Source organism: Limanda limanda, chromosome 13 (assembly GCF_963576545.1).
Source record: "Limanda limanda chromosome 13, fLimLim1.1, whole genome shotgun sequence".
NCBI lineage: Eukaryota > Metazoa > Chordata > Actinopteri > Pleuronectiformes > Pleuronectidae > Limanda > Limanda limanda.
Genome location: NC_083648.1, coordinates 24,471,803 through 24,543,891, shown reverse-complemented (window position 1 = coordinate 24,543,891; position 72,089 = coordinate 24,471,803). Strand labels below are relative to the sequence as shown.

Here is a 72,089-nt window from a genome sequence, read left to right as displayed (position 1 = left end):
TACAACGCTACACACACAAACACACACACACACACTCTCTCTCCTTCATATCCAGTTATTTTGTTAAACCTTTTGAATTGCAAACATAAGTATATAATTCTTACTTATTTTAAATGAAATTAAAAAACAACCCTACTATCTCTTATTAGCATGTTGTGGCAAACTTATAGAAACCTGATGTGTGTCTTTAAGTCAAGTCAGGGTTGTTTCTTCTTGTGACTGTGAAAACATAGTTAACGAGAATGAAGACTTGTATCAAATCACCCCTTAAAGTTATAATTGAACAAACAAGTCACTGGACGCAGTTCTTCATGCTAAACAGGGAACTGTACAGTCAGGGCCGGCCCTGGCAATGTTGGCGCTCTAGGCGGGATTTCAGAATGGCGCCCCCCCCAACATACACACGCAAATTGTCATGCATCCCCAAGAACTTTTGGACTGTATACAGATGCACACACAGGCAGACAAAATTCTAAGCTATAAAAAATATAAAAATATAAAAAGTCTGAAATCAGCTATACTGACAGCATATCATGTCATGTCGACAAAAATAAACATTAATGATGTCTGCAATCGGGGTGATTCTACCTCTATATTGTTCTTTCTTCTCCTCCCCTACTTTGCTGCGCATTCTGAATCGTGCACTTAATAATTTAATCCTTTTTTGACTCAGCTTCAACTCTCACAGTCTAACACGCCCCCCCACACACACACACAAGAGAGTATGTGCTTGTGTGTTTCTGTCTGTTTGGACACAACTGACAAATGTGTGGATTAAGCAGTGTTTGGCAAGTTACTGAAAATTAGTAATTAGTTACAGTTACTAGTCACTTCTTTTAAAAGTAATTGAATTATCCAACCAGTTACTGTATATCAAAAGTAATTAGTTACTAGGGAAAGTAACTTTTAAGTTACTTTTATTTGTCAACAAACCAGGTGAATCCAACATGTCTGTTTAAGAAGAAGATCAGCTGCTGGAGATCGCAAATGACGGCGGCCTTAAAAGTATGTTTGAGAAAACAACTCTACCGGTGTCCTGGATTAAAGTCACGGCAGAATACCCTGAGATCCCCACAACAGCACTAACAACTCTGTTGCCATTTCCGACATAATTTCTGTAGTGACATCGGTGGAATTATTTTTCACGAATTAATGTTTATTTTAAATAACAAAACAACCTCTCCAAAGCGCACAGAAGCGCATCGTGTGGGTAATAGAGCTTTGGTATCCGTTCGTCTCCGTCTATCTGGTAACTTACCGCGCAATAATTAATTTGAGGCCTCATATTAACAATTCCTTAATTTCGTTAAATAAATAAAAAATCTACCGATGTCACCAGAGGCCGTACCAGAGGGACTCCGTAGTGAGGCTCCGTAGCCGAACCTTAACGGCTGGTCTGTGAAAATATAGTCTGACGTCCAACCTTGTCTTCTTGTCTGCAAGTGTTCATTTTTCACAAAAGAGAGTAACGCGAGTAACGAACTCATTTAAATTGTAACTGTGTTACTTGATTTAAAAAAAATACTTTGTTACATGCTCGTTACCGCTAAAAGTAGTGCTTATATCTCCGGCGCGTCCCCGGGTTTAGAAGATGATGCTCTGATGTGAATGTGTTGGTTTTTATTGCATGTGTCACGTCATGATAAATCAGTCCCTTGTGCCGCCCTCTCGGTATTTTGCGCCCTAGGCAACCGCCTACTTCGCCTATGCCAGGAGCCGCCCCTGTGTACAGTTATGGAACCCAAGTTAACCCACATTTGTTAGGTGGAAGTAAACATTTTATTTTAAGTTAGAACAGCTTCAGACAACATGCAGTGATGTTATAGTTACTAGACAAATCAACTTGATTTTAAACATTAACACATTAATAACTAATATCAGTGTGGGGGGCATCTCACTATAGTTTAATATTCAATCAGTTGTTGCTTTAATTCCATTTGCATTGTAAAAAATGGGATTTTAAGATTATATGATGAGCTTTCTTAAAAAGCACAACATGATAAATACTTTGACTTAATAAAAATCCTGATCTGGGCCTTTGGCAATGCATAAATTCAATACAAGCTATGAAAATACAGTTATGTCATACATATTTTGTGTCCATCAAAAGCCTGTTGGCAGTACTGTACTTGACTGTGGAATGAAATTCAAATACACTTTCATTTGAATTATGCAATAACTTTTTGAACACCATCCTCAGGACAAACCTCACTTAAAGCCTGTTTGTATTTCTTCTGGCAGAGCGGCCACAACAACACAGTTTTCAATATGTTAATCCTTCCATTCAGCTCTTCTTAGTATTAGCAAGTGTGAACACTCACTCACATTATATTGAGATCACTTTCACACATGCAAATAATGATCCCACTTTACACTCATAGAACTCACACCCTGTTAACTTTTGAGATATTGTGTGTGGAGATGGTGGATGTGTGTAGTGCAAATGACTGTGTGTGGATGTGTTAATATGGACTACTTTGCATATGGTTAATTAACCTCACACCATAGCTGCTTGATTTACCCGTAGGATTTTTGAATGTTCTGGGTGAATATTTCACTGAAGAAGAATTAGAATCCACTGTACACTTTATTGCACAATTAAATCAACATTTTCCGTCATTTGCTTGAGCATTCGTGGAAAGAGGAGGAAAATGACCAGGAATTTGAGTGTATTGAAACCAATTGCAGCAGCTGGCCAGTGGGTGGCTTATTGCAGCAGTCCACGGTGATTCAGTCACGATAAAGAGCTGCTGATTAGTGTGCTACTCCGAAAAATGGAGGAAACACTTGAGTCGTTTTCAGTCTCCAAAACATTGATCATAAAAATTCCTATTTAAGAAAGTGGTCTTAAGGGATAAGTGTGATGATGCCCCCAAAGAAGAGCCTGATAAACACACTCACAATACTTGTCATGCACAGCAAATTGTTGATTACTCTACACTGGTGTCTAAAAACTAGGGCTGTCAAAGTTAAAGCGTTAATCTATGAGATTATTGTGACCTAGATTAATGCGATTGACGTATATTCTGGTCGGCCGAGAGGTCGCCGTGTTGTTGTAGAAGTTGATGATGAAGGGAAGGACCGCGGACCCAGTACTTACAAGTAAAATGATGTTTATTAAACAAAGTAGTACAGGTCAGGACGAGCTCTAGAGACTCGGAAAAATCACACAGCCAAATGGTGAAGTCTGACTTGCCCCTGCCGGGCAAGATGTTTTATAGGTTGGAGGTGGGACCCCAAACCTAGAGATAACATTACATCACACAACAGGGTCTTCAGCCTAAATAAGGACATGTTTAGTATCTTGTAGTGTAAGGCGTCTTCATTGTACAGTTCGAAAGTATTCTCTGGGGGAGAGAGTTAACGCATACATTCCATACCATCTGGGATAGTGTTTAACGAGTGTGAGAGTTTGAGAATCAACACTGAAGATGGTAACATGTCATTGTGGTTTATGACCATGTTCAAAAGAGTTATCAGCTAAAATACACCACACGATAAAATATTTCAACGCAGTTAACGCAGCTTTGTTTACATCCGGTGTGCGGAAGACAATTCAGCTCCTCGAGCAAGCTGCCAGCGTCGCCCTTCAAACACAGCCCGTCAAATGATCAGTCCCGTCTGAATGAAAGCACAGCAAACTGCACAAGGACAGCAGGAAGAGTTGCTAGTTCAAGATGTTGCCACCCGGTGGAATTCTGCCTTCGAGGTTATCAAACGGATCCAGCGAAACAAGGGTCCGCTCGCTGCTACCCTGGCTCAGCGCTGGCTGAACTATATTTCTTTTATTTTGCCGTGTTTGTCTTATTTTGAAGGCCCACAGCGGGAACTTCTGGGGATTAGTGTAGCAGCTTCCCCCGGTCTGAGTGAGTTGTGTCGCTCTGTCTGTTAGTGTTTTAGTTAGTTTCTAATGGTTATTTTACTGTATGAAAGATAGATAACTGTGACTGTGTCCCGTTATATGTTACAGAAAATAAAGTTAAACTGTTTCACTAAGCCTGAGTCAAGTGAAGTGTATGAAGAAAGCAGCAGTGCACGTCACACAGGCAACTCCACTCTTTCCTTCCTCTCGTGCATTTTTTTTAACTTCCTCGAACTGTGTGTGTGTTTGTGCGCATGTTGGTGTGTGTAGTCCTACTCTGCGCTGCTGAAGCGCCGCGCAGCGCCAATAATATCACATACTTTTGCTGTTATCAGCCTGCAGTAAAAACTGCATTTAATCATTTTTTTCAAGCATATACTTACTTGTTGCTCCAACATTAACTGCAACAGCGTCCCAACGTTTGTATTTTTGCCTCATATGTGCTGAGGATCATACAGCTCACTTTACTTCTCCACTTCAATTATTAATTTAATGTCATCCATCTTCAAGAACTTCTCCGCTGTTCGCTCCGTTCAATGTCGGGTGTGGAGGGTAAATTACGTATTCTTCACTCAAGCCTATGTGGAGAATACGTATTCGTAATGGTGTCTCAAATACACTTTTTTTTTTTACCTTTTACTAATCTGGATGTTTCACTGAAGAAAGAAGCAGTGTTATTGTTTCCAAGGACATTGGGAATATTTTCAGCTGTTGTTTTTAAATATTTTTTTTACACAATTTATCATACATGATATTTAGCGACCTGGCTGCCACTTTAAAGGTAGGTGTTATAGGCCTGAGCCTCTTTGAAAACACAGCATTGTGTAAAAGACAGGCTGTCTGAAGTGATTACTTGTTAATTCATTAGATTTAGTCTTTAGAAGAAAAACAAACTTTTAATCGCGATTAATCGCGATTAATGAATTTCAAAATGTGAGATTAATTAGTTAATTTTTTTTAATCTATTGACAGCCCTACTAAAAACACTTCACTTTGGAGTGACCAGGGCTCTGCACTACGTAGCAAGTTCAACCCACTCAGGAAGTCCTTCCCATATCTGTGTGAACTTAACCTGGCACTCTGAGATCCTCGGATGAAGAGTGCCTTACAAATAAAATGAATTATTATTATTATTATTATTATTATAACCTTACTATCGTAGTCAGGCTAAGTGGTCACACGAAGCTGGTTATCAACTCGATAAGTCAACCCGGGTTTGCCTTATCAAGAGCTGAGAATATTCACATTAACGGGGCGCGTTCACTGCATATGACCAACCACAGACATGGACAAGTGAACTGACAGCAGATCCACATATTTCCAAAACGAGGAGCAAAGTATAATAAAGAAAAATACGAGAACAACCACATTATCCAAACTAAAGGAAACACAGTTACAGCTGCTAAATGCAGGAATAACAGCCCGGAACATGACGGTGCACATTTGATATTATGGGATGCAGCCAGGGCATCTTGAAACAGTGAGAGATTGTGATGTACTGTGCGTGTTAGCGGTGGGGATCGACTTAACCAACATTGTTGTACACTTCCCTCATCCTTTCCTTTAAAGGAGAGTGTGCATCGCGTGCAGTGTCACTTTGGTGAGGGCTGACTGTTCGAGTCGCAGAGAGAGAGAGAAGAGGGAGGAATGGGGGCTGTCAGGAGGTAAATCTGTAAACTATCTATCCACCATCTATCAAATTAATATTTACTTAGGATACACCGTCTTAAAGGGAAGCATAGGGAAGTTCCCCTGATAAGCAAAAATAGTTCAAGGCCCAGATCAACTAATGGCTTTGCCATGTATTACATTAGCATACATGCCCTAAAGCAGCAGGTCTCTGTTTGACTGCATGTCCTTCACTATCACTATCTAGTAAAGATAAAAGTTTAAAAAATATACCTGGAAAAATGAACAGCACATTACTAATGCAGTTGGTGACAATCACACACACACACACACACACACACACACACACGCTGTCCTGCTGCCCCCAAATACTCACACAGGCATCAAACGTGGGAGCATTGGCAGTTGGTCATACCTCCTCAACCAATTCACTATTTCCTCCTGTTTGAGTTTTGTTTGATGTAAACTACAGTGATCAGCTTTTTCAGGAATTAACTGAGCTAAAGTTTTAATTAATAAAAAGTGTTTGAAATTGGATCCTTCTCAGCATTTGTAGAGCTTGTGTGTGCCATTATGGCTGATTGCCATTCAGGGTAATACAAATTAAAAAAAAAAAACCTTTCCGCTCCCTGTATCTCTTGTTTCTAACTTTGCGGAGTCATGTGATTAAGACGTCACGACAATGCAGCAATAGTCATATTAACACTGATATATTAACTGGTATATTTGTGAGCTGTTTTTAAAGATTTGTGTCATCAGTGGGAAATTATGAAGAAGGTTTTCTCACTTCACTCTGCAACATAGACCGTTTAGTAAAAGCTCTGCATACACAGTCCAGCACAAAAATAATTAAAAGTGACTAAATGTCAGAGTTGTTGGAGGAGTACAAACAGTTCTACAATTCTACAACCTTAATTGTAAGGATTTATTCTGAAGCAGATCAAGAGCATTAACACAAGACAAGCAAATAGTGATTGGATGATGGAATAATAATATGATTATTATCAGTATTATGTAATAAACCATCACCTTAGTTTATCTTTTCATTTAAATAAACTAATTTGTATAATGCAAAGAAATGTTGAATTTTTGTCTTAATAGGTGACATTGTAAAAATTCCACCAACTCCATCTAAATGTCAACAGCAGCAGATTCTGACCTTCCTGCTGTTTCCTCTAATATATTGCTCACTCTTTCCTGCTTCAAACGCTGAGTAGGTGGGGAAAACTTTGCAGACATGGTATACTGCACTGCTCATCCCTGGGTGTCGTCTCTGATGTGGGATTGACGGGGTCATTAATTAGCCAGTTGGTGTTCAGTGCTGCATGGAATATTACAGGAGACACCTGTCCATTTGGCGGAAGAGTTTTCATCAAAAAGCCCAAGCGGCCGGTGCTGCAGTGGCATTTCTCATGTACGTTCACACTCTGTCAGCGCATGTAAGTAAACGCACTATGCATTCAGGCCACTCTTCAGTGTCTTCATCAGCCTTCCTAGAACGTTTACATGGTTGACTTCTATTTATATGATCTCTCTAGATATATTTTGTATATAAAAAGCCTAACCATCCTGGATGGTACTTTGAAATACTCTATAACATTTTAACCTTTGCCTCATAAATAGCATTTCATTTTAAGTAAAGTACTTCATATGCAGCTAAATGTATTCTGTACACTAAATTCATTAACATGCATGTAGCATTTACGTGGGGTATCTTATTTAATGTTATAAGCTGCTGTAAAGCTGTGTTAGTCTGACTGCCTCCCACACTGTGACCAAAATTCCTCTGGTCACAGTTGCATAGACCTACAACCAATCAGAGTAAAGTCAAATATGACTTAGTGTAGCAACAAACGCGATTAGCATAGTTCTTCTATTAAACAAAATATTAGATCCTTGTAAATCTTGTAAAACCAAAACATACAGTTTCTGAACTGAAAATCTGTCATTGGAAGTTATTTCTCAAGTGCAAAAATAATTAGACTTGTTGCTGCCTTTTTGCGGCTGAGGCACAAATAACACTCAGTCATCTTATCACCAACTGAGTTTAGACACAGTGACGTGCATTTGGTCAGCACTCTGAGCCCAAAACACAATCACTGTAGTTATGCAAACAGAATGAAGGGACATACTTTTATGTTCCACTATGACCAAGGAGTTACGTAAAAGCACTGTAGCTAAAGTTGGAGCCACTAATAAAAAATGTTAACTCATAAAAGTTTTTTCTGCATGACATGTACTCATGATGCTCGTGTTCTATTGTAGGTTTAGTCATGGAACTAATACAACAAATGTAGTTGATAGGTTTCAAGCTTTTAGGATTCCTATTAAAATAGGATTGAAACCTGTTTTGGAAAAGTTTGTAGCTTTTCATTCCCGCTGTGGGAATATTCAACTCTGGAGGAGATGAAACAATCAAGTGTAGCAGAGTCTTTCGGCAGTCAGACCACAGGCCAAAGAAATCAATAGCATCCAAGAATAGCTGAATCCGTTGGGGCGGCTCAGAGGCTCAACAGAGTACAGTTGCCCCACAACGAGAAGACTCAAAGCCACTGGGAATTCACTGGAAAACGGCTCAGTTCTTTGGATTGGAGAAGGGTTTTCTTCCACAAACTTTCTGTGTTCTTTTTCAATCTCCCTCGTTCGTGTCCTTTTTGTTTTTGTCTCTGCAGAAGTGTGAAAATTTCATTTCACCATAACAAGCACAGGATCAGTATTTACCTCTGCTCCTGCTGCCCCACCTCTCATCGGAATCATTCACATCTTTGTATGTAGCAGAATTTTATGCCAAATTTGTACTTGACAAAAAAACTAAACAGCAATAACAATTGTAATTTCCAAAAATGTTGCACCTCAATTACTCAAGTTTTTTGTTAACATTTGTTTTACATGGGCGGTTGTGGCTGAGGGGGTAGAGTGGGTGTAACCAGAGGGTCAGAGATTCAATCCCAATCTTCCCCATCAGCATACCAAAGTGTCCCAGGGCAATATACTGAACCTTGATTTGCCCATAACAAAGTGCTGCACTTTATGAATGAGTTTCAAAGCACTATATAAATAAAGACCATTTATATTGGTTTTCTAGATTTAAGTGGCTGGATTTTATGGCAACTTAGCAGGGGATAATCAGTGGCTTCATGAAATAAGGATATTTGTCTTTTAAACATTTGTAAGGCTACGTCAACTTAATACTTTGTAGTTGAAAAAAAACAATCATTCCTATCCAGAAATAGTCTTGACCCATATTAAAACACCTGGAAGCTCATATCAATTGACCATTCATTTGCACTTGTCATGCACATCCAGGTGTAAACAAAAGGTGGTTTGCCCTCTCTGTTTGCTGAGTTGCAGAAAGTTTTACAGTGAGAAACAGCAATGACACACAGCACTTCTGGCATTGATGCGGCACTACTGGTCTTATTGTGTCCTGGACAATTGGATGTGTGCCTAAAGATGGTAAAATAGCAAATGTGGCTGAGATATCCCAAAAAAAAAAACAAAGTTATTGGCAAACATGCACTGCTATAGTCAAGGTGTAATCTGGATGTGAAAGTGGCCCATGTTGTAAATGATGAACAGGGTCCAAGTAACACAAAACTAATTTGAGTCATCCTTGGCACATTTGGTTGACATGCAGAATTGCTATAGCTTACTTGTGGCCCAGATCTGGCAAACAGGCAAACACCCAAGTGCTATCATTCTATGCTGTATGTGGGGCAGATGACAGTGTGACAGTGTGACAGTGTGGACCAAATCTGGGCCAAAGCAACACGAGTCATGGCTGATAAGAACCGACCAGGAAGCTGGCATCCACATTATTATTTGCAACAGTCTCAGTTTCTGTCAGTCTCGACTAAACCGCAACCCCAGAGTTTCCACCAAAAACGGGGCCACCTGCATTTCCCAAAATAGTGTGGACGCCAGATAAATCAAAGACATGAGTGTGCACGTAGCCTGAGAGTTGGCTCTTAAAAGCTTTTCACAAAGCTGTCCAAGGGGTGCTGTTAGTGAGGATGAAAAGCAGCCCAGAGAAGGGCCGGGGCTCCTCACTATGTCCACAACAATTGCTTTTTGACAGACGAGGGGTCAGAGAATCTGATATGAAATATTTTTTAAGTGGAGTGTGAGGACTAAGTTGAATTAGAGATAGTCTCCAGCTGTGTAAACTGTCTCCGGTGTTTTTGTTGGTGAACTGACAGGCCCCCTTTTTTTTCACGAGTTTCTATTAAATCTTTCAGTAAGAGCTACAGCACTCGTGGCCTCTGGGTATTTATGTTGTGACAGATGAATTTAATTCATACAAAACTGGGAGTTGCCCCTTTTTCCAAGACTAAGGTGGCAATGATCGTGGTTCACTTCCCCATTGCACTTCCATCCAACATTGAATTTAATTATTTTCATGCAAAACCACTAATGACTTGCAAAAATAAATGATATTAGAAGGTTTATGATTTAATAACATAGCTGCACATAAAACTGAAAGTGTCAGGTGGATTATACTTGTTGCTGTGTGTTGAATGTATGTTTAAAAATGAAATCGGTTTAAGCATTCTAGTTCTATTTCATAAGAGTGAAATCAACCATGTTGATTATGTATCCTAAGTATATCCGGAATATATTATGGAAAACTGACCGTGGATATGCCACATACATGCAACCACATTAAGATCTTGTGAGACAGCCACTGTCCGCACTCACAACCTCTGTTTTACATCTTTTGTTCAGTGTTGCATCCAAGCTTGAACAGATAATATAAACTGTCGTCTCAAATTATTCACGCATTTTAATTACAGCTCTGGCTGCACCAGAGTCCGGATCTGAATGTGACAAAAAGTTAGCTACCAACACAATAATCCTGGAATCTTTGTACGTGTTTGTGTTTTTGGCACCTGGCAACAAAGGTGTGGAATCATCAGTCCTCAGTGGTGAACATGTCCCCATCATCAGCCCAGAAGCAGTGTAATGATGAGTACAAACAGTATAGGAATGGGTCAGCACTTACATACTGGGAGAGTGGGACTGATGGTGGCAATCAGTGGCACAGAGGCATCAGTCAACAGGCAAAATGTGGCAGGTTTTGATTTTATCAACACACTTGAGTCTTGATGCAGCAGATTGATATGCATTAAGCTTCAACGATCTTCCATAAAAACACAAAAGAAAACTACATGCTTTGACCAAGTGAAAAAATATTTTCGGTGACCTTAGTGGAAGCCAATTGTGTAACAAGCTTAAAAGTTCAAGGTCATTGAGAGCTGCAACTAGGTTATCTGCTCTGAAGTAGCACTCCACTTTCATTTTACTATAAAAATTATTCTAAAACTGTTTAAGGTTATGTGCCTGACTGGGCTAAAGGCTCTCTGGAGAACACACACATGCACACAAAAACACCCACCCACACAAAGCCTCCCCTAAGAGGCATTTTTAACCATCTCCTGTTTCAGGGAGCACTGATCCATGACAGCCTGGTCATATGATGATGAAAGGGGCATTGGAGCACAGAAACGTCTCATGACCTAAACAAGAATAGGGATTGCTTGGGTAACAGTATTGTTCCACATGACAATATTCTGTACTTATCTTTGATTTTTCTTTGTCAGTTCAATTTAAGTCTGCAGTGCAGCTACAACACTGATTGTGCATTAGGAGAATAGAAGGGAATAAATAGAAAGCCTCATAGCTCCCACGTCCTCTCAGCTGTAACAGAAAAGCTGTGCTGTACACAGCCACTGCACCGGAAACAAGTGAATCTCTGTGGAAGAGCTCGAGTCTGATAGATCCACACCCTGCAGCAGTTAGTCTTCGGTTAACAGAGACAAATGTGGCGTTAAGGGTTTTGACCTGTAAACTGTTACAATGAAATATGGAAGAATCTCTTCATGAACACTAAAAGACAAAAAAAAAATTCAACATATACATTTGTTAAAATTTTCCATATTATTACAAAGCCCACGTCAGATCAATCATCAATGTTTAAACTACTCAATGTAATTTACACCAAAACATCTTGTGACCTCTAACAGTGTGAAAGCAGCTGTACAAGGGTTACATCTTCATGACAGTTTGGACAGTTTTTGGTGGTGACAAAGACCTTTACTTTATGCGGAGGTTGTTATTAGCTTCATGTCCTCTTGCTGACCTCAACCATCCTGGAGTTGCCACATGCAGATATTATATAAAACCAGTCCACTAAATGTTGGCATTGGAAGTTATGTGGTTTTCTTAAAGAGGTAAACATTATTCTGAAAGTATGAAGTGTATTTTTCTTTCACACATACAAAAACCACAGAGTGCATTGCATCAATAAAAAATACACTTAAAAAAATAAAAATGAAAACATGCAGAGGTCAAATTCACAACAAAGAAATGGGGACAGAGCCACAAAAAACAGTCCTGAACACAGAGGCAAGGCCAGGGGAAAGCAATAAACAAAATGGAGCAGAGATTCAGAGAGAATCACCATAAGACATTTGGCATTTTCAACTGCTTCATAAAGACTTAACAGGAGTGTTGGGTAGTACTGGGGAAAGCATCCCATAAATTTGATGTAACAGCTTGAAAAACACATTAACCTCAGGTTTTATAGCGGGTTCAGAGAACAGCCAGTAATTTTTGCTCACATGATCTAAGAGCCTGATTGGCCATATAAGTGAGGATGAGGTCAACAATAAACTGCTGGGTATTTGAGATTACAATTTCAGGACCAATTATATGAGTTTCTGTCTTATGTGTGTTTTACTGAAGGCAGTTGCTAGCATCCAATAATCTTAATTGCATCCAAACATTCATTATAAAAGGCCGCTTCTTTCATCTCTGCTGAGCACTTCTGAAACTGTTGGTGTGATTGCTGGTTTCTTAGTAACCTCCCTGACCAAGTGTCTTTTTGCCCAGCTCTTCAGTTTAAACAAACTACTTCCATTTCACAATTATTCAGGCCAGTGTGCAACTGGGAACTCTCAACGCTCTAAAAATAGTTTTAATCATTGGCCTGATCTATGTCTCTTGTATTTGAAATAACAGATGTATTTAGAGGGTTTACTGGACTTGGCAGATATTAATGGCCAATAGCCAATAAACTGGTAGACAACATGTTTCTGTTCCATAACTTACAGACAACTGTACTAATAAGGGTCCAGTAGAGATCCTGGTGTGAATAGGGAAGTGCATACCATGTGTATACTGCCCATAGTGGGCCCATGTAGATCAATTATACATTGATCTATAATTCAGATCAATGTTAACACCAATAGGTGTAGAAAATATTAAACCGCCTGAAGCTGTGAATTGGACTGGAAATGTGGACTGTGAGTTGAGGACATTCAAGCACCATTTTATGCTGTAGCTGCAGACTATCAGGCTAGCTAGTAAACCAGACCCTTGGAGGACCCCAAGCAGTGGAGATATTCAACACGTCTGTGGATGTGGACGATAAGGACAAAAAAAAAAAAAAACCTTTATGCTATGTGTTTTGTCCACGCCTGCAGCAGCCTGATGAGAGCTTTGATGCTTTTTTGAGGTTTCTTATAATCTTATATCTAATGTTCTCAGCATTTTTTACTTGAATTCTTTCTTTATTTACTCTATTGCCTTTTTATATTTCTTTATTCTCTTGTCTACCTCATTCTAACCTGCCTGTTGCTTTAACAGCTGAATTTTCCTGGTGTGTGGATCAATAAAGTTTTATCTTATTTCATCTTATCTTAAACGAGACAGTACCTTAACTGGAGCTGTGTAGATATGCATGGCCCGTGCATTATCCCTGCTTATGCTTCTAGTTGTCCAGATGGACATGTTACATTGTTACGAAGCATATGAAAACTAGGCCTGCTCAAGAGGGTCTACTGCGTCAACACAAATCCTCAGAACAGTGTAGAGTCAATTGTGGATCAGTTCCCAGAACTTTTAGGGTTACAGCTAAAAGATGATTCAGAGACAGTCGTCCATGCTTGTTCCGGCGAACAAACTGAACTCGACTGAATGAAAACACTGGGAGTCATCAAAAAAGTGGAGGAGCTAACAGAGTGGGTGAATTTGATGGTGTGTGTCACAAAGAAGACCTAAATAGGACCTATGTGTATGCATGGATCCTAACGATCTGAATGCCAACATAAAGAGAGAACATGTCCTACCAACATTCGGGCAGAGACAGACCACAAGCCGCTAATAGCCATCATAAAAAAAAAAAAACTCAGCGATATGTCACCACAAATCCAAAGGCTGATGATGAAGCTACAGCGCTATGATTTTGACCTGATCTACACACCTGGTAAGCATATTTGTGCTTGGTGATGCTCCACCAGGGCAACAACACAAAGTGAAGCACACAGCGAGAGTTCCACAGAAACTGATGTGATTCTCCATGTGAACCTGATAACTGAGTCACTCACTACCTGTGTCTGCCATGAAATCACAGCAGATAGCAGCTGAAACAATGAAAGACCCAAGCCTACAGAGAGTCATCAAAATTCTGAATGAGGGTCTGCCTATAGGTGACTGTCAACAGTATTAGAACATCAGAGTAGAGCCGAGTGTCGTTAACGGCATTCTACTCAGAGGGAACAGAATTGTCATCCATCAGTCACCAAGACCAGAGATGCTGAAAAGACAGCATGAGGGGCACCTTGGTATAAAAATATAAGAGGATGGCCAGAACAACCGTTTATTGGCCAGTAACTATTGGTCTGGATGGTGTCAAGCTGTGAGATCTGTCTAAAGCACCAAGCAAAACCACCCAAATAGCCTATGATGATCACAGGAGACATGGCAGAAATTTGGGACTGACCAATTCCACAAGAACAGCAAAACCTCACAGTACTGAGAGGAAGGAATTATTATGTCTTTAGAAGCCAGCATTGTCCCTATTTGTGGTGAATGTGCCTCTCTTCTAACACTCAACAGTGGGGAGGTTGAATGCAAAGTTGCCTGTACTGAAAGGAGTAGTTCTTGGAGAACTGACACTTGAAAAAAAGAGACCAGTTTTAAAAGAGTTTTCAGAACAGTGGAGTTGAACACATCTTACAGAGACTTGTTGAGACTCTGTATATTTATAGCTTGAGTGAGACTGATACTTTGCAAAGATATCATTGTTTTTACTGCTCCAGGGCGGCTCAGGAGGTAGAGCGAGTCGTCCACAAACCAGGAGGTTACAGGTTAAATAAGTTTTGTTGTTGTTCTTAAACTCAACTGCAACAGCAAAATATAATGGATCTTGCTCTTGTAGTATATCCACTTGTAGTGACTACACAATTATCAAATTAATAAACGTGTTTGTGGTTAGGTTTAGACTTTTACAACACCTCAGGGAAATCTTGTTTATTAACATGCAAGCAAAACCACCATCTTTCCCTGATCTTAACCAAAAGCACATAGGTTGCCTCAACCCAACCAGATGCTGTTACTCTAGAGGTGTGGCTTAGCCTGTGTTGTGACAGTCATAAACTTACTCCCATCATACACCCCAATAAGCCCTTGGCGACTGCTGTTTATATATGTTCTAAAACACTCTGCTGAACAGTCCTCCATATGTTCTAATGAGTTCCATGCTTTGAAAAGCCCCTGGTATGTTGCATTTCAAGACACAGCAATCTTATCTCATTATAGATGACACGACTAATGAGGCTTTCTAACATTGCCCTGCATTAGCCGACGGCCCCTTCTGCACGTGCAAGTGCCATGCATCAGCTGTCAGACTAATCAAGCAAGGCTGCCAACCTTGCATGCTAAAGCCTTTTTCTAATTAGAGCCCTCTGATCTGATTTGAGATCTGTTCCTTGGTCCTTGGCCGGATATGTTGTTGACAATGGCTGCAGCGACTGACACAGACTGAGTAAACACTTCACGTCATCTTTCAGATGCATACAATTACAAACATTAATAAATGTGTGTTATGGGTGCTGTAACAAGGGTTTTTCATGCATGGTATATAATTACCATTAACCCTAAGGACATCATATGGATGTCCACATTACCTATCAACTGATATATCAACTAATGGCCACTGTGTACTCCAAATATTAAACAGAGCCAGCAAAGCTTCATACTATTGACAGTTTGTAGTTCACTAAGTTAAAGGGACTCTTACCTTTGTTGCATTTTTACACTTTTTTTGGATAAGGTTAAATTGGTATTAATAAGGTAATGACACTCTAAAATGCAAGACAGACCCACCAGGAGTAAAAACAAACAATTATTTCACTCTCATAATATTTAGTGAAAACTTCAACCAATAAAATTCTTATGACCGAAGGACCTTATTGGCCGACAGACCTGTCTGTTTGCTGCATGGACATGCAGGTTTTCCGTCTGCTTCTTGTGGCGCATTCGGGCCCGCGTCATCAATGTATATAACTTACCGGTGCTTCTGAATCCGAATCCATTGCTTTGGTAAACAAAAACTCACGTGCGTGCGCGGAGGCAGTAGGTTGAAAGTCTGCTTGTAAATAAAGTTTCTTCAAAAAAACACCGCGGATGGGAACGAGGGGGTGGGGCATTGGAGGAAGGCGGGATGATTTGATGTGCTGTAATTCTCAAATGCAACAAAGGTAAGAGTCCCTTTAACCTGATTCCCATTTTTGTAAAGGGAAACTTTCAATTTGTCATAGAAATACCACAACTGTTATAATGGGACACGAGTATGAAAGTTTGGTCAGATAGTGGTACTAATGGCAACAGATCAAACTTAAACTGCTTGAGATAAGACTCCTTTGTTTCGTTTTTCTTCACTGTTTTTAAGGTAGAGATCTTTCACACTCAAGATTATTATCTTAATTTTTTTCCTGCAGGTGTCGAAGCTGAGGACAAACATGACAAAGACAAATTGAACAGAGGACTTCAAATATCAGCACGCAACAGCCAGCTTTTTATCAGAACACAGGTTCGTGGAGGGACTGCTAGCTGACATCAAACTAAAGGGGTGACTCCTGCACCCACCATAATGTTCTTTCGTGACTTGCAAATTACAGCGAGGACACTACATTAAAGTTGTTCCCTGTTATAATCTTGGATCATACTGGAATATTGGGATTCGGATTGTGGATGAATGTCCATTTCCACCCTAGAAGAAGCCATCTTTCTAAAGTTTACAGTAGCATATTTTTTTCTTTCACATCAACACTCCCTGATGATCACAAGGGAATATGTCACTCTTGTTTTGGTGGGCTCTTGCTTCCTGTTGGACTACAGCTCCCAAAGTTCTCAGCTCCGGAGCAGAACTAAGGGTGCAGTGACGATAGGCAGTGGGGCAACTGGACCCAAAACCATGAGGGAGTCTGTCAGCGAAGTGACGTCAATAGAGGGTAGGACGAGGCATAGGAGACATGGAAGGTCAAGGGCCCAACGTATTAAAAGAGGATGGGTGTGGAACCAGTTCTTCGTCCTGGAGGAGTATATGGGATCTGAACCGCAATATGTTGGAAAGGTAAGAAGCCTAAATATTAAATTCAATATCCAAGTATGTTATATCCCATATTCACAAAATAACCCAGTTTCTGTTTTTAGTATTTTGTATTTTTACTATGCATGGGTCATTTTGTACAATGATTTTTCTACTACAGTAGCCAGAACCCATAAAAGGGTCAGAAGAAAATGTAATTCCAGAAATAAAAGTTCCCAGTTTATGAACATATTGAATCTTTCACGTTTTTAGTTTAAATTTAAAAAAGTTAATTTACTTGTGCAAACACCATAATTCAATTAAGGTATTGTTAGTGTTATTATAATGTAGCATAGTGCTCATTCAGTAGAGTACTTGCATTAGCTGATTGGCATCCATCGCTCAATCAATGAACAGTCACAGGCTCATTTCACTGATATTTTACAACCATCTATCATCCAATCATATTCATAGTCACACAGAGGGGTCATCTAGATCAGCATCTTCTCACCATTACTCGGAAATACGGAACCACTGATGCTTGTTACCCCAACCTCTTTCCTACATGCTGCATTTTTTCATTGCTAATTTAACAATAGCCTTTTATACAGAGATCCTGAAATATTGTTGTTAAGAGGATTCTTTGTTTAAAGGTAGAACAGGGATGCCCCCTCATATCATATTCATACCTTCTATACAGAACAGCAAAGAGAAGTAAGACTTCGGGCCCCATGTTAACAATGAGAGCAAAGTGGTACCCAGCGCAACCCATCAGACACAGACTGTTGGTTGTTCATGATCTTGGTGGCAGCTGAACTGAATATGCCTTCTCGCATATTCTACCATTACTGACAATAACTCCTCAATTAATTTGTCATTGCAGCTCCCTTCATCCCTATCAGACATTTTCTTATGTACAAATACTTTCAACATTGACACACTTCTCCATTACGTTAGAAACAATTTCTTCTTATCATTGTTGTAAATATTGTTGATGTGCTCATATTCACACGGCATCTTTTGCACTTTTGTCCATCCTAGGATAGGGGATCCCTCACATGTTGCTCTCTCTGAGGCTTCTACGCATTTGCACTGTTCACATGTTTATATATATATATATATATATATATATATAAAAACATGTTCGTTTTTCCATACTCTTGTTGAGGATGAAGAGACAAATTGTGATATGTGAACGAATACAATTTGATTGATTGATTGAAAAGGTGTGGTCAGGTGCATCGTTACCTTGATGTAAACATGATCTTATGAAATTAATGCCATGAAGAAGTGAGGCTGATTTTAGAGCTTAAGGAGGAACCATGTGCTTCTTAAGAGTCTAAAGTATACTGCAACAGTATAATCTCAAATGTCATGTTTCAATGGTGTTACCCTAACCTGAATTTTTTTGGAAATTTACATATTTGTGAAAACTGTTTGGAACTTGAATTTTGTCCTGGAAATGTAGAGACATGACTTAAAAGTAATGTCTAAAAAAAGTATGCCTTTATGTTTTTTCTCAGCTCTTTATTTTCTAACCATCTAACCACAGAAAAACTGTGTCACTCATGCTCCACATTATGAAGCTCAGGATGTGGCTGTGAATGTGATGACTTTGGCAGACTGACTTGCCAGCAGCTCTCCGCTGTAGACTGGCAGCAGCTTTTTCTCTGCAGGAAGCCTGGGACCTGCAGCTGGCAAACACAGAGTGAGAGAGAGAGAGAGCATGTGCATGTGTGTATGACAGAGAGGTAAAGAAAAGGCAAGAGGCAGAGAAAGACCTGGATTGTTGCTGGCAAATGAAATAAGCTGAAGTTGTGTCCACACCAGCTGTGCTCAGAAAGACAGGCAACACAGGCTAACCTAAAAGAGCTCGGGGAAAACAGAGAACTCAATCTAATATTTGCGGTGAACCCTTTGTCTGCAAAACAGCATTGGTTCTTCTTGGTGCACCTACACTCAGTTTCACAGTACTTGTCAGGAGGCTTGGTTCAAAGCATCTTGGAGAACCTGCCATAGTTGCTCTGTCAATTCAGTCACAATGTCACGTGTCTCTCAATGTGATCCCAGAATAACTCTATGATGTTGACATTAGGGTTCTGATGCAGGGCTCCTTATTCTTAATTTATCTAGTGTTGTGTTTGGTCTCATTGTCCTGCTGCAGAATTAATTATTCAGACACCTCCCTGAAAGCACAGTGTGATGGGTAAAAAGTGAAAGGCAAAGTGTGTTTTAACTGCTATTGTGCAGATGCAGTGAAATAAAGTCCCTGATTAGCTAATAAAATACTAGCGGTATAGAGAAAACAGGGTAATTTTTGTTTAATTAATCCATGCTAACATCTCATTAGCCAGGTTTAATCAAATCATGCTTTTAAGAATAAGGTTAAGGTGTGAGCTTAGCTCTTTATTGTTGCCTGCTGTGGCTCAGGAGGTCGAGAGTACCACGTCCACTAACCAGAAGGATGGTGCTGCTGTCCTTGGGCAACACAATGAAACCTAAATTGCCACTGATGGCTGTGTTGTCAGTGTGTTAATGTGTGTGTGAGATCAAGGGAAGGTAACTTGTCCTGTTGTGATGGTATTGATCCAGATCTGTAACTGACAATGCCACTGGCTTAAATGTGCAATGTGCTTTGAGTGGTAAATAAGACTGGAAAAGTACTATATACATTTCCATATACTAAAAAAGGTCAGATGTGTTTTTTAAAATTTTTGTTGTTAGTTTAATCTTCAATATAATAAAGTGGACACTACAGCAGTGTAATAACAAATACAAATGATTGAATTATTACTTCAATTATTGTTATTATATTTTACTGAAGCTAGTAACAAGGTGATTATATTCTATATTCTGAACATCATCATGCTGAATGCATGACAAAAAGGAATTTATTGTGACTAGCTCCAGGAAACTTAATATTAAAACATATTAGTTTACGCCGGGTTTACACCGGGCGCTGAAGCGAGGCGTAAGCGCAGCGCAGTAGCGCGCCGGCGCTGGGCTGAACACACAGGACGCTGAAGCCTCGCGTAAGCGCCGCGTAGATCCCTAGTGCGCAGGCGCCAGGCTGGTCACAACAGACACGCTTTTCTCCGCGGCGGTCATCCTGCGATTCCTCTCCGTGATCACACATACTGCTGATATTTGTCATTAACTGCAACGGCGTCCCAGCATTTGTCCTTTTTAATGTTGTCTTTATACAACATGTGCCGAGGATCATACAGCTCTCTGTACTACTTCTCCACTTCAATTATTAATTTAATGTCATCCATCATCAATAACTTCTCCGCTGTTTGTTTTGTTCAATGTCGGGTGTCGAGGGTAAATTACGTATTCTCCACTCAAGGCTATGGGGAGAGTACGTAGACTGGACTAGGTACCTGTTAGATAATTATATGTCCTTATAAAGATTTTTGAGATTGTCTTCAGTCACACATTTATTCTGATGAATGTCTACTCTATGAGATCAGATTTTTCCAATCTGGTTAAAACTTTAAATCGGCTGTGAGATATATTTGTCCTTCTCCCTGTTGAGTGTAGCGTGGCATGTGTAGTGTTTTATTCAAGGCATACTTTTCTTGTAAAAATATTCTGTGGTGGAAACTATTCCGTATTAGGAAAGACCTACGTTTGATCATAAAGTTGTTTTTACAACCAGCTTAATAAATGGAATGAGTGAATGATGGTTCTTCAGCTGTAAAGAGGAAATGAGGATTTCAAGGCATATGGGCTTACTGATGTGCAGCAGGAAGCTGTGAGCAATTCAGAGACAGACTAATTAGAAAAAAAACTGCTTGGCTGACAAATCCATATCTGTCTGTGATTCACTGTGACCATTTAGCAACAGGCCAGTTTCCACTGTTCGCTCATAATCAGCAACAGCCGGGAGGGTGAGGTGCAGAATAATGATCCAGTCCACAATCAACAATCAACACTTTAAAATCAAGGCCAGTATGTGTTTGTTTCCTCTCTCAAGACTCTGATCAGCAGCTGTGTTCTCTCCTGATACAGATCAGTGCTGAACTATCAGTACCTCCAGTATAAATGATCCTCACATAAAAATAACAATCAAGTATCTCCTCTAACAAACACTTGAAAATACCTAGTTCTATTTAAATAGTATCTGCATAAGATGAAGATTAAATACAAAATAACAGAATTTTTCTTCATTAACATTATGATCACATTCTGTACATTCCTATTGGTTTGTTCTGAAGCAAGTGCATCATAGTGTTTTCATCTCACACATGTGATATGATAGTAATGGTTAATATTTATACGCACATTTACCAACACTATGAATCAATAATTAATTCATATGCTTCAAATACTTGACTTCACTTTGTTCCATTATTTGCTATGGTCATTGCAATTGCAAAAGTTGGTCTGTTTCAAGCGAAGGAGCACATGCAGACTTCTTCTGGTTTTATATATGTATTTAGTACCTGATGTATTTAACATTGGTTAAATACATTAGGTGAATGTAAGACAGTGAATAGTTGCTGCTGCATCAGTGGGGTTTTATATTTAAGTTTTGACATTGCTGAGAATAGGTGTAAGACGTAGAGAAATGCGAACAGTCAGATGATTAGACAGGTTGGAAAAAGACTTCAGCTGAAAGGTAAATGGAAGAGAAAATGAAGGTGAACGGTCAAATTGTTACGCAGACTGGCAATTGAAAACATCAATAACAGATCTTCACTGAGGGATAATTATTGGGTGTTCAGATTTCAAATAAATAAAACTGATACCCATGAAAAGAAAGTGATTTAGATCATCTGTATCACCTGTGACTTAGCATCTGACTCATGCATCTTGCACCATTGGAGCTTTTTTAAATAACAATAGAGATAATTCCAGAACACAAGTTGTAATAAGCCGCAGTATTCCCTTAGCTAAAGCTGTACACAGTGTGGCTGCTTGACAGGCCCTTGCACTTTTAAGGTTGAACTGTCAAATGAAGGCAATGAGGCGTGGTGTCATTGGTCAAGCAGCTGTAGTATTGTTACATGCTGTATATCAGTGCTGGAGTGTGGAACACAATCGTGTGTCCATTCTGTAGTCGTCCCATCTGCTCGCAAACCTTCAGAGTGGTTCTGTTGCTGCATTGGTGATATAATATTTATTAACAGACAAAACAAGAAAGTGTATACTAACTTAAAGTAGTACATGACAAATGATCTGGATTCAGCTTGACAGGATACTTATTTGAGAGGCCTACATAGTCTTAACCCACAAGCCTCTCAGCAGAGCTGGCACCTTGACCTGCATTACTACCTACACATCAACCATGACGCACAAATATGTTAAGGCTGATAAGTGTGCATGACTTTTACACAGTGGTCTGTTTCGCTCCAGGATACCTTTGTGGTAGTTGCAAACAAAGAGATTGTGCTTACAAGCAAACTCCTCTAAGCTCTGTAGTCTTCTGTTGGCCCAACTACCAGCAGTTGGGAGAACACGTGCAGGAGTTAAAGAGGCAGTCAGGCTAAATAAACCAGGCTCTAATCATGCCCAGCCAGAGAGGTCTCGTGCCCAGGGGCTCCTGATTAATCTGTTGTTGGTGCTAATAGGAGGGTTACAGCTTTATTATCACAGGAGGAGGCTGTGAGGAAGGAGGGGGGCAGAGGGAATCAGATGACCTTATACCACTTGGAGTTTTAGTCAGAGCTTTAAGTGATAAAACTTCTGGCTTGATCTGTGGAGGCAGGCAGGTTTATCGGCTTGAGGCAAAGCGGGAGTCCTGCAAGGATCAGAGTAGCTGCAACCAGACACATGCAGGTCTCATTAGTACCAATTTCATAAATAAAAACTATGACCAAGCATGTTAATCAGTGACCTTTTTCCCCTCAATACCTACGCTGAGACTAAGATGAGATTGCAGCAATGACAATAACTGTTACAATATCAACATTAACTGTGACCCAAACGTTAAGATGTTAAATAATATCACATATAAAAATCCATATTAATCGAATTACTAAAGGGAGTGGTATTATGAATACGAATCAAAACTGGACATTGTTTATTGAAAATGTTGTCTCACTAAAAGCAAGACGCCCTGTTCGCTACGTTAGATTTGACTGAAGACAGGATTATTTGTTTTGGTTTATTATGGATGCTAATGCACTTTGAATAGCTTAATGTCATGTGTTACATTAACCTATTCAAAGGTTAATGTAACACATTACATGTGAAACTGCTCTGGTTACATACTTCCTGATATGAATTCATCTTATGAATATGAAGCTGCATGAAGTTCAGAAAAGCCTAACTTTACAAGCTGCACCACAAACATCAGCCAATCACATCACGTTTACAAAAAATATCATCAAACATCAGAATGTGCCTGGAGAGAGGAGGTGGAGGCAGCTAGTGTGCGTTCATCTTGTTGTGGAGTTTATTTCCCATGTGCTTCACCTCAGCATTGCGTGGAAAGCTAGCTGTCGATTGTGATTGTTGTCATTAAGATCAACACAGTCCTGACAGCCCAAATATGTTAGGTGGCTGTGGATTAGGAGGTAGAGTGTGTGTTCAATTAACCAGAAGGTTGGCAGTTCTACCCCTATCTCCCCTAACCTGCGTGTCTAAGTGTCCTAAAGCAAGATCTGGAATTCCAAAGTGCTGCACATGTGTGAATAAATGAATGGCAAAACTGTACTGTAAGGGCCGTAGTGGTCATCAAGACTAGGAATGTGCTGTATAGGTATAGCAGTCAGAGGTTTACAAAGGTCTTTTGACAGTGCTGATTTTAGATTTTTGCTGACTTTTTGAATAACTCACATCGCAAGAGAACTGTTAATTTTGCATTATTCAGGAGTTCAAGAGAAATATTAGTTAAAAGCAGATTGCTGAAGTTTAAATACAATATGGATTGACTAAAACCAGAAAATAAAAAAGGTATGGTTTACTAAATATTACATAAGTAAACGTGATAGGGTAACACAACTCTCCAGTTACCTATTTACTTCTGATAAGGCAAACAGGCTGCACAATTAAAGACAAATCTTCAATCGAGACTCTACTATTGTCCCAAAAGCACTGTAATCCCTCATAACACCGTGAACTGCATCAAGCACAGATTGTGTATAGGCCACATGCTGGGCTAAATCATTGGATAATTAAGTTATATAAAGTCTTGCATGGTCGAAGGTCAGGAGGTTGCTCTGGCTTATTTTCTGAAATCACATCTTCTAAAGACGTTTATCCAGAGAAAAGGTAACCAAGCTGAACTGGGGGATTCAGTGGAAACTGCTCTGGTTACATACTTCCTGATACGAATTCATCTTATGAAAAGTTCGGCATTAACATCAATCGACTGTTAACATTTCAGTTTTAAGCCATTAAGTTTGACCTAATTCTAATCATACTGTATGGAATGTTGCATTACTGACAAGTGGAAATGCTACAGTTAAAGTGCATATTTATTCATCTCATAAAACATTACTGTAGCTGTCACAAATGAGAATGCAAACTTAAAGGATAAAGCAGGCTTTAATATATTTTTAATTCCTGTCAACAAATACACTGTCGTCTCCCTGTGCAACCGTGTGGCTCTTTGATGTGTTTTAATAGATTTTGGAAACAATGGAGCTGCGTGGCACAGTGGAATAAGATGTACCAGGCTTTAAAACACACAAACAAACAGACAACAAACTTGGGGGGGGACATACATCAATGTTTTGGTTGGGCATTACTAAAAGCATCAGTGAAGGACTAAGGACTTCTAATAAACTTTCATATCGTACAGAAACAAAATGGTTTCAAATTTGATTTCTAGAACCTGGGCCAGTTCAGTCTGGTAAACTATGTTTTATATTGATAATTTGTAGTTAACTTACAAATTTGACAAGATGCAAAGTGTAATGTTAACAGGCATCAATTTTTTTTCTCACCAAATATATCTGATTAAGTAGCACCATGTCCACTTGTAGTGAGTAAAGTAGTACACTGTTTTTGTGGTTAAGTTCAGACTCCCACAGCACCTCGTAAAAGATCCTGATCTGGTTTGATGCATAACACTGCCTTCAGACACAAGCCAAATCCATCTTTCCATAAACCTAACCAAAGTTTTTTGTGTTCTAGCCACAGTCATGACTCAGGATGAAAACAGCTATATTTTGTGGTGTCACATTGGTAACGGTTGTATGCGCGCTGTCCATCCCTATACATCCTGCAACTCTACTGCTGTTAATAAATGCAGCTCCTTTTTCATTTCAATATAGGTATAATATATATATATATATATATATATATATTTAGAATCCAGCCAATGATTATGTTTATTAAAAAACATTTTTGTTGTTGCAGTTTAGAGAAGAACATAGGCATATGTTCTTAGAAATTTCTGTGACAGTGGCAAAGAATGACACACACATACAAATAAATAAAACGTTTATAGCAATGTTTGTGAGCTGCAAGGAAAATGTTCCCCTGTGACGCTTATGGCTATTACTGAAGACTGTAATGTGAATGTGGACAAGAGGTGTAATAAAAGCATAAAGAAAAATAAAGAAGGAGCGGAAGCGTAAAAAAGAACCCAGCTACCTCTGCTACTGCTCGGCTTATTCCCACAGCACAGCTGGACCATCAAACATCAAATTCATCACACGCACTTGAGATGCTGATGTTAAACATGCAGCAAATTAGCATTTCTCCTCTTCACCAGCGGGGTGTCTGAGCTGCTACACCCAAACTGTCCTGTTAACAATATCATTACAAGCAAAGTGCCACACCCACTGAAGGAGCAAAACCTGACCAGTGCCTAAAGTTTTGGTACAATTAACTCTCCTTGGTACAACGTAGCTCACACAATTCAGCACAGTGCTTTTCCAGTCTGTGATGCTGCAGTGTACTAATACTGGGTATATCCTCCCATTAAATGGACGTCATTAATTGTAATCATTACGATTGGTAGAGGGTTAGGGCTACCTCTCATCCACCAGAGTATATGCTTATTTAATTAATTCCAAACATTTATCAAATCATAAAATTGTATTTGTATAGCCCATATTCACAAATCACAATTAGCCTCATAGGGCTTAGTATCTGTTATACCAGAAACCGTCTGGATTGATCTTTATTTTAGCTTGTGATGAGATAAGTAGGCTGAACCGTGACCTCAAGCCAATTTAAGATGAGTTATCAGTTATGTTTATTGGAGAATATGTACAACATAAAAAGAAAAGCAGATTTGTAAAAAGTCACACCATCAGTCCACTATCTTCATATTAAACATTTCCTTCATGTCACTGCAGATTTGGTTGGGTTGCTGCAGGCAAAATGTACAGACCTGATGTGTGTGCATCTCTGATGGCCTTTTGGGGTTGGGAAGATCTATCACCTCATTGCCCTCATTACATACAGTATGGCTGCCTGCCCTTTGCAGTGACACCTCCATCTGTCATGGTATAAGGCCAGATGACCACTCTGGAGCATATTGTCTGGTCTTCAACTTACCTAAGTAGCAAGCATGACTCTTTTGGCCCCACAGTATTTGGGTGAGGAACTTATAAAAGCAGCATTTATATTAAGAGAGAAATAGATGCAGCTTGTTAAACAACAAAAGTATCAGAACATAATGGAATGACTCAGTTAAAACCAGGATCTTTGATACATAGAGAGACATAGACAAATTGATGTCTTTATTCCAACTCCAGTTAATCACTTAAAGAGTACCAATGCCCAATTCTAAAATCATTCCACACCGGCCCCACAATCGATGTTGTCAATTTCTAATATGTCTGACTGTAATGACGACCATGCCCGGACAACAGACTGATTAGAAATTAAGATGAACTAATGTAGGTTGTCCTAAGAATGGGGCTGGCTTGAGAGCTGAGCATCCAAGCTGCCATCTGTGCTGATGTGGAGAGTTGATGTTATAGTTTATTAATGCCAGGATGCAGGCCACTGAGAATCCATTATTGGAAGCGATGGTGGGTTTGTCTGTAGGTTTATCAGGTTGGCAGGCAACGCATTAGTAAACATTGAGCAATATTAGCATTTATTTAGTGTCCCGTCTTTGTCCACCTGATTAATGTGAGTCACTGTACTTATTATTACAGTACTTAGTGGTTAGTGATGTTGAGGCTCATTCATGCTCCCTTTACGTACTAAATAGTACCCTCTACATGGGGTATTTCAACTTCTATCCTCTGGTCGAAGGTTTAAAGCCCTAAGGGGTAAAAGAAAACGCTAAAGAAATAGTTTTGTTCCATCTGCAATTGTTCACTTGAACGGGTTAAAGCCAAATTTGCACATTTGTCCCTATCCAGTTTTCTATTGATATCAATGCATTTTAGCACTTTTTGTCATGGTTTTTGTGGTCTTGTCTTGTGTCTGTGTGTTATAATTTTGGACTGTTTTTGATGGATGTCTTCTCTTTTTATTGCTTCAAAACAAATCTACCTACGGGTACAAATGAGGTAACCTAACCTATAGATAGTCACTGCCCACATACCTCAATGTGTCTTTCATGATTGTTAAGTAATACAGCCACTTGCGACAAACATTGTAATCATGCAAGCTAACATCTTGTAGTTTCTTACTAACTCAACAAGTCTCTCTTCAAAAAGTAGTTAAACTGTCTTCTTCATGTCCTATGGTTGTTTCTCTTACACTACACTCTACACTGCCCCCCATGATTTCCAGTAGTCCTGCTCCATTTCGTCTCTTTCATTTGTAAGCTTTTGTTAAAATTTGCACCAAAAGAATGCAGATCATAGACAGAAGGCTGAGTCTGTTTAACATTAGACCCGTGTAAGGAAACAGAAAGAAAGAGACGAAATGGAGCAGGACTACTGGAAATCATGGGGGCAGTGTAGAGTGTAGTGTAAGAGAAACAACCATAAGTATATACTCTGTGGCGTTTGCATGTTCTCCTTGTCGCTGTGCTGCAGCCTCCTCCCACAGTCCAAAGACGTGCCGGTAATTAGTATGTCTGAGCTCTGTGGTAGGCTGTGGGACCTGCTCCCTGCCTCCTGCCTAGTATTAGCTGGGATTGGCTCCATTAACCCAGTGACCCTCAAAGGATAAGCAGCATAGGTAATATGTGTCTTCTATGAACTCGTTTCAACACTGCTTGGATTTCTGCTCACTAACATAAAACAATCTGTAAAATTGTATTCAAGTGGATTGTTTTTCACAAAAACACTACAAATGCAGTATTGCATGAACTGTCACTATTTATGATTTCTCTACAGATAATACCCACATATTCTAATTCAATTTTCCATGGGATGGTAGTTCACTAATGACTTAGATTCGCCTCATTGAAATATAAGGAGGCCATTTATAATCAAGGTCCTTTGGTAACGGAGGAGGGCCTTTTAGACAGATGGTCCTTAAAGAAATGTTAGCTTCCTGTCTTTTAGTTGGCATGTATAAATATAGCATGGGGATACAAACAGTTCAGGAGGTCCCACACACAGGTGATTGGTATAATAATACTGTATGTATGTAGATTAGGATGCAATCAAATCGAGCTCAGAATTTGAAATGTATCATTAGTGTCCATCAATTTAATGAAGGATAAACAAATAGATTATGTCACTGTATGGCAACGTATAAGCCTACAATGCAATGCTCATAAATTTGATTGTCAAAGAACGGACCTGGACCTTCTTTCCTTATAAGGAATGATCTTAAAAGGTACGAGCATTCATGTGATATGTCTTTATTTTCCGCATGTGCTTCCTAAAGCAGAAGTAAAGAGCAAGTGATGCGATTAAAAGTTTCTTAAAGCTGACTGTTGTGCTGAAAACACTTACTTCAAAGTAAATGTCAAGTGTGAAAAACCAAAAGGATTTTAAGCTCATAACCCTTTATGTTAACTTTGAAGGCAGAAAAAAAGAGACATTGCTCCTGAATTAAATCTCAAACCAAGCAGTTGCATATTCTCTAAATTAGATGACATGAGGAACTGAAAACACATCAAGTAAAGTCACATTTAAGCCAAAAGAGTTTGTATTAGACAAGGACAAGATCTTTTTGCACTAAAATCTACTGTGGAATTAATTGTTGTATGTATGTGTGTGTGTGTTTCTTAGGACCCACTTTCTGTACAAGGCATCTGATCTGTCCTTAACTGCAGTAAGGCTACCAACACATTTGTGTTGCTTGTATACTCCCTAACCAACTGGCTCATTTTGACTCAGTGTAATTGGATAAATGTTTCATTGAGGAATTGTGAATCACAGGGAAACAGAGGAAGCAGGACGGTCTGCACTTTACTTGCTTTTTTGCTCCTCTATAAAACCATGCAAACCATGTAGATTTTAGATGCAAACATCAATTCCCGGATATTCTTTTAACATGAACCTAATATTCCTACTGTTGACTATAATAGCTCTCCAGAATCTTAAAATCCTGTCTTGAATGTGAATAACAGATCTGTACATTTGCGTCTCAGATACCATCATCTTTCCATGATTGTATTTAACATGTCTGTGAAACTATAACCCCAACAAGCAACAGCCCTTTCCACTGTTTTAAGACAGTACTGATTTTGGGTCAAAGGGCCACTAATGCTGAACAGCAAATAAGAACTTTTTCTGCATTGTTTGTGACGGCAAAAGCCTCCCCCTTAAAATATTTCTGCTGCAGCCTCTATCGTATGCACATGAACTACTTTCACAGGATGCGTCAAGCTGTGCTAAACCCGCTTGCATTCAAAATAATTGTATACATGACAAAACTTGTTCCCAAGCCTCACTGCTCCTTGTCCCAGACATGTGCATTACCAATTCAAATATGCATCAAACAATAAATATTTCAAAAGCTATGAGCTAATGTAAGCCTATGTCACTGTGATTTCACAGCAGTTCGACTGTGCACTGACCTCATATGGAGGACTGTGTAATGTCTCATGTTGTGTGTTAGTCCTGTAGTTGGGCTTCCTCTGGTCCTTATTAGTGTTCACATCAACGTGAAGCTCCACCAAATCATAATTAAATTACATCAGTATTCAGGTCCTTTCACATTAGTGTTTGGAGCCAACTGGGTCTTGGCTGGTTAGTTGTTACCTTTTCACATCAGTGTTTGGATCCCTTTTGCGAAAAAATAGAATTACTTCACTGTGGGGAAGCATCTCTTCTCCTCCTTTTGAAAATGTATGTGGTTTCAAAATCACTGCATCTGGTAGAGATTATTTTGTGGATATAACAATGCATTTTTCATGGTAAATAACTTCAACAATATGAGATATTGTACATACATTATTTAAAGTCTCTAAGGTCGGCTATCTAGCAGGAGGAAGGGTGGTTTCTTTCCTCTTTTTAGACCGAGACCAGTGTAGACATTTACCAGCAGGACAGCCTTCACATTAATTATACATTGGCCGGTTTGCATGCTGGGAAATGGTGTCTGGCTGAGGCATTGCCTTGATAAATCATGTAATTGGAGTGTGGACCTGCTGATAATTCTTGTGGATTCAGCTCCTGGGTAGACAGTGGAGAGGAGCACACACTGACTTGTAATCATTTCCACTCTGTAATGTTATGACCTCACATTAAAGAGCTAGAGTCTATAAGACAGAGTGTTTCTTTATCATACGACATGTGTCCGTTCACAGCCAACTGTAGAGTTCGTAGCACCTCTCAGATTAGAGTGCCCTGCATTGTATGATTCATCTATCAGTCGTGTTTCTACTCGGGTGCTGTGGGAGCGGGCATTCACTCAGCTTTTATTGAAGCCCAGGCCCTAGCAGGCTTAAAATACAAACTCCACTTCTACATGTCAAAGTCAGCTTGCTAGTCACAAGAGGAACTACTCAGCCGGTGAACACAGTTGTATAATGTCTTCTGTGGCTCTGAAGGAGCTTTGAGAAAATAACCTTGATGATACTATTTAAATGTCATCAGGGTTATTTCTGTTTGGGTTTGAACACATTTCAACAAAGTCTGCAGGTCTTAAAAGAGTCTGAAGACGTTACCAGTTGCTTTTTGGTGTGTAGACTCACTATTTTCAACCTAGGGACTAAAACTCAGAGTAAAGTCTGGTAACACTTTATGATACATCTTGCAATGTGCTGTGTAATTGCATTTAATGATAATCAAATAATCAGGTTGATGATATTAATCAGGTACCAGTAAAATACTTGTATGTACTTAAATGCGGGGACAGTGGAAAACATCACTGCTAGTATTTTATAAATCCTGGGTAACTGGTAGGTGGTAAACTGGGAATAAGCATAGAAAAATGCAGATGACACTCAGTTATATTTGTCAATAAAACCTGATCAAAGTAATCAATTAACTAAACTTCGAGCATGTCTCAAGGACATAAAAACCTGGATGACCCGCAATTTTCTCTTATTAAACTCAGATAAAACAGAGGTTATAATACTCGGCCCTAAACACCTTAGAGATACATTATCTAATGATATAGCTGCGCTAGATGACATTGCCCTTGCTTCCAATGACACAGTCAGGAACTTGGGAGTGATCTTCGATCCTGATTTGTCCTTTAATAGTCACTTAAAAGTAATTTCTAGGACCGCGTTTTTCCACTTGCGTAATATCTCAAAAATCAGACATGTCCTTTCGCAAAAAGATGCAGAAAAACTAGTCCACGCCTTTGTTACATCGAGACTGGACTATTGTAATTCATTATTATCAGGCTCCAGCAGCAAGTCGTTAAAGACTCTGCAGCTGGTCCAAAATGCCGCAGCACGTGTCCTGACGAGAACTAAGAAAAGAGAGCACATTTCTCCAGTATTAGCATCACTACACTGGCTTCCTGTTAAATCTAGAATAGAATTTAAAATTCTCCTCCTCACCTTCAAGGCCCTTAATGATATGGCACCTCTTTACCTTAAAGAGATGTTAGTTCCATATCAACCTACTAGAGCACTCCGATCCCAGAACTCAGGTTTACTTGTTGTCCCTAAAGTCTCTAAAAGTAGAGTAGGAGCCAGAGCTTTTAGCCATCAAGCCCCACTGCTGTGGAATAATCTCTCACTTTCAGTTAGGGAGGCAGACACGCTCTGTTCGTTTAAAAGTAGACTCAAAACCTTCCTTTTTTATAAAGCTTATAGTTAGAGCTAATTTGTGCGATGTTCCAAATTTGATTAAATGGCAAAAACCCCTGATGATGCTAAGACGCACAGGGAATTTATGACACAAGACACACGGAGCTTCTCTTTCCTGCTTCTCCTTCCTTTTCTCCATATTTATCGCATCAAGATAATTCTTATCTGATCAGTACATGTTACTAACTTGACCCCTTTTCCCGGAGTTTCTGTGCCTTAGCGCCCGCGGATGCAGGGCCACAGCTGTGGCCGCACCATGGATTATGATTGTGGATCGCGTGTCGGAGGTCGCAATGGTGGATCCAGTTCGGTGGATTCTGTATCGTGCCAGCTGATCGTCGTTGTAATGGAGGATCCTTTGTCGCGTTGGCATCGGATGATGAGGGACCACGACCGAGGCGGCAGCTGATAATGGATTCTAACTGGCGGCGGTGGACAATGACTGTAGATTATAGTGGATCCCATCCTGATGCTGGATCGTGGTCTTGCTGCTGGCCAGAGACTGTGATTGCAGCGGGACTGCCTGACACATAGTATTGAAAAATGTTTAGCCTAATGGATGCTGCTAAAAATCCTGATGATGTTTTCTTACACTTGACATCTATTGCACTTCTGTCCGTCCTGAGAGAGGGATCCCTCACATGTGGCTCTCTCTGAGGTTTCTACATATTTTTACCTGTGAAAAGGGTTTTTAGTAGTTTTTCCTTACTCTTGTTGAGGGTTAAGGACAGAGGATGTCACACAATGTTAAAGCCCCATGAGACGAATTGTTATTTGTGAATGTGGGCTATACAAATAAAACTTGATTGATTGATTGAAAAAAAACATTCAGCAAGCTTATGTCCACCCTGCAGCCTGATGGGTTTACTACGATGACTGGCAGAGGGGCATCAGACTCCTAACATGGCGAGAAGTGAAACTGGATGGTATATTGAATGAACCAACACAAGCAGCCACAGGACTGTAACCAAAACAGATTTCATAGGTTACAGGTTTGGTTAGATTTAGGAAAGACCATGGTCATGTTGTCATGGTTATGATATATGAAACATGCAGTGAAGCTTGTGTAAGTCAAACAATGATTACTCTCCACCCTCAGTCTCTTCATAATTCAGACTAAGTTTTGTTTCTTTTTTGCTTGTGTAAATTGTGGTTCTTTGACAAGCTGTTGAGTGAAATTGGTCAAAATATGTTTCATAACTACACTATATATATATATACAGTAGATATCTATATTTACATCTATACATATATATATATATAATTCATAAACATAATGGGTAAATATAATTTTTTTGCAGCTTTCGTCTTTTTATTTTCATGCAAGCTCTCAGTAAACAGCACAGGATCTGATTTACACATTAATTTACATATAATTATATATGACATTGACCTTGGCAATAAATTGTGCTTTATTGTGACTGATTGCTGCTGCAGTTGGAGCCATATGTGTATGTTTCTTCCTCCTGCAGCTCCACACAGACATGGACCATGGAGACAGTGCGGTGAAGTACACTCTGTCAGGCGAAGGAGCTGGGTCCATCTTCACCATCGATCAAATTACAGGAGATATTCATGCACTGGTGGGACTTGACAGGTCAGTACTCATAAATAATAATTACAATACGGTAATATTGTTTGTTTCTAATACAGACATTACTGGCATCTGCAGTAATAAACAAGGATTGATCTACATTGTAAATATATTATGGGGTATATCACATGACCCTCTTGGTCTTTGAATGTACCTAAGCAATTCTGTCAAAAATATTACACCACGCCTATGCCAGCTTAAAAGTTAGTGGGTATTTTATTGACAAGGCAAAGTAGACACAATGTTTTGGTATTATCTTCGACAACATTAAGATAATGTTACTTCACTGGTCTAGGAAAGCAGCAGAGAAGCTTAACAGTGTTATATCAACAACCCTTTATGAGCTATGACGATTAATATACAATAATGATGAGTGAGCAAAATAAAAACCTTTCAGGAATAATAGCCCATGAAATTCATTTTTCAAGTGCTCTTACTTGTTAGTGAGCTTCAGCTTTAAAGTGATAGAAATTGATAGCGATTTTGAAACAGAACTTGCACTTGGTAAGGCCAAGCTAACCAATGACGTTTCTCCGTATGATAAAACATAGCCCCCCCTTACATAGCCCTTGTGACATGAATGACATATTTATATTCATTAGCTTTACTTTGTGACTGTCACAGCAAAAACAGTCATAAAACACTGTAAGTGATTTGATAAGACACAAATCTGTAAATACATATACATATTCTGGATCATATTTCACTGTCTCACCACTACACAAATAAAAAGGCCCAAGTGACACAGACCCTTGTTACTTTTTGATGCAGTGCTGTTTCCAGCCAAAGTCCACTGAGGCATCTTTATTGAATATGAAAACTGTAATTACATCTGGACCAATTGACAATTGATATGATCTGTATTTCTGCATCACCATGCTCCGTTACCTCTGTATAGCACTAGGTAATCATAGAATGCATTTAGGTTGCTTTATTGCAAGCATAAAGTCTCCACTTTAAGGTCTTATACTGGACATGTGCAAAAACTATTCCAAGTTATTGCCCCATCTTTTCTCACTGTCTCGTTCACAAAGGTAGCTCGAGCTTTAGCTTAATAATGTGCATAGTATGTTAGTATGTTAATGGTGTATTATTTGATATGATTCCCTCATGACAGATGCTGCATCATTTTCTGATTAACAAACGAATAAGCCAAAGCAGTGAGCTAATGGTAAACAGGTGAGGGCAGGTTACATGGCAGGCTGTCACAAGTGAGGAGCAGAGGTGGGAAACTAACAGCCCCAGAGATGTATGCATGTGCATCCAAAAAGCCCAAACCATAATAGTCTTTTGTAGTAGTGTATATTTCAATATATCCTTATGCTAACACACACATGCAGTATTTACCATTGTACAATCATCCTATGCTACTGCATTTTTCTCAAGTACATTTTTCTACAAACAATATTTCTTTAGTAAAAGGCGTATATAATGTACACTCATGTTTTTGTATATTACACATTATATCTGTACAGGAGAATAGCGCCTGAGTAGTTCCACAGATACTCCCTGTGGAACAACTTCAACTCTTTTACATATTTTATCAATGGTAAGACGTAAGGACACAATGTGATTTATGAATGCATACTTTAGGCTTAACTATCCAATAGGGTGCAAACACCTACATGTAAGATATAGAGTGACAGCAATTCTAGCCATTCATGGATGTGCTGTTGGAATGGGTGACACAAGTACTTCGGATGCCAATTCCTCATGTTACTCTGTCAGCGTTTGTATATTGTTGCACCTTCTAGTCTCCTTGATGCATCAAGTCTACATACCAATCTTCTGCATAAGAAACTAGCTGCTGCCGGAGTTCTCCTTTCACCAGCTTCCAGAAAACATCAATAAGAGAGAGCATCAACTTCATCCAAGTGCATTTCTTGTTATAGGTCTTACAGTTTAACTCCATGTTTTGAGCTGTCATGATGTTTGAGATTTGCACTGATACCTGTCATTCTTCTAATCCAGAAGTGTTCAAACTGAATTTGTATTCACTCTGCCTCAATGCATGATGGAATGTGACCATTAGTTATGATACTATTTATCTTGAATTGCAGGACAACATGACTCTCTTATTAAGCATATACAGTAATATGTCCTACCGCTGAAATGGTGAACACACTAAAAAGCTGAATATCAAGTTAATAGTATCCAAAGCTGCAGAGACTTCTTAGAGTCAAAGGTAAAAGAGGAGTGTAGTGAAAAGGTGATGTGTTGCCATGACAATAAGATTCTAAGACATGTACTCATGCCCCCAGTGTCTTGACTCCCTTGACCCAAATCCACTGAAAACCTATACTTAATCTATTGTTCGCTTAAACCCAGTGTTGGTGTGAGCACAAGCTTAAAAAAGCATGTGGACCCCTGAAATCACGTTACAGATACAGGCTGACTTCAGTTTTTCTAGCTTGAAAATATTTCCATCAGTTTGTGTGTTATACTTTCAGGGAAGAAAAGTCCTTCTACACGCTGAGGGCCCAGGTTGTTGACATCCACACAGGCCTTCCTCTGGAGCCAGAGTCAGAGTTCATCATCAAGGTGCAGGACATTAACGACAATGAGCCACGATTCCTAGATGGACCATACAGTGGCAGTGTCCCTGAGATGTCCCCAACAGGTAAGAAGGCTGCCAGCGTCTTAGAGGAGAGGTGAACAGAATACATGAAGCCTTTCAAAATATACTGTATGTCCCGTTATATTCTACATTGATTTAATGACCTGAATCAATTCCCAAATAGAAGAACAATGAGGTCACAAAGAATGACTAGGAGCTAATTGTGATGTATCCAGGACAAATTGGATGATGCTTTTGACAACAAGTAAGAAGATGCTGCAACATTAATTGGAACTTTGCTTGATCATTTTACTGTGGTCATTCTAGATAACACACTAGAATCCATCAGGGAGGTCACTTTAATGGTTTACTTGACAGGACGCAAGAGAGAATAATGACCTGAATAGCACATGAAGAGGTCATCTCAATCAATAAATCAAATTTTATTTGTATAGCCCATATTCACAAATCACAATTTGTCTCATAGGGCTTAACAAGATGCGACATTGTTGTGCAATAGGAGTAGACTTGACGTTGGCTAATTATTAATAATCATGAAATAGGATTATTAAAATAATAAAAATTATCTATCAAAAATAATTAAATTATTAATTGAAGATGATCAGTAATCAAATAACAATAAAACCACTAATGAGAAAAATAGGAATTATCAATTAGAAAGTACAAGCTGTCAATTAACAATGATAAGGTTATCAACCAAGAATAATGAAAATAATTAGTCTAAAACAATAAAATTATCAATTTAAGAATAATACTATCTATATTAATAATTGAGAAAGGGGGGCACCACCCTGGTTACCAGGGACCAACGATGTCAAGCTATAATTATCAGTCTCATAATGATAAATGTCAAATTAATAATGTCAATATTTTAATATTAACGATTACTTAATAAACAGTGAAGGCTTCTAAGTTCGAGCACAGGCGATCATAATCCAGCTGCAATCACATACATATGCACAAATAATCACAGACTACAGATACTTTAATTACAAAAGTATTTATTAAAAAGGGGAAATAAAGTTATAATGTTATTCAATGATTTATCATTTTAACAAGCTCCAATATTTCAAAGGTAAACACAGCAGCAGCACTTATCACAATTCAGAAAATACATGGACAACCTGCGGTCTACCTATGTATGTCTGTCTCTATGTGTGTGTGTGTGTCTGTGTCAAAGTGTCTCTCTGTGTGTGTGTGTCTATGTGTGTGTGTGTGAAATAAAGTTAGTGTTATTTAATGATTCATCATCTTAACAAACTCCCATATTTCAAAGATAACAACAGCAGCTTATCACAATTTAGAACACGCATGTAACCTCTGGTCCATCTATGTGTCTCTGTGTGTGTGTGTGTCTGTCTGTGTCTATCAATGTGTGTGTGTGTGTGTGTGTGTGTGTGTGTGTGTGTGTGTGTGCGAGAGAGAGAAAAAGAAGGGGGGTGGCGATGACGCGTAGTGACATCACATCTAAGATGGAGGCCGATCATGATTCGTGGAATCAAGGCCTAAAAACTCTCAAAATGGCGGATTGACTACAAAACAAGATGGCGGAGCCGTTATGAATTTAGAGCCAGGATGGGAGGAGAGAGAGAGCGGAGGCGTGGCAATAATAGACTCAAAATGGTGGGTTTAACTTAACGTTATCCAAAATGGAGAATATGTTAATGACACCATGTGGCCGGAGCGCACACTGGTGGTCGTCACATGAATTACACAAAGGAAATTTTAGACAAAGAGAATTCTTATCTCTGCTTGGCTTTGGGGCCGAATGGTTTCCAGATGTGTTCAGCCTCTCTAAGCATAGATTTAACTATGTGACATGACCTGTATTATAAATACAGGTCAGGAGTGTGTATAGGTCGGTTTAGAAGGAGAGAGAGAGAGAGAGAGAGAGAGAGAGAGAACATGAGAAAACATGTAAGGAGAGTTCAAAGAAGCTCTTAAAAATACGTCTGAGATGAGTTAACAGTGATTCACCCCTCAGCCCTCAAGCGAGCGTTGTGGGCCGAGGTTCTGATCGGTGAAATCACTGCAGACGCACACAGACGTTAACAGTGCGGGCGGAGGCGCTTCTCGCGGCCCTATTTACTGCAACACAAAACATTGCGATCCAACCGGAAACCGGAAGTAGCGGCTCGGAGTAGTGGCCGGCTAAAACAATGGAACACGGAAGTTCCATCAACAAAATACACTCAAGTATTAAATCAACACGCTACATATTAAAACTAACATCTGCCCAGACAACATAAGCCTCTTACTGTGACCGTGATTTCGTGGGTTGCATGCGACTTGGCGCGAATCCCCGGAGGTTCAGTGAATCGCTTGAAGTTTCTCAGACGGGCTCTCGTGAGCACCGCAGCTGGGCCGGAGCCGATCCGTTGTGCTCCGTGGCGAGATGAGGTTTCGTCTTCTTCTGCAGCAGCGGAGATCGTGCTGCCTCACAGGGACGTTCGGCTGCTTGTAGCCGTTGTAGATCGTGTGGAGAAAGAATAAAGTAAAGTCCGTGTGGATAAGGAAACAGTCTGAGATCGTCCAGCGAGCAATTTCCTGTTTTGATCTTTCCAAGTTAAAAACAGGAAAAGTCCTTTTCAAAATAAAAACGTCAACTAAGATAAAAGAATGAATGAATGAAATGAAATGAATAAAACAAACGTCTAGTCGCCTCCTTAGTTACTGAGTCGTGTGGTTAGACCTCTTGAGGTCAGAAAACAACTTGAGCAGCGTGGAAAGGAAGATGACAAAGAGAGTCTCTTAAAAATACCGAGTTAACTAGTAGAACCCCGGAGGGGTTCTGTTGTCGCTTGGGCATCTGAGTGAAGAGAGGGAGAAGTCTGTGAGTTCAGCCCTTTTAAGTCATGTCTCAGGTGACTCCCCCCTGGGAGGAGGGGTCAGGGGTCAGTGTGGCCCTCCAGCCAATTGAGTTGTCAGGATTTGGCCCCCAGGGGCGGGCTTACCGTGGGGGACCAGGACGTGATCTTTTGCCACATGGAGATAAGGGTCCATGCTGGGTTTTTAAATGTAAGGGGTTACCCGAGCCTGGCCTAAGGTTTTACGACCCTTTGTTCTAAGTCGGATCACTGGGCCTTGCCCAACAACATCCACTTTAGTCTGTGAGTGGTCATATTGTTTATCAAGCAGTCTTGTTAATAATAATAATAATATTAATCATAATAATAATAAAAGTCCACGATCAGCTATCACCACAATCAAATGCCACCATCAGCTGCCACATCAATCGTGATCCACAGCCACTATCCACGATCAGCTGCCAACACGCTCCACGATATCTGAAACGCGTTCCACCATCCTGATCCAGGATGTTGCTGCAGCTGCGGATCTGCAAACTGTGTAACATGCTGTGCATACATTGTGCAACCACCTATAACAGGTGCCATTTTGATTATTACTATCAATAGGCCTGACCACACCTCATTTTAAGACCAATATACTCATAACTCATGGGCATTTACTTTAAATGTTTTTGTATTTATATAGCGCTTTTCTAGTCTTGATGACCACTCAAAGCTCTTTACAGTACAGATTTGCATTCACACACACATTCATACAGTGCATCTATTAGCAGCACTTTCTTCTATGAGGGGCATTTCTAGGTTCAGCATCTTTAATAGAACTAGTGATGAGGCATGGGCTTACAGGATAGACAGGCAGTCGGGCCGATAGGTAGGTAACGACAACATGAAGCAAAATACCGGCAGCAAGCAAGGTTATAAGAATGACAGTGCACATCATCATCAGCAGAAAGGGAGACAGTAGCGTGTATGACTCCACCAAGGAGTACAGTAAATGTAAGATTTTGTCATTTGGATCTGCACTGAATTACAGACACTCTTAAATATCAGATTCTTAAACGTACCTGTTATTTTTCATCAAGATCTTTGAATTATTCACTGAGAAATTTACGAAAATGATACAAAAGACTGCCATCCTTCCACCGAGTTTCTTGATAATCCTTTTGTTGTTTTGGCATAACTAATAGAAAGAGAGACATACAGACAAAAACGAAACTACTTGGAGAAGGTAATTGTCTGGTTTCTAACTGGGAATAATAGGAGTTTGTATAAATACAAGGGAGGAAACGAACGGAAATAAAAATATGGATGTGTAAGGGACATCAATCAGTAGATGTGGAAAAATAAACAATGAAAACTAACTATCTTTTTAAGATTCTGCCTGTTACCAACTGTTCTTGTTTCATGCATTTAAAGCAAGTTAAAATAAATTCTGAAATCTGAAATCCATGTGAAGAATACAAAAGTGTTATTAACTAGGCTTTTTAATTCAGCTTTCCTGTTAAGTTTCACTTTGCAATGTGCCCGGACATATGAAGTTGTAGTTGTGGCACACACACACACACACACACACACACACACACACACACACACACACACACACACACACACACACACACACACACACACACACACACACACACACACACACACACTAAGCCAGACTTAGTGGCCCATCTGTCTGCTAAATACCATTACTGAGAGGTAATTTAACAGTCAAGGTCTTTATTCCTTAAGCTGTTAATGCTTCAGCTGAGGACCAAAGTGCTCTGAGAGAAGCTTGACCCCAGTGTGTCTCTGTTACACTGAAATACAGAAACAACGGTGTAGCGGATTAGCTATGGGAGCAAACAGCACAAGCACCCATATAATAAAACATAATCCTGTCTATGAGAAGGCACTGCTACGAATATAGTGGAATTTTCTGTGAAGTCTACGGCTTGTCATAGAGTTTCTGATATACCTTGTACATTTGCCTCATACTGCACAACTATAAAAGCCTTTTACACTATAAAATATAATAAAACAATATATTAAAATGGAAAAAGAGAGTAAAACAAATCATCTGAGATGCCTCGTTCTGGCAAAGCCTGTTCAAGTGGTGCTTGTTTATTTTCCCTCCGAGATCGGATATTTACACCATATTAATCATTTCTCTCCAATGCTGGAGGTAGGGTTGGTCATTTGTTTCTACAGCATGTTATATCTTATTTTTTGAAGTCTTCCTCACATCCCAATTGCATCAATAAATAAAATTGTGTAACAAAAAGAAAAAAAGGTTTTACCATTCAGTCCGATCGAAATGAGTGGTAAGGCGTACCCATCTGTCACTAACAGACATGGCTGCCTTCGTGCCCCCTGCCCATGCTCTCACTGTGAATGCCTGGAGTCCTCAGCCGGAAAGACATAAACCCCTGAAGCACAGACAATGGCCAGAAGTCAGCAAGCGAGTAGAGGAAGTGCTGACTTTTAGCAGTTGTCTGGCAGTGCACCTACACTTATTTTTGTAATTGTACCCTCTACATTTTCGAGAATTACCAGCCCTAGCTTTAATGCCACTTATATAATGGGGTATGTCATAACTCATTTTTGTTATGATACATACTTCAAATTGTTTTGTAGAATGTTTTCGGTAGGAATACAGAGCATAAGGGGGGTAAGGGTAAGACCGCCCATTTAAGAGAAAAATACATTCATCATTTATACTATTTAGCAATTTGCCAAATTCTTTTGACAAAATTGTGCAGTGGAGGTATTAATATTCGCTCCAAAATATTTGCATTCACTGCTGGTCCATTGAAAAATACTCATGGATCTTCCTGGATCAGTTAAATAGCCATATAATTTAAATTTAAAAAATGTCCATCACTACCAAAGACAATTGAATAAAAAAGAATCAAGAATAAATCCCAAAGTAGCTTATTGAAAGGCAAAGACGTGTTGGTTGTATTGTCCCTGGCTAGAGTTATTTTTTCCGCTGTAAAGGCCTGTGTACTTTTTATTGAGAGACAAGAAGAAACAGGATTTTAAATTGACTATTGTTAGGAAGTGGCTGAGAATAGGGAATTTTTTACACAGTCAATTACGTGTTTACAGTTGTTGTCCATTCATCCTGTCTCCTTATTTTAATCCTGATTGCACAGTATAATGTAATGTTTACAATGTTCAACATTAGTTAGTTTTAGTACTGAACATAAAGTAGAGCTGATGGGAATAACATCAGTTTCTGTAGGTATCTAGTCATAAACTTAAGTTGGAATTCCAGCCAGTAGTTGCTGAGATAGAGAGGAATATAGAGAAAGGTTAACCAAGATATATCACTACAACCATGTGAGACTCTACAATTTAAAATGGAGCTATAACTACACAGGCTGCTACACTTGGTGTATTCTCCAGAATACAAATCACACCCCACTGCAGGAGCCGATTAGCTTATACTTCTAGTGTACACCTGTACATTGGGTCAGGTAAAGATGGATCATGTCCCAACAACAAACAACGCACTGTTTTTTTTTGTTTGAGACTGCCTCCTCTACAGGTGTGACTACTTTGTCCACAACAGAGTGCAATTACTCTGTTCACGTATGCTAAATGAATCACACTAATAGCTGGTGCTCACTTAAGGATAATCGGGCAGATTTTAGACCTGATTCACCCCTTCTGACTATAGGGGACATTCCAGATTAGTGGCCAGTCGGAGCCTATTATATAATCCTGAAGTGTGAGGGCTTAAAAAAATAATCTTAATTCAACTAACCTCCTCCTTTGCTCCAATTGTTTTGTAATAAAATGGTTGCACAGACAATAAATGAGAACATTTGTGTGTGTGTTTGTTTAGGAACCTATGTGACACAGCTGACTGCCACAGACGCAGACGACCCCACGTATGGCAACAGCGCACGCATCGTCTATAGCATCCTTCATGGACAGCCCTACTTCTCTGTGGACCCTAAAACAGGTGAGGAGAGCAGCATCACATCACCCGTTTTAGAACTTTTCCATTAAAACTTCCACAATAAAGCAAAAGTTACTCACCCAGTTGTATAATAGATCTGTGACTTCTCCATGAACCTACCGCTCAGACCCCAGCTGTGTACCCTCCTATCAAAAGCGTAAAATTCAACCAGTCAGGATACAGTGAGTGGTTCTGAGAGTGAGCTCCTCTCTGGTCCATGCTGCTGGTTGCTAAAAGAGGGATTGAAAGGGACATAAAGATTTTCAGTCCTTTAACAGACATATCAGCGGAGCAGTAATTGCTCTGAACATGGAGTGTCATGTTTGATTTTCCCCCTGAGGAGCAGCATGCCTCTCTATCCAGTCTCTTCATATACACAGGCTGCATCAACCCCAGAGTCTTCAAACAAAGGTGGTTTCACTGGGGAAAATTATCTACAGAAACATCAGCCACTGGGACCAGTTTCCCTTTACAGTTGGGACCTTTACAAGCCATAAAACGTGTCCACTCTAACCCTAACCCTAACATTAGTTTTCAAAAATATACTTAAAAACTGTAGATGTATAGGACAGCACCATGTATAGTATTGGGTAACCCAAAGACACGGCTCAGATTGTAGATCTACAACTCACCAAAAAAGATCCAGTGGTTATGAACATCATTGTGCACGAAGTATGATGAAAATACCCTGAGAACATACTTTCTAGAACGTCCTCCTACAGACTGCTGGTAATACTGATAAGAAGGCAGCAGTCACTGGATTGCCATAGTGCCACAAATCAAAAATCTGTATAAACAAAGTTTATACAGACATTGCAGTTTAACACATTTAAATGCAAGTATGCTCACATTACTGCTAAACAGATTACTACCAAATACTGTCTACAGCACCACTGAGGTTCACTGGACTGATGAGTTGGTGATGCCTTGGAGTAATTATTCTGTCACATGTGTGTTTCTAGTTTCGACACTATAGAAGTTTGGGACTGCAACACTAGAGTCATCCTCATATAAGTAGTGTAAATTCAGATAAATATATTTTTATTAAACCACGTCTCTACGGTCCTCTGCTACTCCACCTCCTCCAGGAGTTATCAGGACAGCATTGGCCAACATGGACCGTGAGGTGAAAGAGGAGTACCAGGTTCTTCTCCAGGCCAAAGACATGGGAGGTCAGCTGGGGGGGCTGGCGTCCACCACCACCATCAACATCACCCTCAGAGATGTCAACGACAACCCGCCCCGCTTTGCTAAGAGTAAGATCGTCTCAGCAGTGACGTTTGATTGGTTGGATTGTTAGGAGTGGTCTATGGCTCATTTATTGCTTTGTCTGTTGAAATGGATGAATAATGTCTCTCATGTGCTCAGGTATATTCCACCTACGGGTGCCAGAGTCTGCGCCAGTTGGCTCGGCGGTGGGTCGGATTCGGGCCCATGATTTGGATGCTGGCAGCAATGCAGAGGTGGATTATAACATTGTTCCAGGAGATGAGGGCAACATGTTTGAAATCATCTCTGATGGCCAAACTCAAGAGGGAGTCGTAGTCTTGAAAAGGGTACCTACACTTACAACAACCCACACACTTATGACAGCTGACATACATTACCTATTCTCCATAAAATTAAAAGCTGATTCTCCTATAATGCTGTTCTAATATTTGTTTTCCCATTTCCACAACTGTGGGTGTATTTGTGCACTTTGCTTTATATTCTTTAACCCCACCCATCTGTTGTTTTATATATTATGCCAGCAGACGTTTCACAACAAAAGCCCTGTCAGTCAAGACAGCTTTTAATTTGAAATTGTTATAGTTGGTGAGTTTGTACTAACTGTGTAATATATGACTAATTAAACAGAAAAATTGAAATCTTTTGAAAATGTTATATGAAATTTGATAAATTTATATGTATGTATGTATGTGTGTATGTATGTATGTATGTGTGTGTGTGTGTGTGTGTATTTTCTTAATTTCTGTACCAAATAAGTATGGCTTGTCTCACCTACCAACTGGGAGATAGTGTTGAATCCAGCAAACAACATCAACAAATCAAAATGTCTATAGCTATACTAAAACTAAAATGTACAGAAAGAGTTTCAGTCAGACAATTGATGTTTCAAGGACCAAATTTGTACACAGACACACAGACACACACAGGTAAAATAGCTGATAATAAGCAAACAGTACAGTTTGTGACTCTATCACCCCAATGATAACAAATACTTTAAAAGCAAAGATACATTTCACAATCATCAGCATTTCACCGGTGGTGTGCTGTCAGCGATCCAAGCGTGGAAGGAATGTGCTGATCTGGCTGTGATCCCAATCAATCTGCCTCTTAACCTTCCACTGAACCAGCTTATTAGGCTAGATAATGCCTTTTACACACAGGCATGCTAACACACTCTGCTGCACACAAAACACCCTTCACTTTGCAGTGTCAGCCACGCGGTTCCCCTGCTGATGGGAGATAAGAGAGGAAAGGAAGAATGGAAGGTAATGAGAAGAAGATGGGGTAAAGAAGAGGAAGCGAGATGACAGATAAAATCATGGGGGGGTGGTGTTGTTTTAGGATTGTTTTAGGTACAATGTTCAACAGTTTACTTTTTAGTAACATTAATTAGAAAACATGTCACTTGCTCTTGCTGGACCACAGCATTCAGTTTCAGATTTTAACTCTTCATGAAGGTTTTGGCATGAAGTCAGATGACGAGGAGAAGCTCTTCTAAAAAGGACTCATCGAAGGACTCAAAAAATGTCAATCCGTTCAATGCTGCATCTAGAGACATAGAGACCACCTCAAGTCACCCTCCCATAAACAACCACACGCATAGAAAAGACACTCAGGAGCACACAGCACCCTTGTCAGATCACATCAAAAGTTTAACATCACAGGGCTTATTTCAGACTGTCCTCTAAATTTCAACAGTCATGGCAGCCTCTTTCTGAGCACAAACATTTCCAAGCTATGACTCTTATTTGAGAAATAAGAAAAGCCATAAATCAGTGGGTTTCAGTGCCAACATTTTGTTTCAGGTTCATCTTTTCATGCAGTTGTCGTGCATTCAAGGACCATATGTCACCCATATGAAACAGTTTGCCTGACTCTTTTTTTTAATCCTGAATTTAAAAGCAGAGATTTTAATTGCACACCTACAGCAGTACAAGGTCTGATGTATACGTTGACTTCATGTCATTCGTATCACAGACGAGGATAAATGGCACCAGAGAATCATCTTAACCAGTTATTTTTTTTAATGCTGGCCCTGGTTTAGATCATATTTCAGAGGTTGAAGTAATCCAATCCCTCACTTTCAAAAGGATCAGAAGCACAAGAATGAAGTAGTTATTTGGAAATGTATTTTTAAATGAGATATATTATGCTCATGATCAGGTTAATAATTTCCAGTTTGGTAATTACTAGAAAAGAGGCTCTATTTCTCAGAAAGCTCGTCACTTTCCTCATTCTGTCTATTGCAGCAGATCCTCTTTTCAGCCTCTGTCTGAAATGCTGGGTTTTTGCTCCTGTCTCTTTAAGGTCCCCTACTAATAAAGCCCAGTCTTCTCTAATTGGCCAGCTGGCCCACTGTGTTGTGATTGTTCTGCACCATTCCAGTGCTTGTAGGAAATGTCTGTCTCCGCTCTTGCTTCACATGGCTTTGCTAGTGGTCTGCAAGACTACTGCTGACGAGGCTTAAGGAGCAGTGTTTTCTGTGGAAGAGAGGAGCACTCTTAAGGAAAGGCTTTTCAAATAGCGAAAAAAAAAAAATATAACACTAGAGGAAAGAAAGACTGGTTGAGAAAACATAATATTTTATAAATAAAAATTGGATTGATTGCTATGCCAGGGCTTGCTATTGGTTTCATACTGTAAAGGTGATAGACAGCTGGTGGCAGTTAAAGTTAAAATTCAGTTCTTCAGTAAGCAAACATTAACTCATGTTTTATGAAGAAAGAAAGATACAGACACGAACACTCTACAGGTGTGGTGTAGTGTAAGCATTGAGTTATATAAAAGATATTTAGCAAAAAAAAACATTTGCACTGAAAAATGCAAAGACAACACAAATCCTGCAAATACTTATCCCTTAACCCACTTAGCATTGTATCCCACAGTGCATAGAGAAGATTTGTGTACTACCGATGGTCACTAACTGAGCAATATATACCATCATGCATTGTGCTTGCAGTGTGTAGAGGACAAAAAATGGCCCAGAAGACATGAGACAGAGTAGCTTGGTCTTTGGACTCTATCCCTCTTTATCAAAAATATCTGAATTATTGTGAGAATAGGGAAAGGTTTATATTTGTGTGTGTTTTTCAAAGTCCGATTTTAAACAGTCTGATTTACCGTACATCCCTGATATTTGCAATGGCGCAGTTTGTTTTTGTATGAACAGCACGAGAGAAGTCTGTTTTTTGTGGTAGGGTTTTTGCTTCAGATTTGATGGCTTTTCTTGAGTTAATGGGGACAATCGGGTAAACATCAAGTTAACATGATTATTTATTTTTTTATGTCCTGTAATTATCAGTGTTCTTTGAGGTCAATTTCATCCTTCCCGGCCCACCATATCCCATGATTCATTGTACTTCAGTGACAAACTGTTTTTCTAAGAAGTAATGCCTGCAAAAACTTAGGTTAAAATGTCTGGAGATTTATTTTAAATCTACATCTCAACATTTTTACCGTAAAACGTTTTCGTCCACAACTTTATTGCTAGGCAATGGCTATGACAATAGAATGACCAGATCATCTCACTTTGTTTCGGCAGATGCACTGTAAACTGTGAATTGAGACACAGCTATAGTCCTGCAAATGTCCTCAAAATGGCCCCACCAGACAAACTGTCAATCATATGCCAGAGCATTTAAGCTCCTCATACGAGCATCAGTTCAGCATCGGAAGAATGACAAATTTAGAGGAGAGGAGCATGTATTGGTAAAGTTTGAAAGACTTGGTTGCACCCTACCAATACCCAATTTTTTTTTAAATAAAGGGCTGTTATGTGTTGTTCTGATGATGATAGTTGAAATTCTAAACATAGTATTGTGTTTTGTTTTCATGGGGTCAAATTGTTGTTATGTTTTATTTAAAGGGCTATTTGAATAACCAACAAAGAAACATAAAGTGCTTGAAGCATCAACTTGGATAACCATTTTTTGTTAATAATTATGGAGGTTAAATTTGAGGATTACAGGGTTAAACTTGGTCATGCAATGTGGTTTTATCTTAAAGCAGTTGTGCTATCTATATAGTCCGTTACTAAGTCCCTACATACTGAGTATGGGGTAATGAGTGAGTGGGTGATTTCGGACAGAGCTTTAGATTTAAGCTTAATTTGCAGCACCCAAAGTCACAAATTGATCAATGAGCATGTCCAGGCTGAGTTCATCACTATTTTTAGTATGTTTTTAATTCATGAAAATGTCTTTGTCATTTTCTTTTCTATATTCAAGTTTCTCTATTTGCAGTGTGGTGAGGTCTTTCAGCCACAACAGTAAGAGACATGAACGATGCCCCTAAAAGCTACAATATTAATAGATAGATGGATAGATGGATAGATATGTATGTGAATAAAGCTTAAGGAAATGTTTCAGCTTTGATTCTTGCACAATAGTCCATCACAGCCCAGTCTGCTCTGGGTTTTGGTTTCTTGATGAAGGAATAATCTGCAAAATGTGATCAGATCAGAAGTGTCCTCTCTATATCTTGAAGAACCTCTGGAAGACTCATGTCTTTTGAGACGGCTCCTCTCCTAACACCTCTAATACCCTTATATGTCCAACTAGCACAAACTGTGACTTCTTCACCTAATCTCCTGCACTCATTGTCTTACAAATCATATTTAGCCCTCAGTGCCACAGCCTACAGGTGTTCTGACGACATTCAGTACCTAAGGAACCCCCTAAGACACTTACAGACTACAGTTCAATGGGGTGACATTATGAGGTCATGAAGGTTTTATGTGCACTGACATTTTTTATAAAAAATTCAGTGCACATAAAACCTAGGAACTTGAATTGATTCAAAAGGAAAAGGTTAGTCACTGTTAAAAGGGGTTCCCCTGAGGCGAGAGACCAGTTAGCTTGGTGTTTTGCATTGTTTTCTGCAGTCTCACATGTTTTGAAAGAACAAGATCATAAAGAAAAGTGGCCAGACTGAGTTTTTCCCGTGGGGTAGCTGGACTCTAAGAACCTAACCTAAGGACCTAAGAGATAGGGTGAAGACTTCTGACGTCAGGAGAAAAGGTCAGAGTAGAGCCATTGCTATAGGTCAGGGGTGTCCAAACTACGGCCCCCGGGCCAACAGCTGCCTGTCATCCATTTTTAATTTGGCCCGCATAAAAGAAAATAAAAATAATAATAAATAAATAAATAAAAAAAATACTAACAATTTTTGAAACGAACAATTTAGTAGCACCTAAATGACAGTTACATATAGCAATTTGTAGTTCGGCTTTATTTTTGAAGAAATTGTACTTTCTTTCTTGTTGTTCTGGGTTTGTACCCTCGGGGTTGATTGCCTTATTGTAAGTCGCTTTGGATAAATGCGTCAGCTAAATGAAATGTAATGTAATGGACATGGCCCACTGTATTGCACTTTTCAGTTTAGACACTAGGTAGGGCCCAACTCACCCCTGACCTGCCAGCTGTCCCTTAGAACGCCGCCAAGCTCCCCGGCCCAGAGCGACGCATTGAGGCGCACTGTCAACAGTCCGCTCCAGGGCAGGGGGGCGTGGCGGCGGGAGTGGCCCAGACCTTCGTATTTGTTTCTGTATGTGGCCCTAGGGATTCAAATTTTGGACACCCCTGCTCTAGGTGGTTCAGGCTTCTCATCAGGATGCCTCTATAGCACCTACCATTGGTTTACTGGGCATGCCTTACTGTTAGCAGAACCAAGCGTAGACCCAGAACTTACTGGAGGGACTACATATCCCATCTGAGCTGGGACTGCATCTCGGTCTTGACTTTTCCTAATACCACTTCCACTTTTTCAAAACATTTCATACAACTCTTCATCGATATTGCTTTTAAAACACGAACTTGAGCACATCAGTTAACTGACTCATGCTGCAATAAATTATGTGCTATCCGGCATAAGTTTGTCTCTAAATGCACAATGAACAAATTACACAAACAACTCGGAGAATTACAAATTATATATTTGTCTCTCTCCTCTACTTACATTCACAATTTATTCAAGCCAAGCTGCTAATGAAATATAAGGTTCTCACAATAAGAGTCATGCCTGAGTTTAGTAATTATACAGAAAAAAATGTTTTACTGTTTTGAAAAAGCTACATCAACAATCGGAAATTCATAATTTAATACAATGTTTGATAAATAAACCAAAGCAACCATATTCTCCTTTGGGAATTTAGCATATTACAACTTTATCATACCCTAATCTCTCCTCCCTCCACTCTGGGTTTCTTTCTACCGTCAGTGGCAAGAAGCCAATCACTTTAATCCTCCCAGGCTCCCTTGCTGCCAATCAGCCCACTTCTTTTTCCCCTCACTTAACCCTACAAGTCTGTGTGTCAGCCCGATGAAACACAGTGAACTTTATTGATCCAGGAGAGGTTTTAACTCTCCCTTCCTTTTTTAATCATCTTGCTGGTGGACCCTAGACAAATTCAGGTCAGTAAGGAGACACTTAATTCCTCTGTAGCTCAGCTATTTGATAATTCCATTGACGTGAGAACTTGTTTTCCCTCCTCTCGCTCACCTCTACTCCCTTTGATGCAGGTCTCGTCACTATAATGTGGAGGTGTTCCACTGTAGGTCAGGTAACAGGGAATGAACACAATCACTTATACATCCTTTCTTAAGTGATGCTGAATCAGCAGTTGCTGCACTTTGTTCACAGTCCTCCCTTCTTACTAATCAGTGAAAGTGGAAAAGGGCTCTGCATTTTGGCAAACTGTGGCTTGTTGCCATGCAAATTCACATGCTCTATTTTAGTGGAGAATTGCTGTAGTTTATTGTAACCCAAAAAGCACATGTCGGCAAGGGTAGGTGGGTGCACAAAGAATATTTAATAAGGAACGAACGAAGGCACAAAGAAACTCAGGATATCCAAAACTCATGCAGCAAAAAAGAGGAGAAACTCAGGAATATGGAGAGGAAACAATACACGTGCTGACAAATAAGACTGTGGAGAACAGAGACTAGATACAAAAGAGAGGCAGGGATAACTGGGCACAGGTGAACCACATCAGAGCAGGACAGACAATCCCAAAAATGTATGTATGTTGTGTAAGAAAATTGTTGATACGTGGCCTCTGTTAAACCATCAGAATCAGAAACAAAGGACATGATGTGAGAAACACACATCATCAATTATGTACCATTGTATCATCAGGTGTTTCAGCCTTTCAACAGTATTTATTCATCACAAAGGCAGCCTACTACTTCAGTCATCAGCTTTTGTGCCATGTCCAAATCACCCTGAAATCCACCATTTTTAACCCTCAGTAATATGATCTTAAATATATTTTGTAGTTGCAGTTATTATTCATGGTTTTATGACTTCAGCAGGTCACAGCTACAGAGATCATCTACTACAAAAAAAACTAAATTTTGGTAATTGTATTGTCCTTCTCTCTTTCTGTCAATGTTGTCGAGGACAGGTTATATACCAGAAATTAGTGTGAGCACAGAAAACCAAGTCAAATTTGTCATGTGACTTATGAAGTGACTACATTACGTATGTACAAAGTTTGTACAAAAAACAAACAATAACACAGTGTTTGACAAGTCAGTTAGTGTTAAGTCACTTCAGCTATTAAAGTGGAAGAAAAGAACATCAGAAAATCTTACTGTAAGACATGAAAGCCACATAAATATATCTATATAAAGAAATGGTCCACTGGACAACTCTTTGCTGTTGCTTAACTAAATTAGCAGTCTGCTTACCTGTTTCGAACTAGCTCAATACTGAATTCAAGTTCAAAATAAGTTCTCAAATGCAACAGATCCCAAAAAAACAAATAAATAAAAAGAATATAAATATCTCAGGATGAAAAAGCAGTGCCATACTTGTGGTAGATCCCGACAAAAATGTTTGTGGTGTGGATGTGCTGAAAACAAAATAATCATGATCTACGCAGCAGAATTGATATGTTTCTTCAAAGTAACATATCAATTCTGCTGCACCCGGCTGCTCCAACCTGCACCTGAATTCTGCAGAAGATTTGTTGCTGCTCTGAACAGAGGACCTCCCACTCAATGTGCATGTGTGAAAAGTAAACTGTGGAGAAAGTTTCCATACACATGTTCTCACTAGGAGGCACATCCACACATGTATGTCATCTCAACATTATCTATCAAGGGAGGGATATTCGTGAGAAACAACAGTATATTTGTTTCTCACAAGGTCAGCGGGAGTGCATGGATAAAAGCAAAGGAGTTAAATGTGTGTTTGTGTGGGTTGGAGATTATGTTCACATGTTTGGATCTCTGAGTGTGTTGAAAGACGCTTTTCTCTCAGCTTTGAAGCACCTCCTCTGCAGCATTTGTTGCAATGCCAGTCACTGATCTTCAAGTCTTCACTTCCACTTAAAGAATGGTAGAGTTCTGGTAGAGCCAAAACACCTAAGTGGCTTTATTTTCATACAGTAGACAGCAAGAGTTGAGTGACGGAATGTGAATTGGCTTCAGCATCATCAGACAAACTGAGGTTGATATGAATATGAATTTGTCTTGGTACAGTTTGCGGCTACATTTCCATATCAAAGTGTGTGTCTCCTGTATCGCTCTCCTGTGTGTTCACAAACAGATAGGTGTGGGGGGGAAGAATGGAAATCGACCCTTCTCTGTGTCCAAATCAATCAGTTGGTGGTGCATTTATTGGAGTGATTGGACATCGGTAACCAAGCATGCTGCTCTTTGAAGTCCCTACTATTAGGAATTCATGTATAAAGATGCAGTCATGGTTGCTATGCAACAATAAGGCAGGGCATCCCGGCATCATTCTCGAAATGAAAGGGAATATATTGAGCTCTGTGTGTGTGTGTGTGTGTGTGTGTGTGTGTGTGTCTTTACATTGTCACTTACTATATGGTGTTTTCTCAATATAATTCTCTAAGGGATAAGTGCAGACAGATGTTGATACATTATAGTACTTTAATGTTACCTTGTGACTGTTTTGTAGTGGACTTTATGGTGGATAAAAGTGTACAATTGAAAATCGGAACAGGACTAGAACACAGTATATGGTAGACTGTAACTAGAACTAATGAAGAAGATGAACACAGCCTCTGTGTGTGGATGTGAGGACGAGTGTGACAGTGACAGAGGTCAGTCACAGCTGCTGACTGAATGCTCAACAGTGAGGTCGGCCCACATTCAAGCCGTCCATAGCAGTGCAGGGCCTGTAATGGGAGCTAGATGCAATTAGCTAGAAGATACAGATCAATAGGAGAGTGAAGGTAAATACTGTGAACCTGGATAAGATAGCAACTCATCTGTTGGACTGCAGGTAAAGTGGTGGCAAGGTGCCTGATAAGTGTTATGAGAGGTGTGTCATTATTATTTCATTACATATGGAAGCAAACTCCGTTCACGAAAAGAAAAAGAGATATCATTTTCTAATTGTGTGAAGATAATGAGAAGCTTACCTTGTAATTGTACTGTGAAAGGTTTAGTCTTCCTTAGCATTGGCTGTGGTAGTGAATCTCACTTAAAAAAAAACATCTTGAAGATCACCATCTAAATTGACTTTCTATGATTACACCTAATTTATTTTGATGTGGGCAATTGTGCAGTGAGCAGCTCAAAGAAACATATATATTTTTTTACAGTATTTTGTTTTCATGTGTGATTTTAGCTTCAAAAAGACATGTTAGCATTCAGTCAAAACACTGCTTGAGACAGTTCCTGTATGTGCCACCTCATTGGAAACTATGGAAACAGCTGGTGTTTAAGTTGATTTGCAGTTACTTTTGACAGCAACAGATATTCTCACCTTTCTCTGCTATATTCTTACTATCGACTTTCAAATATCTTCTATTTGTAGTCTTTTGCAGTGAGCTGAGAAGTTTGCTGTTTCAAAATACAGACATATACTGTCTTTAGGAAATTGATTGAAAAACTCCGTAGATGTTGATTTATTAACTGGTTAAAAGTTTGTGACTAAATTTTCGGCAGAATAACAAAAACTTTTCTTGAAAACAAGGACTGTTTTTATTTTGTGGACAATTTGTAACAAAGTGAGACAAAATGTATAATTTAACTAGTACAGTACACATGGTAATATGAATACTAGTCTGAGCTATATTACAATAATAATACTTGATCTGTCTCTGTCCACCCATTTCTTTTCTTTTTGTGTTTCTGCAGACCCTCGACTATGAAACCAAAAAATCTTACATTTTCAAGGTCGAGGCATCCAACGCACAACTGGACCCCCGTTTTCTCCACCTAGGGCCCTTCAAGGACTCTGCGACGGTGAAGGTGACCGTCCTGGACATGGCGGAGCCTCCTGTCTTCACCAAGCCGTTTTACTCCATGGATGTGTACGAGGACACTCCTCCAGGGAACATCATTGGCTCGGTAACCGCTCAAGACCTGGATGCCAGCAGCAGCGCTGTTAGGTAGTAAACGCAACTCAGTTTAATGTTGATTTGGTGTTAATATTTAACAGTGTTTATTCACAGCCTCATACAATAATCTTTGTTACTGTACTGATCAAGGATGCCAGCGTTTAACTTCTGGACAATTTTGGAGGGTTGTGAATCTTTCCAGGAATGTTATTATTCTACCAAGTCAATAGTTTTGATTTCACAAGTATGAATTTAATATGAGCTGCTGTAAGGCATCTTTAAAAATGGATAAATGTGACCAATAATTTAACAAAACACATGTGTAGTTAGTCTGAGAGCCCTGGTGTATTTGGCTATATGAGATCCTGAGATTGAGATGATGATTATTATTATTATTATTATTATTATTATTATTATTATTATTATTATTATTATTATTATTATTCTGAGTTATTTAAAAAACTCATAATAATGGAGATTTCTATTGGTTAGATTCAGATTTGTTTCAAGTAAAAAAAAAAAGTCTTCTCAAGGTACAACTGGTATTCAGGAACTTCCACATAAGATTGAATAATAAAATGAGCTGAGGAAATGACCTGGATCAGCAAATTCTAAAAGTAAAGTTAAAAGAACTCTTCGTATTATGGTGTTCTCACTCATTGCTCAATTTGAAATAGATCGTAATGGATCCCTCCAAGTTAGAGAGAAAGAGAGAGAGAAATATTGATGTGTTGGAGATGCAGCAGGAAGGAGGGAACTGTAGTGCATATGTTATGTAGAATAATTATCTTCTGGGTCAAAAATCTCATGGTATGTTTCTTTGGACTTGAACCATGGTGCATTTTATCTCTGTTTGCAGGATGCAGGATAACTGTGTGCTTCTGGAAATTTGCCAACTAGTCCCCCTTTAAAGTATGAAGAGAGTTGTTTAGTAAAATGAGTTGGTTATTTATAGAGTGGCCGGAAGGGAGGATATGTTTGATGAAGCATGGTCTCTGTTCTCTGCTCAGTGGCTCGATTTAAAGGGTTGATGATGCTCACCTGAGCATACTGTGTAATTGTACCAGGTACTTGATGTATGTGCTAATTAGACGTCCTATGGTGTTGGGTTTTTGTGTTTTGCATTGATTGTCTGGCCAGTTTTGAAGTTTATCGCTGAACAGTACAGTTTTTTTTTTTTTTTCTAACGAAAAATACTGGACAGATCCTGAAAGAAGACTTATGTCACCCTTGTAAAATAAGGACGGTCAAAACCCTCAGAGTTCATGAAGGTCCTCAGTGCAACAAGTACATTTATGGAGGCCATTTAAAACTTATAAACAAATAAAACAATCTTACACTGTTCAGCTGAAATATCTACAAAAAACGAATTCTGTTAATTTAAAATGTCTAAAAGATATGTTTTTTAAACGTGTATACCATTAACTGTTTAATGTGGTACATTTTAAAATAAATGTATCTGACACGTTCATCTCGCTTGCTGCCACCATTATGTCTTTGAAAAAAGGGCCTTACAGAAGCGCAATGAATCATGGGATTTATTGGGTTGGGTAATATCCACTTGGTGGTTGGGGCTGAAAGGATGCATTCGTCAGCCACATTTGGAGGAGCCTCCAATTTGAGAAAGTCTAGTCGCTCCACTTCAATAATCCATTTTCATTGATATTAAAGCATTAAAAACTATCTTGAAGTCATTGAAAAACAGGAAGGGTTTAAGTTCTGCAATATTCCTTTGTTGAAAGTAACAACCTTTGGCGACAGTGTTATATATATGATTGTATAATTGTTGAGAGTCACCACAGGGTCAAAGATGATGACAAGAGCTTAATGTGAGGTGTGCGGGGGGGCCTTATTAATTCTCTTTTTTCCAGATGGGAAAAAATGGACCAATCACTGCATAATTGAATAGCTCATTAACAAATTACAGTTTGTCTCAAAGGGCTTAACAAGGTCCGACATCCTCTGACCTCAATCCTCAGCAAGAGAGAGGACAAATTACCCACCCCCCTAAAAAACTCTTTCAGCAAGCAAAGGAGGAAATGGCATTTCTTAGAACGTGTGTGCTCTTGTGTTGGTACTCAAGTGACACTTCTGTGGTGTCATTGTTAAGAACATGATAAACATAAGCTCTGGCTTTAAAAGGAATACAGTTGTTCTTGTGTTAATGCAAGTAGTGTACAGTTACATGTGTCTCTAACATATCCATCATCAAACTGCTTCATACAGAGGTGCTACAGCTTCGCAATTTATTTTTTGGGGGGACCTGATAACTAAAATATCAGGATGCATACAACATGAGTGTGTGAGTAGTGGACCTGGGGTTGGGTGGTAGAGCGGTCGTCCTCTCACCAGATGGTCGGCGGTTGAATCTCAGTCTTCCCCATCTGCAGCCCGAAGTGTCCTTGGGAAAAATACTGAACCCCGAATTGCCCCTCAAGCTGCTCGTCATTGTTCAGGTCTCTAACCCTGTTTCCTGTCTCTCTGTCAATGTCTCTGTCAAAACAGCAAAACATTTCTGGTTTTTAATGGGTTCTCCTGTGACAAAAGTTTTCTCTGCTACATGAGAAGTTTTCTGCGGCTCCTTTGACAATGGTGCACCCTGCTCACCACTTTAACCTGTCCCCTCTCATGTGGACTGCTCTCATCTCTGCAGGTACTCGCTGGAATGGAACACAGAGTCTGACAGCTGTTTTGACATTGACACTGTTGAGGGAACTATTTCCACTAATGAATACCTGGACAGAGAGACAGCTGTACAGCACAAGATCAATGTGGTGGCAACCAAAGTCAGTAAGTATTTCACACCCAGAGCAAGCTTGCAGTTCTTAGATTTTAATCGTATTTTCAGTCTGTTTTTTTTTTCTTGACAGTAGCCGTAGAATGTCTCTTTGCATACCTCTTTTCATGGTGGCCAGTGTGATTTTGAATCTCACAATAAAAATCCCCCCCCCCCCAAAATCCCAGTTTTCTACACATTTGGTTGGAGTGCAGCTACAGCTGCATCGACTGTGGTGGATACGAAATTTAGTCAAATTGAGCAAGCAGCTTAACTCATCCGGACTCCATGTGCACCATCGCCATATGATTTCCTCTTGTAAGCTCCTTGAGGAGGCAATGGGCTGCCGAGTGACAGTTCTGCCAACCCAGCCTCCTCATTAGAGTGAGCAACAATACAAATCCCCTGAATCCGTCACAGCCGACGGAACAACAAGATTGTGCAAGTTAAATGACAGGATGATCCAAAATGACTGGACAAGATTATCTGACAGGTGTTTGGAGATGAGGGTGAAACACACACACACAAACACACACAACACACAGAGAGATAGAGAGCGAGAGAGACAGAGAGAGAGAGAGCACCATGTCAATATTTGTTTAGTGTCTGACTCCATCTAGTGGCCAACCCTGCAACAGGATTTGGGTTTGGATAAATAATATGACAAGTAAGATTAGTAAGTGCTAGTTTCTCTACAGTTTGTATCTTATTGTGACTAAATAAGCTGTTCAAAATATTTCAGACCTATCTCTGATTAGATTAGTGTTTGATACAAGTGGTATTGCCAAACAATAAACAGTAAGTTGGTTTTGATATATGTGGCGACACCGGTGAGCTAGTTCTGGCAGGCAACTCGAGCTGTGCTGCGCCAATCATGTGACATACATCATGTGACATACCTCACATTCCACAATCATCTATATTACACACCTGTCTCATCAGGTGGTCTATTTAACCAGAGAGACATTTCCCATCAACCCCTCTTGATCGCACTGCTGCTGCAGTATTTCCACTGCTACTTCCATCAATGACTTGCTTTCTGCTATGAGCCGAATGAATGAACGAATTTCGAATAAAAAGTGACAGAATAAAGTCCTGTGTGCTAAACTTTATACAGGGATGCTCTGACTTCATGTTCAGATGCAGCAGCAGGTCTCAGCTGGTATTTTGTGTCAGTATGATCAGGATGATTCGCTCTGAGTCAATGACTCTGTGCACATTTGACCCAGAGCTGCTTCTGTGACGGCTGAGGCCAGGAACACAGGCGAAAGACCTAGAAGAAGTAGAGGAGTTACTTCACTCAAGGAACAAAGAGTAACATATATGTTGACAGTGAAGTTTAGGTAAAAAACACGCCCACATAGTCCTTATGAAGAAGATTAACTCATTTTGCAACCATTGAGAGTTACAAGTAAGTATTAATAATTTTTACCTTTGGATGTTTCCTTACTTCAGCCTGAATGTTGCTTCTTTAGGAATATGTGTTTTACATTACACTTCTGTCGGGGTGTCCGATGATTGTGTGTATGTCACTACAGTCATATATGATTTCTCTTCAACTCACAGACAACCCACTGCTGTCCACCAAAGTGTCGGTGACAGTCAACATCCTGGATGTGAACGAGTTCCCTCCTGAGCTGGCTGTTCCTTCAGAATCCTTTGTGTGTGAGAACTCCCGAATCGGACAGGTGAACTGAACTGTGCTGCCTCTGTCTGTCTGTCTCATGTCCTAACATATGAAACACTTTCAATTGCTTAATATTAGCACGGCTACGTACAACACCAGTGAGGACAAAAATTATTTTTAGCCAAGTGGTTTGTCACATAACAGGAGAACAGACTTTCCCTCCTGACATTTTCCCTTCCAGCCAACTGACTTGAACAAGCAATTTTCTTTGTACGAGCTGCCAGCTCTTCTCTCAAGGGTTCCCTGAATCATTGTTCTCCCTCTGTCGGCTCCCTGACCAGGTGATCCAGACTGTCAGTGCTGTGGACAAGGATCTTCCTCCTGTCGGCCAGAGGTTCTTCTTCAAGAGCCCCAAAGAGCTCCGCAACAGAAACTTCACTGTTCGAGATTTTGGAAGTGAGTAAAGGGAAGAAGCAAGTATAAAATGACAATGTGAGAGGGTTTGCCAACTTAGAATTATATTCCCACACCTTTTCTATTCTGTTACTATACTATTCCTATTCTTAAACCCCACTGTGCAGTTTTTGTGATAAGCAGCTGGACAAATTATAACATAACTACTAAAAAGCCCTGTATTTCCCTCAGGAGTTAGACAACAAAAACTAGAACTACAAACATTTTTAGTATTGGACTCAGTTTTACCAGTAAATCAGAAACTCCAAATGAATGTTAATTTTGGTCCGTAACAGCTGGAAATGTAAATAAGCAACTGTTGGCCAAATATTTGACTCATCAATTCAAATAGTAACGTCTAAATCTACAGTTTAGTACATTCATATGTATTTATATTTATTTTTTAGGTAACAAAGAAGCAATATAAAATTAGATGCACTAATACCAGTTAACATAGAAATATTCTAAGATCCATTTACCTTGATTGACATCAGCGAATCCCCTGAAATTGTCATATTTTAAGGTGATCCCACTGAGAATACAGTGTTTTATTTCAGATAGATATATAGTGTATAGATGGATAGTGTATATTTACCGCCCTGTATTCTATAGTACACCAATTGTTGTAGTAACAGTGCCATTGCTGATCTTAAGGATAAGGATTAGCAAAAGATCTTCCTTTCAATGAAACAGTTTTTCCTGCCGTCTACTGTACCTGCATGAAATTTAAAATGTTTCACATAAACATAATTCCTCTGCTAAAGATATTGATGTCTTGTAATTTACAGGGCTACATTTTCTGTACAATCATCTCCAAGGAGTGTTGATAAGAGAGAGTAGACCTTACAAACATTTGGATGAAAATACTAACGACCTTTTCTCAGCTGTTTTGGCAGAGTATGACAACAAAGTGCTAATAAGCAAAGCAAAGTAATTCTCTTTTTAATACTGACACCTACGTGGTCTGCAGTTTTCCTGTGAACAGTTTGAATGGATGGACGTTTTGCAGCCAGTCCGATGTGGTAATGACCCAGGCTAGTTAGTCAGTCACTATGTGGTTTGCACAGACAAGGAGGGTTGATGTCAGATGTTGTGATTTGTGTTGGTTAGTGCAAACAAGAGTTACTGACACAGAGACCAGTTTAAATCTAATGTTCCTGCTTCTCATGTAGGAATGGGATGACAAATGTCAACATGAAACAATGTTTTCTAACATATAAGCATCCCACAACAAACACACTGTGTCACTTCACACTTTGTGGACCAGGCACAGAGACCCAGAATTATGTGCACACATTAATTCCCCTTACCTTTCTCCTTCTTCACTTTACACATTTTCATCAAAACCTCCCATTGCTTCCCCGGTGTGAAATTTCAAGTTCCATATGTGCTGCAGTCAGTGTCACAGCTAATTGCAGACAGATGTGTGCTTCCTCTGTGACACACTTTCATTCTCACCTGCCAATGACAAGTGTCACTAGCTTCACAGAGTTCAGTTCATTAATGTGCAAGAGTCACAACAAACCAGTAGGAGGCACTGATGCATCATCAAGGATCACAGCTTTAGTAAGCTTCCCTCACACAGAATCATAACGTCAGCTTGAATAATCAAATAAGCCTATTTCTGGTTTAATAATCATTTAACAGAGTTTTCATTGCAGCTATTTTATATATTTCCTTCCCTGTTGAGTGAAGAGCGTGTTTGCCTCTCAAGTTCTCCCCTGACATTTCCTGTTTCCCCCTGCAACACCTCAACAACAAGCAAACACGCACTGCTGGATTTTTTGTATATTTGTACCTATTCGGTCAGCATCACGTCTGATAGAGTCGGACACACAGGCCTGCAGCCACAGAGGAGAACTGGAGCATGTGTGTGTGCGGTTGTGTGTGTGTGTAACAGGAACAAGGTGCCTTAATGGTCTCTACCTTGTCAAGCTACATCTCTGTCCACTGAGGGGAGAACAGATCTTTCCTGACACACAAAAACACACGCACAAACATGCACACACACACACACACACACACACACACACACACACACACATCTCCTGCAAACCTATTTGTGCTGAATACCACAAATATCAGAATCACTAAAACAAAATATTTATGTGTGTAGCAGTTAAAAGGTTTTGTTTAATCTAATCATCTGCCTGTTTTTTTCACAAATCTTTGCAGTACTATCATCATGTTCAGAAAGTACCAATTACTCATAATAAATACAAATTATTCTCTCTCGTGTTTCCCTGTATCACCTGTAACGAGAGTGTGTTATTTAGTGTTTTTATATTTTAAACAAGCACCTTGCCTCTAAACTTTTAACCACACTTTGTTCAGTTCACTTTCTCTCAGTGCATGTCTTGACATCTAAATACCCTGCTTTAGCCTTAATAGTGAGGCTGTGGTGCATGCTGGGAAGGCGTTGGGCTGAGTAGATACAGAGAAAGCCATTGTCAGAGTTTGAACTTGCATGACTGCATAAGAGTAGCATCAGTTCTAATTTAATTTTGCATTAAAAATCACCAATTGTGCAAATGTGTTGGTTACTGAGCCCCCGGTGACATTTGGGAAAAATATCTATTTTGTGACCACAACATAATAACCTGTGGGAACGATATAATACCAGCAAGACCTGTATATCGGCTGTGGCTGAGGGGTAGAGTGGTCGTCCTCCAACCTGAAGGTCGGCGGTTCGATCCCCAGTCTGAACCATCTGCATGCCGAAGTGTCCTTGGGCAAGATGCTGAACCCTGAATGGCCCCCCATAGAATAACAAAGTGCTGCGAATAGATGCACTGTATGAATGTGTGTGTGAATGGGTGAATGTGAAACTGTACTGTAAAGCGCTTTGAGTGGTCATCATCAGACTAGAAAAGTGCTATATAAATACAAATCCATTTACCATTTATATGTGAGCACATTGCTCCTTTAGTGTCAGGGTGGTTATGTTCGGATCCAACAGCTGACAAAGGTTTATCATTCCCGCTGATGAAAATCTATATCTTTCATAAAGATAGTCATCAGAGTAGGGCTAATGATGGTGTGGGTCTCTGAAAGTCCTCCTCAGAGACCCTCTAACAATCTGGACCCTGAGCTCCACGGGATTCCTCCAAGAGCGCTGATGTCATGTTTCAAAGGAATTGATTGGTCAGTGGGCGGAGCTCTAATTGATCTGGAGCAGGTTGGCTGTTCAGCATAAGTAACCATGGTGATTTACCCCGATAAGAAGTGAACGAGCTTCGTAGGACCGGAGGCCCTGGTCTCTGGTGTGACAGTTGTGCACTCTGCATGTCCACCATCCACCCTAACTACCTCATGAAACCTCATGCTGCTGTTCATAAATATAGCACACCATCCACCCAAACAAATGTTGCCTCTGAACATAATTATATTTTGTACAAATTTCCTGCTGCAGGTCAGTTGTATAGAAACATCATTTCTGGCAGACAGGGTTGAAGTGGCAGAGCTTCCTCTCGTGCCATTTGGTGCATCTAAAAATCTCATTACTATTTTGAGGCACAGACTACAGGAAGTCTCTGCTGAGGTTTGAAATGATGCAGTATCTTTTTCTTTTTTTTTGAGATTCTCCTCTGAGACAAATGACAGAATAAACAAATTTACTGCAAACAAGGTCAATGACGATTCTTTCATTACCTCCTGGGTTTTTACTTTAGAGTCTGTGTTGTGTAGCGTTTGTCTTAAAGGATATGTCTGGTGGCAGAGCCAAGCAAACAATGAATGTTTCCTGCTGACAGGTATTACATTTACATTATAAGACTAATATACCTCTATGAAATAGAACATCGGTATTGGCCAAAAACTATTAAAAACACATGAGTGAGCCACAGCTACTTGGTGACCTGTACACACAACACTGTAGAAACTTTTATTTTGATTAAGAATCCACACAAATATTCACTAGGGCACCAAATATGGATTAATCAACTTCTGAAATGAGCACATGGAACAGTTTCTTGTGTCTAGTTCATTTGAGTAATGCTTGTTTAAAACTCAAGTGGCCAACTGCTTTAAATAAATTACTGAGACATTTAAGAAAAATAATAATTATAGTATGTTTTCTTCAGTAGACACCAACAGCCTAGAAGCATGTACATACACTCCAGGCAGGGTAGGGAAATAACTGAGGGACCAACACATTGTTGGTTAGATTTTTCATCCAAGTTTTAGACAATGTAAAAAATATAGAATAACACCAGCCATATCCTACAAGGCAAACACTGCAGCCACAGTGCATTCATCCGTCTGTGGGTGTAATCCTTCAGGTTAGATCAGACTTCTCAGAAGGTGGTGTGATGACTGCCAGCCAGTGAACACTAAATATCAAGGATACTGTTGTGACCTTACATCATCCCCTGTTGGCTTCCAGACAACACTGCCGGTATTGTGACCAGACGCTCAGGCTTTCAGCGGCGGCTGCAGGACGTCTACGTTCTTCCTGTGGTGGTCGAAGACAGCGGTTACCCTGCTCAGAGCAGCACAGGCACCCTCACCATCCGAGTGTGCTCCTGCGAGATGGGGGGCTCTCTGCTGACCTGTTCAGCCGAGGCCATCTTCCTGCCTGTGGGCCTCAGCACCGGAGCCCTGATGGCTATTCTGCTGTGTGTAGCTCTGTTGATTGGTAAGCTTCTCCTACAACACAGGGATATGCAAACACCAACACACACACACATAAGCCAAAAATGATCCAGAGACAAGCTTTGCAGAGCATTGCGGTGCATTTATGTGCTAAAAAGCCATTTTGAGTAGTGGTGGAAAGCAATACGGAGCTAAAACGGAATCAAGATTATATCAGTGTATCAGAGAATACATGGTTCTTCTAACTTGTTCTGGATTGTTTTCTGCCCCCACATGGCCCCAAAAACAATTGATGAAAATGACTGTATGTATCCCCTAACTGGGTGTTTTGTATAAAATGGAAACAGTATAAATTGTACTGTTCACCTGATGTGAATGTAAATACCTTATCACCACAATTTCTGCTCCGTTTTAATAATGGATTTTATTTAGATCTTTTCTTATGTTGTTCCCACCACTTTAAATATTGTATTAGAAGGTTCATAGTCCAAAGCTTTTTTTATTGAGTAATTTAACAATGTTTATGTCAATTTAGTGGTCTGTAAAGAACCATGTTTTATATCCAGAGTACTTTCAAGTGTTTTAACATCAATGAATTGGTGCACCGGCTGTAACACTAGAGGGTGCCAACAACCCTCAACATGCTCTAATTATCATGTATGTTTGCTTTATGAGGACCTCAATTATTCCTCATTTACTGCTTTTTGTCCTTTTTCCATCATCTCATTTAATTGTTGAGTCTGTTGCAGAGATTTATATAACCACCTGTCAAACCACAGCAGAAAAACACAGCTCTCATTGTGTGTGTGTGTGTGTTTGTGTACGCATATGTTTTTATTAAGACATTACTCAGAAAGCAGAAATGAAAAGAAAGGTGTGTGAAAGCGGCTCTTTATCCCTCCTTTATATCTGATTCAACCTATCTCTCTCTTTCTGTGTGCATGTGTGTTTTTGTGTGTGTGGACTGACTGATGGCATGTCAGAGAAGAATCGCAGCCTCCTGAGGGTATAGTGCCTTCTTTATTGGTGTCCTCTGTGGAGAGAGGATGACTGAAAGAGGACACAAAGAAGGAGAAGGGAGGATGGGCTAATAGCTGCTAACACATAACATCCACTCCTCTCTCCTGTCCGAAAGAAAGAATGTCCTCATATATTTCCTGGCAGTAATATCACACTTTGAAGAGGAAGGGAGGTGTAAAGGAAGCCATATTGAGTGTTAATTTATAAAGTGCTACCATCTTTATATTGCATGTTTATAAGACATGGGTTTGCCTTTGAAAGATACAAAGGTGAAGTAGCAACTCCTAGTGCTGGTAACCAACACAACAATGGCAGAGGATTACCACAGCTCTGTGTCCTCCCTGGGGAATGGTCTTTGACTTGGCTTCTCCTACTGTTTTATTAAGTTCCCGTTCTGGTTTGTTACCTCCAGGGCAGAAGCACAACAGTAGCAAGCATGCTCGGGAGAAATGTGCCAAAAATGAGATTAACAAACTGGCCAGTGATCTTGAAAAAAACAAGAACCAGAAAGTAAAAACCCACGAAGAGAATATTTAAGAGCTGTCGGGAAATGGCAATATCTCTTACCTGATTTATAATTTATGTGCAGAATATTTCTCAACACCAGTCTTTTGCAAATGATAACTGGGATCAGGATGTATGGATGGAGGGATCACTTCCTAATTGCTTGTTTGTCTAATAAACAAAACTAGGGTTTTCAATGTGTCTTAGTAAAATAACATGATTTTTCAACTTTAATTCAATTGATTTATTTTCTGTCAGTAATTTGATCTGCTCAACTCGTGCCAGCACCAGACCAGAGTTGAGACAATTGGTCTTTGTTTCCAATTTAGGAATTGCTGGAGCTTCTTGTTCATAAGTAAAACCAAATCTGACAGAAAAGAAATTGAAAGAATGTTTTTCAAAAAGATGCCCGACTCCTGAGGCGGGGCAGTAAAAGCACAGCAGCTCTGAAGAAATCACTGATTAATTCACCTTTGGTTTTCTGTCAGAATTCCGACACAGCTTGTAAAGATGCTCTCCAAGAATTTCAGGTTTATAAAGGCTCAAAAGGTCTAAAAACTCTATGGCTGAAGGGTTTCCTCTCAAGGACTAAAAGCAAGGCAATAAAACCAGAGCTAAAGTTTTCAGGGGGCCAATGTGGTTAAAACCCTCTTTCTTGGTTTAAATCTCAGCTCTTTCAGCAGCAGCTGTTGGAATTCTATAAGGACCCAAGTGTAAGGAACTGCGTTGCACATGATAACTGTTACACATGACCTCATCTGGATCGACACAGAATAGGCTAAGAAGAAGTTTTATAATCTGTATTAGTTGGATGTAATATGACTTAATAAGCTCCTTACCTGAGACCCAAAGCTGGATTTAAATCAGTTTGTGAATTTGTCAACTTTTCCCCTTTGTTAGATTTCACACCAAACTGAACTACAAAGTCGTGAAGAGTAAACATCAACCAAAATGCACCACCACTAACCTCTTGAGGATGTTGCTGTGTCTAGAGTGGGATCAAGAAAGTAGATAAAGGGAGAAGGTCCCTTGCTTTACGTCAATCAGAGTGAGACCTTGGCTGATTCTGCCATCTGCTATAACACTGCCATTTGTGCCCCATCCCAGAATCGAAGCACATCTGGCTAGAGCCGCTGTTTAAGGTATATCTGCAGAGTACATCTGGTTGTTCAGTCAGATCAAGTCGGGTCTTGTTCCCACCAGAACCTCCTCACTGGGGCTAGATCAAAACCACCCTCTCGAAAGGCTATTCACTCCAAAACTCCTGTTTAACTGGATTGACATAACTGACCAGTGCTTCCGTTGTTAGACAGATATTTGAAGATCTGAGAAGGTCATCAGTCATTACAGCTTAGGCTTTGTCAAGTTCCTAGGTTTTTTCTTCAACTCTTGCCCAACTTGCAATGGCCTGGTACATAAACCCCAAAGGATGCACGGGACAACTCTTTCCAACACAGCTCAATCTTTATTTTTCCTTATTTGTTAGTTTGCTGGTTGGTTCATCAGGCTGAAAACTTACAAAACACAAAAAGAACAAGAAGTTATACAAACATGCAAATATTTCAAACAACTTCAATCCAACGAATCAAGTAAATATGTTTTTTACAGTGTACGTAAATTAATTAATGCACAGTATTCAAACATCAGTATAAATTGAACAAACAACTAAGTACACTTAAACAAAAAGCCAAACTTATTTGCATGAAGCAAACTGATATGCTGCCTGTATGCTATGTGCTGCTTGGTTAATATTTTACAATTCTTCAAACAAGACATCCTTACATTAACCAGTGGCTTCTTTGGTTGTACCATGAGTTGAATCCTCTCTCCTGCCTCTCTCTCTCTCTGCCGAGACGTTTGCTGAGAGTGACCTTCCATTCCCACAACTCAGGTCGTAATGAGCAGCCTGCACTGGCCTGCTGGTGGTGCATTATGGGACTTGACGTTCTTTAGGCAAAGTTCATCTTTGAACCTCAATAGGCTTTATTGTTTTTACATTTTGTTACCATCATTCCTATCATTTATGACCTTGTACTCAAATTCCTTTCTGAGATCTAGTTCAAGAAAGGAGCAGCCATCAAACCAACATCTAAACTGCTTTATTTGATTGAACCAAAAAAAATATCCTAAATGGCAAGTAAACCTGTTCTCCCTTTGGTGAATCTAACTTTTGGTTTGCAAACCCTATTCTGCTGAATGTTGTTTTTTCTTCCTTTTGACAATTTAAGCTGACAATAGCACTGACGCATGCAGTTAGCAGCTTTTGCAGCATTTCAAGTTGAACCGACAGCTTGTGATGTGACACATTCTAACACTCCGTTGTTCAGATGTGTTGATTACATTATATTCCTTAGAACACTGTTTTAGTAAAACTTTTTAAAGTTAGATCCTGCCATTTGATTTGAGGAATTCTGTATTTGTCACACTGCTCATAGGCTTTATTTTGAGCAATGCGTGAACCGTTTCAACTTAACTGCATTTAATTAGAGTAAAAAAATGTGTCAATAAATCCTTAGTCAGCTGCTAAACATAAATGCTTTTTCTCTATTTTGATAGTGAAATCATCAAACTTTGGTCGTTCTTTGTAGTCACAATAAAGGAAATTAACAGACTATATTTACATACTTGGGCTTTGTTGCTGTTTGTTTGTCTCTCAGGTCAGAAAACAGCTCTCTGCTTCAAAATACCCTGGAAAGATTTCAGTAATTTAACAGGCCAACAACTCCATCTCCTCTTCTCGCAACACTAAATAAATCCCCCTCTAATGCGTACACAGTGTTATTCTCCCACCTGCAGCCCAATACACCACTGCTGCTGATCCGGCTGAATCACCCCTGTATGATTTTACATTATTCTGCTCTTTCTATTGTTCTGTGTATTTGATTGTATGTTTCCCTATATTGATACTTTTGTGCTACTTTCATGCTCTTGCAAAGCTGCCTCATGAGACGGACCAAGAATCAGTGTTTCGGTTTTGACTTGAATCACAAAAGAAGCCAATAAAGAGCTCTTGGCTTCCAGTGGCTGGATGTTTCACAGAGAAGTTGCAGACAGTTGCGTCCTCACATTCAAAGCCCCCTCCGACCCACTGTACTGTCACTCTTATCACTGTGCTGTGTCACAGCCCTCAGCTCTACCATAATGTTTCCTCCAGCAGCACACCCGATGCAGACATGAGACTATTTCTATCAAGTCTCCGAAAGAGCCGAACATGCTGAAACATCAATATACTCCAGTGTATATCAGCAGCTCACATCAGCCCAGCCCCTAGTCTACATTATGACCTTGTTTAGTTTCTATAGCACATACAGTACCCCAAGGGAATCTTGTTGTTTTTCCTTCTCTGTGCACTGATGTGCCTCAAGAGACCGACAATTAGTTTTCTTATAGGGTGTAGTGGGTGCGGGTGTGGGTGTGTGACACCACATCTGCATGTAGTTTTCAATGATGACTTTTAGCAGCAAATAGAGGAAATATATCAAATATGGATCATGAGGTCTTTGATTAGTGTATAAATATTGTGGCCAGATGATCGTATCAATATTGTGCTTGATCAGTGGGGAGAGAGGTCAAGCTATGACAGAATGTAGCTTTCTGTTGTTACAAATAAACGTATGTATACCTTTTGCGTCCGTGTTCATAGCATGATGTAAATAGACTGCATTCATCTGGCCACTCAAAACACTTAGTAACAATCACATACACATTCATACATCACTTCTATATGTGGTGTAGTTCGGTTTATAGCCCAAGGACTCTTTACCGGTATCAAAACAGCGACCTTCAGGTTAGTGGATGACCCTCTCCACCTCCTGTGCCACAGTCGCCCACTTAACAGTTACAAAGAGAGAACAGTTATATCAGGTCTCACTCAGGTCTAAGATTGAATGGCATCAATATGTGACACCCACCTTGCTGGCTGTCTTACTTGTGATGCAAAGTAATGCTCGATACCTCTCGGCTGAAGATTTAGGTCCTTAATAATGGTTCTGGGTTTTCGGCTGTCTAAGAGGGCTGCAGTCTTCCAGTCAGCAGCAGCAGCAGTGGTGGCATTTTCCAGGCAGAGAAGGACTCACAGCACAGTTTTAACTCACTCATCTTCGTGTTGATCATAAAGCAGATGAAAGGGCACACAGTGGATAAACAAACATTCCTGATATCAAAGGTGAGGAAAGGATGAGAGGGTGAGCAGGGCTTCATTTGCGCAGGATTACGAAACGGCACCTATTTGATTGGATCTTACTTTTAATACTAAAATCATGAATACATTTTTTTTGCAACATTTAATGTCAGTTGACAGAGTGATGCCTGACAGACGACACTCGCTAATCGACCTTCAACCAAGAATGGATTAGTGTGGGTGACACATAAAAAGAGAGAGAGAGAGAGAGAGAGAGAGAGAGAGAGAGAGAGAGAGAGAGAGAGAGAGAGAGAGAGAGAGAGAGAGAGAGAGAGAGAGAGAGAGAGAGAGAGAGAGAGAGAGAGAGAGAGAGAGAGAGAGAGAGAGAGAGAGAGAGAGAGAGAGAGAGAGAGAGAGAGAGAGAGAGAGCTGAAATGGGAGGAGATGCAGTTTGTGGAAGTTTTTTGTCTTATTTTGAAGGCATGTTGCTGAAATTCAACATGAAATTAATATTTATTGCAGCTTAGACCATAGACAGTCAATATCCTGACACGTAGAAGAGATATTTTGGTAAGCTTGAAAAAAAGTATTCTAAAATCAATGTTCAATTACCAACCTTTCTAGTGCTTTCAACTTCATGCGAACTGATGGTAGTTTTCTGTGGATAATGCTTACTCAGTTGACATTGAAGTAGCAGTGTGTGAACTGAACGCCAGCTACAGAGGAAGACCAACTTCTTTCCACGCATCATTGCATTATCCTCCTCCTTACACCGCCAGTCTACAACATACTTTTGTGAAACAATGGCACATTTGTTTGTCCCAGCACTACACTAAAACAAAACAATATTGCTCTCTACTAGAGAACATGTCAGTGTAGAATGTATCTACATTAATTGCCAGTCATTGTTATGTGAAGAATTAAAGTCATCAGATGAATAGGTAGCGATTGTTACTCACAAATCTTCGTTGTACATTATCTATAATGTGGTGTGCTTATGTCAGAAAGTGGAAGAGTACTTTGGTGGATAAGTAAACACAGCAGAACTTCCGAGAGAAGTCCAGGACACAAGAGTGAGTGTAATCAATGTTTTGTGCCTGTAAGAGGAGTTGTGAGATTTGTGGGAGCAGCAGGGCTTCCTCCTCTCGCTATCTTCAAAGCTGCTAGTGCTCAGTTTTGGCGGTTTGGATCCGTCACATCATGTGCACATGCAGACACCAACTGAGAGCAGAGCAAATTACCCTGGATCTGACCTGGGAGTGAAGTGTAACCCTATTAGACCCTGCCATCAGGAAACTTACAACTGTGATCCATCAGCTCATAAAATACAAGATGGAACAGCTGGATTTGGGAAAGTTCGTTTCAAAGAGAAATTGTTAGCGAACACACTAGTTGTCAAGTGCTGACACCTTAAGACAGCTTTAGGAGACTGAGAGATCGGTTTGATCTCAAAGAAAACATAAAGACTAGCACTAATCATTTTTAACTAACCCATCACCTTGTTCTCTTTGTACCTTGCAGTTATGGCAGCGCTGTACATGAGCCAGAGGCGCAACAAAGAGAAAGAGACTCTGATGACATCAAAAGAGGACATCCGTGACAATGTCATTCACTACGACGATGAGGGCGGCGGCGAGGCGGACACTCATGCCTTCGACATGGGAACCCTGCGCAACACACACTCACAGCAAGCCAAAGCCCACAGCGCCGTCTCCAAGACGGAGAAAAATGGCTATGGGGACGGGGTCCTGCTGCATCTCACCAGCCGCAACGACGATGTCAGGTCACCTGACATCCATCGTCAAACAGCCAGCGTTATTGTTGCCGTGAATGAAAGGACCCCGCTCTCATCCTGTGGCAGAGTGACTGAGGGCGATGCGGAGAAGATCAGGGAGTTTATCGAACACCGGTTGGAGGAGAGCCACAAGGGTTATGCAGCTCCGCCCTATGATTCATTAGCAACCTACGCCTACGAGGGCAACGGCTCCGTGGCAGGTTCGCTCAGTTCCATAGATGAGTCGTGGGTAATTGACAGTTCAGGGGATTTTAGTTATCTTGGTGACTGGGGACAACCGTTCAAAACACTGGCTAGCATCCTGGACAGACAGCCGCCCACTCTGTCTAAGGAGAGCTGAGAGGAAGTTGACGAGCGGAGAAACACTAAGCAGCCATGTGGGATTAGCTTACTTTTTTTAGACATGTTTTTTTTTTTACTTTGACAGGCACTGGTTAGAATGATGTGAGGTGATGTTGAGCTGATAGAAAACTGTTCATGTGAGATAGAATTATGGCAGCGCCAGTTAGCTCAAGAGCAGAGAGTCTAGCTACAGGTGAATGAAAAAGGTGAACTTGATAGCTCCTCGAAGTGCCTGAGGTACTGTATGTTTACATGTCTTTTGATTCATGTTACTTAATAAAAAACATCCTGAACTGATGTTTTGATTTTTTAGGCTGTGCTCAGGTCACTTATTGTGTCTGTGTCAGTTGATCAATTGGGCGGTCGACCATTTTATTTATTTTAATGAATCTTCTTATTTGAGGTGCGGTATGACATATTTAATTCATTATACTTTTAAAACCCTGCAACTTTTGTGAACCATCTTTTTGCATTTCCTTTT

The 72,089-nt window shown here is 39.8% G+C and overlaps 1 protein-coding gene across 1 annotated transcript; it reads left to right on the top strand.

The window, feature by feature from the left end:
- The first annotated feature begins 16,574 nt into the window (after positions 1 to 16,574).
- LOC133018222 (cadherin-12-like) lies at positions 16,575 to 71,606 on the top strand. Its single transcript, XM_061084542.1, has 12 exons — positions 16,575 to 16,907; positions 33,369 to 33,493; positions 35,941 to 36,110; positions 42,717 to 42,836; positions 43,922 to 44,089; positions 44,202 to 44,389; positions 54,176 to 54,429; positions 57,032 to 57,168; positions 58,721 to 58,842; positions 59,123 to 59,237; positions 63,619 to 63,870; positions 70,993 to 71,606. Exons 1-12 carry the CDS (start codon positions 16,611 to 16,613, stop codon positions 71,604 to 71,606), a joined length of 2,562 nt encoding a protein of 853 aa, XP_060940525.1. The 5' UTR covers positions 16,575 to 16,610.
- The last annotated feature ends 483 nt before the right edge of the window (positions 71,607 to 72,089 follow it).

Excerpts from the sequence above, each read along its gene's own strand:
- LOC133018222 (XM_061084542.1), top strand. The coding sequence starts at position 16,611 with ATGATCACAAGGGAATATGTCACTCTTGTTTTGGTGGGCTCTTGCTTC. Across the intron at positions 33,494-35,940 it reads GCACTGGTGGGACTTGACAG|GGAAGAAAAGTCCTTCTACA; the intron begins GTCAGTACTCAT and ends TTATACTTTCAG. Across the intron at positions 36,111-42,716 it reads CCCTGAGATGTCCCCAACAG|GAACCTATGTGACACAGCTG; the intron begins GTAAGAAGGCTG and ends GTGTTTGTTTAG.